Below are 72,089 nucleotides of genomic sequence, written 5' to 3'. Positions count from 1 at the left end.
TCATGTCTTCCATCGACAATGGGTGCATGATGGACGCTACCCGTACTCGGGGCTCGGCTCATATTATTGGGGGACCTGGGTGCCGGAAAGCTGTGACATCCATTGACATGGTGATGTGAACTACGTGGAACTCCCATGATTTCGGCTCATATTATTGAGGGAACTCATGGCGACCGTCCATTAAGGTTCAACATCGATGGGTAAGGCTTGACACGTAAAGATGAACAACGTCATATTATTGGGTCCTAATCAAATGTGAGACAAAAGTTTACGTAAGGGTTGCATTGTGATGCAATTAGAAACTACCTTTTAGGAATTGTGATTGGCTGATATTATTCGGGATCATAATTCGCTAATTGGACCTTACGTACCTACTGAGGAAAAGAGTTTCCCGTATTCACTAGAGGGTAGTGGAAATGTCAAAACAGTGGGAGCGAAAATTTATAAAGTTAAAGTCCAAATTTTATATCTTATTAAATATTTTAAAATAGTCATTAACATTTATCTGTTTTACTTTTCAGTACAAATTGACAATGTCTTCGATTCGCAATCCGATATATGCAATACTCGACAAACACATATTAACTGGACCTAATTACCTCACTTGGCTAAGAAACCTGAAAATCGTCTTGAATTCGGAAAGGGTAGCATATACACTGACTGAGTCGCCCCCTGTTGAGGCTCCGACTGACTGCACTCCTGAGGAATTGCAGGCTTACAAGGAATGGTGTGACCATGACTTGATAGCCAGGTGTTATATGCTGACTTCTATGAATGATGAGCTGCAGAGGCGGTTTGAGGATGCAAAGAGTGCTGCTGACATTCATTTGCATCTGAAGGAGCTCTTTGGTGAGCAAACACGGCCTCTTAGGCATGCTACCGTCAAGGAGCTGATCACTTTGCGCATGCGAGATGGGGCCTCGGTCCATGAGCATGGCCTTAAGTTGATTGGGCTCGTGGACAAGCTCGTTGGCATGGATCTGATCTTTCCTTCGGAGATGACCACCGACGTGTTGCTGTTATCATTGCCTAGCTCATTTGATCCTTTTGTGGTGAACTTCAACATGAACAAGATGGAGCCGACCCTTGAGGAGTTGGTGAATATGCTTGTTACGTTTGAATCAACCATCAAGAAAGAGAAGTTGGTTCTTTATGTGAGTTCTTCATCTGGTACGAATATTGATCCACATGGGAAGGGAAAGAAGCGTTCTTTCCAACGTCCCAAGAAGAACGTGCCCTTGTTGAGGCAATCTCCGAATCCCGTTGTGGCAGCCACACCAGTTAAGGCTGACAAGACTAGTGATGTTTGTCATCACTGCAAGAAGCCTGGACATTGGAGGCGAAATTGCAAGGAATATCTGGCCCAGAAGAGTTCTAGAAACGGTATGTTCTATATCGAAGTAAACATTTCAATTAACTCTACTTCTTGGGTATTGGATACCGGATGTGGCTCACATCTCTGTAATGATTTGCAGGCGATGGGAAGAAGTAGAAAGCTTAGGGAAGGTGTGACCTTCTTAAGGATGGACAATGGGGCAAGAGTTGCTGCCAAGGCTGTTGAAGATGTTTACTTATTGTTGAACAATAGTTTTAAGTTAATTTTATGAGATTTTTTTGTTTGTACCTAATTTTGTGAAAAACATTGTTTCATTTCTATGCTGATAAAAATGGATATTCTTGTTTATTTTGCAAAGGTGTTTGCAACATTTACATGAATGAATGTTTGATTGATACTGGTGAACTTGAAAACGATCTCTATAACTTAAAATTGAAAGATATTCCATTCAATGTCCATTCAAAGGCAGACACCATATGAGATATGGATGGGTAAGCCACCCAAATATTCTTGTCTTAGAATATGGGGGTGCCCTGCTTATGTGAAGCAGGTAGTGGGAGATAAATTGGATTGTCGATCCATTTTATGTTACTTTGTGGGATATCCAAGGAATTCAGTTGGATATCATTTCTATCATCCCCAAGAAACAAATGTGTTTGTTTCTAGGAATGCAACCTTTTTGGAAAAGGAATTTCTATTAGATAGAAAAGGCGAGATGATAGAACTCCAAGAGGTTCGAGAGACACCCACAGTTGTAGAACCCACGCCCGAGGAGCCAAGAGAGGAGATACAAGCTCCTAGAAGATCCGAGAGAGTCTCGAGACCACCTATGAGGTATGGTCTGCTTCTTGAAGAGGGCCATGATGAGCCTAACCTTGAATGTGATCCAAGGACCTTCAAGGAAGCGTTATCTGATGCCGATTCATCCAAATGGCTTGAAGCTATGGAATCTGAGATGAATTCCATGCATTCGAACCAAGTGTGGAATCTCGTGGATCCACCTGAGGGAATTGTTCCCATAGGGTGTAAATGGATTTACAAGAGGAAACTTGGGGCGGATGAGAAGGTATTGACCTTCAAGGCGCGATTGGTGGCAAAAAAATATACTCAAAGACAAGGAGTTGACTTTGAGGAAACCTTTTCTCCAGTTGCAATGTTCAAGTCCATAAGGATTTTGCTAGCCATAGCTGCATGGTATGACTATGAGATATGGCATATGGATGTCAAGACAACCTTTCTTAATGGGGTATTAAAGAAGAGATTTACATGTCTCAAACCTGGAGGGTTTACATCTATCGGAAGTGAGCATATGATATGCAAACTTCAAAGATCTATTTATGGTCTAAAGCAGGCATCTAGGAGTTGGAACCTCAGATTCGACAGTACAATCAAAGAGTTTGGTTTTGCTAAGAATCCTAAGGAACCCTGTGTGTATAAGAAGGTCAGTGGGAGTGTTGTGACATTCCTGGTGTTTTACATTGATGACATTCTAATCATTGAGAATGATGTAGGAATGTTGCAATCAACTAAGATATGGTTAGCGAGTAAGTTCTCGATGCATGACTTGGGTGAAGCATCTTTTGCATTGGGAATACAGATCTATAGAGATAGATCAAAAAGATTGCTTGGTCTCACCCAGTTCACATACATTGATACCATCGTGAAGCGGTTCTCGATGGATGAGTCCAATAGAGGACATCTACCAATGTGTCATGGCGTGTCCCTATCCAAGTCTGTCTCCCAAGACTGATGCAGAGATAGCGGCGATGACACGCATTCCTTATGCATCTGCTATTGGTAGCATCATGTATGGGATGATATCTACACGTCCTGACGTGGCTTTTGCACTAAGTGTAGTGAGTAGATATCAATCGAACCCTGGTCTTCCACACTGGAAAGCTGTGAAAGAAATCCTCAAGTAGTTGAGAAGGACCAATAAATTGTTCTTGGTCTATGGGGTGGAGAACTGAAATTGGAAGGCTATACCGACTCTAGCTTCCAAAGCAATATCGATGACTCGAAGTCAACCTCTGGGTTTGTATTCATGCTCAATGGTGCTGCTGTCTCTTGGAAGAGTTCCAAGCAAGACAATACTGCGGATTCCAGCACAGAGGCCGAATACATTGCTGCATCAGATGCAGCAAAGGAGGCTGTTTGGATGAGGAATTTCATCCAAGAGTTGGGCGTCATTTCTAATGGAGTTGCTCCTATCCCGGTGTTGTGTGACAACACGGGAGCTATAGCTCAAGCAAAGGAGCCAAGGTCTCATCAGAAGTTCAAACATGTATTAAGAAAGTACCACATCCTCGGAGAGATTGTGGAAAGAGGAGAAGTGTCTTTTGACATAGTCGGCTCCGCAGATAATGTTGCTGATCCACTAGCTAAGCCTTTACCTGGAGCATTATTCGAGATGCATCGCGAATCAATGGGTTTGAAGCATATGGGTAGTTGGCTCTAGTGCAAGTGAGAGATTGTTAGAGTAGGTGCCCGTCGAGCCAAGTGTTGGCCGAGTGTTCACAATGAAACTCTATGTATAAGCAATCTTTATTTTAATAATATTTGAAATTATTGTTTTGGCACTTCTTTATCTGTATACTCATGCTAGTTGCATAGATAAAGTCCTTGAATGTATAAATAGTAGAAAGAATATGAGATGCTCATATGATGAGTATCATGAAACTCATATTTGGAATACTGTATATTCTAAACAGTTCCTAGTCGATTCAGCCGCCGCTAAGAAGGATATAGGCCGCTCGAGTCCGAGACTAGTATCTGCGATGTGAGTACCATGTTTCATTGGTAGGGGACATTGTGATGTCCGAGCATGCAGATAGGTGCTCCTTGTAGAGTGCACTGAACAACCCTCCATAAAAAGACTTTCCAAGTGGTTCTCACTTATCGAGTGGAAAAGTCCTTGTTTATGGTTGTACACCATTAGTCCTTATGACCCGGGACAACATTGAGACTCTATGTGCTAGAATTACACTTTGACTTGTTTACCGACTCTCATGGGGTCATCAGGTGGCAAGGTTGGGTGTTCTGTCGAAACATATAGGAGTCGATGCATTGTAGTCGGGGATTCACCGCTTACCTTCGGTTATGGATATCCTATGTGTTATCATGTGTATGTAGGTTGAAATCTCTGATCAGAGTATGGTGGTAATTATGAAAGGAGTTTCATAGATTACACCATCGATGCAACTACGACATGACACATAGTATCGATTCATTGACAACTCTCGATAAACCAATGGTTGTCGAATTGGTCGGGATATATGAGTTGAAGGGACCGTACTGTACGCTAACCATAATTGAATGGTTCTTGCAGGCACTATCATTTGATACCTAGGGAATCATGTAAGCGATGCTGCTAGGCGTTTAACATGATCGGTTGGGTACTATCAGACTTGAGTTCTGACGTTCTTGTTATCAAGGAGTTGATAAGTAAGAATGGAGCAATTGGGTATGCTCATATAAGGACATGTTTAGTCCGAATCACATGGAGATGTGAACCCACGGCTAGTTGTATCAATGAACCATTGAGGACCACACAAGTGCTAGCTTTCTAGATCCCGTTGAGAAGTTATAATAGTTCAATGTGTTGAACGGCTTATAAATGAGTTTATAAGCGTAAGAAAAAATAGAAGTATGAATTCTATGAGAGAAATGTAACTTTTAATTTATGAATGTGTTCCTAAATTAAAATTAGGCCAAGTGAATAATGTATTGAAAATTGTGATTTTCATAAACATTATTATGGACTAAATTAAATTAATTCAAGTGTTGAATTAATTAAACACTAGTGGGCCTAGTAGAGTCCAAATAATTAAATTAATTCAAGTGTTGAATTAATTAAATAACATTGGGCCTTGTAGAGCCCAATTGGAAATAATTATTTAACTAGTGGGCTTGAGTAAAATCAAGTAAAGTTTAATTGGGCTCAAATATGTTTGAGACAATTAAAAAGTCCACGGGCCCTTTGTAAATGTTACAAGCCCACTAGGTTTTGCATGCTTGGGAGGTGAAGGGGTGTGGATACTTTTGATTAAAATATTGCATGGCATGCAACTTTTTTGGATCAACTTTTTCCACACCCAAGACAAGTCTTCCCCCTCTCATTTTTGATGTGTTGGCCGAAAATATTGAGGAGTTTTTCCTTAATTTTTCTCACCTCTTGTGTTCTTCAATAGTTGGAGAAACAAGTCACTTCTCTTTGAAAAAGCCTTACATTTTCTAGTGCAAGTGTGAGCTGGATCTACAAAGTTGGTGGTGGGCCTAATTCTTGAAGGAAAGGAGGAGAGCTTGTAGATTGACATCCCATTCAAGAGCTTTGTTGTTTGACAACAAAGTTGGAGCCATCATCAACCTCAAGAGGTTGATAGGTAACGATTTTCTCAAAACACCCTATGTATGATTTTTGGTATTTTATTGTATTTGCTACACAATATCATGAGGTGGCCGAAAATTTTCTTGAAAAATTCGTTTTTTAAACTTCCGTTTGGCTTTCGGTCACTGTAACCGATCCCCTTTCAGGTCCAGACCCTGACCAACCCCTTAGTGCACCCTACTAAACCCTTGGAACCCTTAGTAACCATCCCAAAGCAAGACTCGAAGCCCCCCAACCAACAAACAGCTTGGTCGAGAACTCCAAGTGGCCAAGGACTCTTGTTGGTGTGCTTAGGAACCTAGCCGACGCCCCAGCCCCTGAACCAACCTCTAGTGCCCTACCTAGGACCATAAGGACGCACCATAGCCCGGCCCTTGAACCAGAGAGCGAGCCCCCAAGCCCCTGGAAGCCTGCACCCCGCTGCGCATGTGATGTGTGATCCTCGGGTAGGAGTCCTCCCAGCCCTCTCGAATCGGACCCTAACGTGGCTAGGGCCCCTTTCCCAACTGAACCATCCCTTGACCGAGCCCTGTCCCCATGCCGTGACCCTCCAGCCCCCTCAACAAGGAACCCGATCACCCCAAACCCCATGACAGAAAAACGACTCCAGCTTGATTCGTTTGTGGTTTCCGTGAGTATGGTGTGTCTCTAGGACACTAAAACGTGCAAAAACTTTACTTGATCATAACTTAACATCATGGCAGCCTCCTTCACATGTAGAGCATGAGTTTGGATCAAAATTCATAAGTTTTAGACATGTATGTGCAATATTCCGAAAATAATAAAATAATTTCATGTTCCTCAAGCACACGATATTTAAAACGATAATACGACGTGATAGATGAGAAAAAGAGATACCCACAGTTGGTCCAGAAGATAATCCAGAGGCCAGCACCTCTAAGCGCTAATAAAAAATATGAAAGGAAATCTCGTTTTATTGTTCCTCCCAGAGCAATTCCCGATGGCATATGGAGGCGAGTAGAACATCCAAAGTTTCCAAAACCTCTTTCTCGGACCCAGAAACGACGTTTTCTAAGAGAAAAAGCTGTCGAGCGCCGATTGAAGATGGAGGAGTCATATAAAGATAAGAAGAAATTTGGGAGGAAGGCCACTGAAGATAATGAGGAAGAAAATGACGATTTGTTATCAGAAGAAGACAGTGAACAGGTCAAGAAGGCTACTTTCAAGGTGGGGCAGATCCTCGTTTCGTTTGAGTGTGCCACTGGCTCGTTAATGTTGCCAGAGGAGTTTAAACGCAAAAGGACGTTTGAGACCGATGTATTTACTGGAAATCAAAATGGTGCAGAATCCGTTCAATCTGATATTGTGAATGAAAGCGTCGGTGTTTTTGTCGATGGAGAGAAAAGAGTGTTGATGAAGCGACCCACCAACGAAATGACTAAGCATATCAAACCACTCTACATTGTAGCGCATGTGAATGAAAAGCCGTTGTCTAGAGTGCTGATAGATAATGGGTCTGCTGTGAATATGTTGCCATACAGAATCATTCAGAAATTGGGGAAGAATGTGGAGGACTTAATTCCTACCGAAGTCTCCGTGGCAGCCTTTACTGGGGAGTCTACAAAAACTTTAGGAGTGTTGCCAGCGAATGTTACTGTAGGGTCCCGATCTTCGTTGTCAGCCTTTTTCGTGGTAAATTCCAGTGCTAGTTTCCACACTTTGTTAGGAAGGGATTGGATTCACGCCAATCATTGTGTACCATCATCCATGCACCAGTTACTGTTGATGTGGAACGGGGATGAGGTGGAAGTGGTACAGGCTGATTCGCAGCCGTATCAATCTAATTCCAACGCAGTTGAGGCTAGATATTATGATGGAGCCTTCGGACCTATTAAAATTCGTGATTACAAGGTGAATGGACAGCAAGGAGCAGTCTACATGGACACCAAGAAAGTAAGGGAAGCAGTTGAAAAAATTCTCAAACCCACTGTCATGGTCTCTCCTAGACCCATGGTTCGGCCTATTATCGATGAGGTCGATGATTAAGTTCACTAAAGAAGAAATGGAAGTGGCTGCAACTTTCGAATGGAAAGCCACATTGCAGCATCTGGTGAATGAAGTACAATCTCAGGAATTGTGGGACATTGACGGAACTGAAATAATATTTGAAGATGAATGTGATAACAGTGAAGAAGAAGAGTTACAAATGGAGGATCGATATCTGAAGACTCAAGATACCTTGGAAGAAGCGAACTTGGGGACCATGGAATGCCCTAGAACCACTTATATCAGTATGTTGTTAGAGGAAGATGTGATGAAACAAAATGAGTTGGAGCCAGAGCTTTATACAGAGGCAATGATCATGGAACTTGAAAATTTGGATGAGTTGAGAATGCAAACGTATAATGCTTTGATGCTTCAGAAATCCAAGGTGGATAAAAGTTACAATAAACGCGTGAATAAGAAAATATTTGAGGATGGAGACGTGGTTTGGAAGGTGATTCTACCCCTCGGATCCAAAGACAGGGAATTCGGCAAATGATCGCCCAATTGGGAAGGGCCATCCAAAGTTCATCGAGTTTTAGATGGAAACGCATATTGGTTGGCAAGCCTGGATGGAGAGCCACATAGAAGGTGCATTAATGACAAGTATTTGAAGCATTATTATCCCAGTAGTTGGGTAGAGATGTCAGAGACAAAGTGTTCATGAAGCTGGATGCGAAGGAGATTGGTACAGAGTAGGCTAGATGGCCACTTTGTTTGAATTTGTCATATTGTCTTGTAAAGAGTTTCTATAAATATGTGAGGAATAGGCCAAAATGTGAAATGCCAAAATACAAATACATGAAAACAAATCTCAAGCAGCATGTATAAGATAAACAACATGTTTCCAACAACAAAGTTTGGCTTTCAAGCCACTTTCCCAACTCTATACATCATAAAAAACACTTGCCAAACAATGGCAAACAAGTGCAAAAATCAGTTGCAAAGATATTCATCCAAGCTTGGAAATTTATTTTGGATTGGCCGGCGACACTCCCAAGAGGCAAGATTTTCCTTCTCCATTGGTCTTTAAGGTATTTTCTTGTATTGGCCTTTGAGATAAATTCTCGATTTCTCCAACTAAGTTCCTGCGAAATAAATAGGACCAAGTGATGAATAACAGAGTGTTGATCAACAAACTATGAATGCTCAAATAATAGTACAACATAACAGCGAGGAAGAAGAGCATCTACTAAGCAGGATGGAAGATGGCCAAGTGAATGACAGTTGGGTGATTTACACTTACCTCATTTCCATCTTCTGAAATCCATCAGACTATGTCATCTCAATCAGAACTAATTTATACAGTCCTAGCTAATGATTTGGGCAAAAGAAAAGCAACTCGTGTGGTTGTGTTCTCAATATGAAGATTACAGAAGTTGCACAAGCCATAGGCCAAGCTCTGAATATGCACAGCAAGGTAGTCTGTAGAACCCGTAAATCAGTCTACGTATAAGCCATGCATAATTCTAGATTTTTAAATTTAATTGACTTCATTGCATGATTATTTTAAATGCATTTCTTTGAAGTTAATTATTTTATTATTTCAGTTCAGTAGTTTGATTTGTAGCATTTCAGTTATTTCAGTGAGGCCGGACTGGAGTTGGAGTTTTGAGATAGAATTTAAGATCCAGAAAATATTTCCAGAAGTTAATTTAGCTAGCAAGTAAGTTCATTTAAGTTAGAAAGAAATGTTTGAGGATTTAATTTAATTATTTGAGGTGATTAAGAAATGAGCTCATTTAAGTTACTTAATTAAGGGTTAGCTCACCAAATTAATTAAAGGATTAGTAAAGTTTTTAAGGGTTATTAATTCACTAGATAATTATTTTTCCCTTCCTTTTATTTAGTGAATTTCGGCCACCCCCTTAGACTATTAAACAATTCATTTGCCTTGCCACCTTTGACCCTTTCTTGTATTTAATTAGGAAGATAATTCTTTGATCTTTCTAGCACCATTTAATGATCTAATTAGCGTTATCATATCCTAGTCTAGCATGTAAAAATCGGCCATCACCATTCTAGAAACACCCAACATAGACTTGATATCAAACAACCATTCAAAATTCAAATTTAGGAGACTTAGTCTTGATATCTTTCCTTATATCTTGCACCTATCCCCCTCACTCCCATAACCACTTATCTCCCCTCCCTCACCACCGAAATACCTCATCATTCAGATCCATTTTCAGTGTAGAAAAGTCATGAGTTCATAGCCTAAGAGTAGAGAGAAAAATCGAGAGCAAGAATCAAGAGAAACGTTCCACTCCTCCGCGCCGTCTCGTCTTTTCTTTTCGTTTCTATTTCAAACGATAACAAGGCATGTCTAGATTCTTTCAAACCTCAATCAAGTCATATTATCAATTATTTTTCAGTACATGATCATGTTTATTCAAGCAAAAACCGAGATACATGTCAAAACATTTTGAAACAACACATGCAGAATTTTTGATATTCCTTGGCAAGCTTCACGTTTTTCTTGGTTTGTGAGTTTCAGGTGATTGGTTCGACTCCAGGCTCCCAAGGCGACTTATATACATGTAATAGGATGCATTAGGACCACATTTGTCCATCAGTTTCAGCCCATGCTCGCTGGAAAGCAAGAAATGACAGCAACACCATTTGTGTCCCTTTTTGAGTTCGAAAATTCAGTTTGGTTGTCAAGGAGGAAGGATCTGATCTTGGCAACCCCAAGGGCCTATAGCCATGGTTAGATCACTTTCCTAGCATTTATAAGACGTGACTAAGTTGCCCTTTTGGTGGCTTGGTCCATGGCTCCTCGGTTTTTAATCAAAACATCAAGAACAACCCCTATATCCCTTCGGCCCCTTCCATTTTTCAGCATATGGTTTCGTTTCTTTTGTTGCTTGGTATGGATCTTGGTTGGCCTATGGCCCTTAGCCATGGTTTATATCATGCTCCTAGATGTCTAGATCGGGCCATGGTCAATCAAATGGCCACTGGAACGACGCAAGACATCGATCTAGGCAAAACACTACACACGCATGCACGTTGGTTCTTGGTTGGAGTTTCGGTTGACTTTTGGTGTGACGCGGATTGTGGCTGGCCTAGGGCCCTTACCCATGGTTCAAATCATTCCTTAGGATGTTGGTAAGGGTCTCTGGTGGGTGGTTCACGCCCCATTGGCCGATAGACTCGAAACCAACACAAGACGCACGGGTGCGCAGCTGCTGGAAATTTACAGCAAGTTGCTGTGTCGTTTAGAAGGCTTGTTTGAGTTCTTGGTTGGCTTTTAGCCCATGGCCTTGGACTGGACAGTGCCTCATTGAGCTAGGAAGGTCATGTTTTTGACCATTCGTCATTCGGATCATTTTTGAGGTCGTACGAGAATTTACGGTGCGATGTGCCAAATTAACTCTCGAAAGAGCGTTTCGTGTTTTGGCCTCCATTCCACCTAGATTTCGACCCTATCATTTTAGGAGCATTATTTTATGATTTTTCAGCGTATTTTAATCATGACTATACGTCGGTTTGGTGTCGGTTTAGGTTGGCTCGGAGTCATGGTTAAATGCGAAGTCATTAGGCGTCATAGTCGCATCTTTTGAACTAAATTGCATAGTTGGTCAAGTTTGAGCTATTGCATATTTTTCATGGCACAGTTAGGTTGCAGCGAGCCTGGGGACGATCCAATCCAATCCAGTTGGTAAAATTTCGGGACATTTTCATTATGCCAGTTAATTATTTTACGTGCATTAAATAGAAAATGATTATTTTTTAGATTTATGCGATAAGGCTTGTGGTTCATTCACTATGTGGGAGTGTTATTTTATACGGTCGCCAGTGACTGATCAGTTCAGTATGGTACCACCCGATCGCCAGTGACCGGCCAGCTCAGTTCAGTTTCAGCCTCCCTGGTAGCCAGTTACCGATCAGTTCAGCTTAGTGCAGTGGCCACAGGCGTAAAACATAATCTCAACAGAAAATTTTATCAGTTATTTCAGTACAGGCTCCAAGGAGCAAACATTTTTACTGTGATTATCAGTTCAGTTATGCACGTATTATAATTGCTCAGTACAGATTATTTTCAGCATGCCTCAGGACAGGATATGTTAACTCATGCATATTTTAATTCAGATTTTTACTCGTTACCTGCGATATATGCATGCTGAGTCTTTAGGCTCACTAGACTTGATTGTTGTAGGTACTGATGAGGCCAGGGCCGAGGGCGGGGACCAGTGAGCCAGCTTGGGTCGGCAGTAGTGGCACCCGAAGACCTCAGTGCAGCAGTTGTTATTTTATTCCGCAAACATTTTATCAGTCGTTGGATATTTTTAAATTGTGATTTTTGGTAAACTTTATTTTCTTCCGCTGCTATTATTTTAAACATTGAACTTGATTCATCAGTCGATTTTATGAATGAGGCCATTTAAGTTCTTTTAAAAAGAAAATTTTTAATTTTTCGCAAATTTTCAAGCAAGAAGTTACAGGGCTTTTACAATTGGTATCAGAGCAGTGGTTCTGTATAGGGTTTCACTACTACTGACCGCGAGAAGGTCACGAATCCACGTCTTCGGTCTGTAAGTTTTTCAGTTCAGCATTTTGTTCAGCATTTCAGTTAAAGCATGAATTATTTTGTCAGCATGCTTCCAGATTTTCAGTACTTCAGTGTTCATTTAAAATAAATTATGGAATTATGCATGTTAGTTACGTATGGGATATGTTGGAACAGTATGCCCCTAGACGCATTTTAGAGCGCAACAGAGAGGAGGAGCCTCGCCGAGAGGACAGGGATATGACGGTTACGGAGTTTATCCGTAAGTTCGAGAGGGGCTGTCACTTTGTGCCCCTGATCGCGAATGATGCCAGAGCCAAGCTGATGCACTTCCTGGTGGGTTTACGGCCGATCTTGCGTCGGGATGTTAGGGTATGTGACCCTGCTACTTATGAGATTGCCGTCTCCAAGGCCTTAGCCGCAGAGCAGGATCTGCGGGATATCGAGAGGGATCGCCAGGGCAAGCGCCCAGTCCAGGCACCGCACCGCCCTCCTCCTCATCAGCATCAGCAGCAGAATAAGAGGCCTTTTCATGGACCGCCCAGGAACCGAGGCCAGCAGCAGCAGCGGGGACGCCCAGCCCCGAGGACTCAGGAGCACCCAGTCTGTCCCAGGTGCTCACGTCGCCATCCTGGAGCATGTATGGCTGGCTCAGGAAAGTGTTTTAAGTGTGGCAGTCCAGACCACATGTTGCTGCAGTGCCCTCAGAGGAATCTGCCTACCCAAGGCAGAGTTTTTGCTCTCCATGCCGCGGAAACCAACCCGGAGACTATGTTGTTGACAGGTACCTTTAAACTTTAAGTTATTATTTGAATTTTCGTGTTTTGGGAATCGGGATTTAGATTTGAACTTAGAACTGTTATAGGATTGCATGCTCTACTCAGATTTATTTTGGGGGAAATTAAGCTAGAAGAACCTTGACCTTTGCATGTCTATAAGTTTAGTTCTTGTAACTACTGGATTCAACTTAGAGCTCCGCTCTTTCAGGGAGAATTTTTATATCTGGTTCCGCTACCAAGGCCTTGATAGATTCAGGGGCCACTCACTCGTTTATTTCGGAGGTCTTTGCAAACTTTCTCAAGATCCAGACCATTGGGCTAGATACAGCCTTTTCAGTAGTGTTGCCGTCAGGCGAGGAGATGGCAGCCACCAATGTTATCCGAGATATAGACCTTGAGCTGCACGGTAATCTTGTTTATGCGGATCTGATTGTGCTACCGATGCCGGAATTTGACATCATCCTAGGGATGGACTGGCTATTGAGGAACAGAGTGTTGATAGACTTCCAGCGGAGATCCGTTCTTGTCCGACCGCCTGGAATGGAGCAGTTCTTATTTGAGCCGGACAGGTACTTTCCTTTACCGCGCATTATTCCGTATGTTCAGGCTAGGAAACTCATGCATAGAGGGTGTCGGGCATTTCTAGCGACCTTTTTATCTGTCCCCAAGGAACCCAGCCAGTCAGCCTCAGATGTTCCGATTGTCAGAGATTTCTTATACGTTTTTCCCGAAGACGTCTCTGGTATGCCACCCGAGAGAGAGGTGGAGTTTTCCATTGAGCTTATGCCAGGTACGGCTCCGATATCCAAAGCGCCGTACCGACTAGCACCGACAGAGATGGCAGAGCTTAAGAAGCAGATTCAGGAACTTCTCGACAATGAGTTCATTCGCCCGAGATTTTCTCCATGGGGCGCGCCGGTCTTATTTGTGAAGAAGAAGGATGGCACGATGAGGCTTTGCATTGACTATCGGGAGTTGAACAGGGTTACAGTGAAGAATAAATACCCACTTCCGAGGATTGAGCATTTGTTTGACCAGTTGCAGGGAGCTTCGATTTTCTCCAAGATAGATCTGCGTTCCGGTTATCACCAGTTGAGGGTGAGAGATGCTGATGTCTCGAAGACTGCTTTTAGGACTCGTTATGGTCACTACGAGTTCCTTGTGATCCCGTTCGGTCTGACGAATGCGCCAGCGATCTTCATGGATCTAATGAATCGCGTATTTCAGCCGTACCTCGACCAGTTTGTGATAGTGTTCATAGATGACATTCTCGTTTACTCCAAGAGTCAGGAGGAGCACAGCAGGCATCTGACCACAGTGTTGCAGATATTGCAGAAGCACAAACTATTCGCAAAGTTCAGTAAGTGCGAATTCTGGTTAGAGAAGGTGGCGTTCTTGGGCCACATTGTCTCCAGCAGTGGTATTGAGGTAGACCCCGCAAAAGTTGCAGCAGTCAGAGATTGGGTTGTGCCTCAGAATGCATCCGAGATCCGCAGTTTCCTTGGACTAGCAGGATATTACAGAAAATTCATCCAGGGATTCTCCTCTATCGCCGTTCCACTCACAGCACTGACCAAGAAAAATGTGAAGTTTGTGTGGAGCGAAGAGTGTCAGAAGAGCTTCGATACTTTGAAACAAGCTCTTATCTCAGCACCCGTTTTGGCTGTACCGTCAGGATCCGGCGAGTTTCTCCTGTATACCGATGCTTCGAAGCTTGGTTTAGGTGCAGTTCTGATGCAGCATGGGAGAGTGATAGCGTATGCTTCTCGACAGCTGAAAATCCATGAGAAGAACTACCCTACCCATGATCTAGAGTTAGCGGCCGTAGTTTTTGCTTTGAAGATTTGGAGGCACTATCTGTATGAAGAGAAGTGCCAGATCTTTACCGACCACAAGAGCCTCAAGTATTTCTTTACGCAGAAGGAGCTGAACATGCGTTAGAGGCGTTGGTTGGAGCTTGTGAAAGACTACGATTGTGACATTAGCTACCACCCGGGTAAAGCTAATGTAGTTGCGGATGCTTTGAGCAGGAAAGTCGCAGTGATGGCTCATTTGACGATGCAGAAACCTCTTCAGATAGAGATGCAGAGGTTTGATCTTGAGACTTACCCTCGAGGTAGAGTTCCTCGTCTATCTACCTTGACCATTCAGTCTTCCCTTTTGGACCGTATTCGCAGTGGTCAGGCCGCAGATGAGCAGTTGGCACAGTGGAAGAAGAGAGATGAAGCCAAGGGCAGTGTTTTGTATTCAGTCAGCGACGGTATTGTGAGATACCGAGATAGGATATGGGTTCCTAGCAGTGATTCTATCCGAGCAGACATCTTATCAGAGGCCCATACGTCCCTGTACTCCATTCACCCTGGGAGTACGAAGATGTACAAAGATCTGCAGCTATTGTATTGGTGGCCCGGTATGAAGAAGGACATCAGACGGTTTGTGTCCGAGTGTCTGACCTGTCAGTTAGTAAAGGCCGAGCATCAGAGACCAGCAGGTTTGCTCAAGCCTCTTCCTATTCCTGAGTGGAAGTGGGAGAACATTACCATGGATTTTGTGACCGGATTGCCGAAGTCAGCCAGGGGATCGAATGCTATTTGGGTGATTGTAGATCGTCTTACCAAATCAGCGCACTTCTTGCCTATTAAGACGACTTTCACCATGATTCAGTATGCAGAGCTGTATATCCGAGAGATAGTCCGACTCCATGGTATTCCAGTTTCTATCGTATCTGACAGAGATCCCAGATTTACTTCCTCGTTTTGGAAGAGTTTGCATTCGACTATGGGTACGAATTTGCTGTTTAGCACAGCTTTCCATCCGCAGACAGATGGACAGTCGGAGCGAGTTATTCAGATTTTGGAGGATCTTCTTCGCGCTTGCGTCATCGATTTCTCAGGGAGTTGGGAGTCGAACTTGCCACTGGTTGAGTTCACCTATAACAACAGTTTCCAGTCGTCTATAGGTATGGCTCCGTATGAAGCACTGTATGGCCGCAAGTGCAGATCTCCTGTTCATTGGGATGAGGTAGGAGAGAGAGCAGAGTTGGGTCCAGAGATTGTCCAGCAGGCAGCAGATGTAGTAGTCAAGATCCGTGATAGGATGAGGACTGCTCAGAGCCGACAGAAGAGTTATGCCGATCAGCGGAGGAGAGAGTTAGAGTTTGCAGTGGGCGATCATGTCTTTGTGAAAGTGGCACCTATGAAGGGTGTCATGAGGTTTGGCAAGAAAGGGAAGCTCAGTCCGAGATTCATTGGACCGTTTGAAACCCTTGACAGAGTTGGGACGCTAGCTTATCGTGTGGCTCTTCTGCCGAATCTGGCCGGAGTACACAATGTCTTTCACGTCTCCATGCTGAGAAAGTACATGGCAAATCCTTCGCATGTGCTGAATTTCGAGCCGTTGCAGCTTACTCCGAACCTGTCTTATGAGGAGAGACCAGTGCAGATCCTAGACAGACAGGAGAAGAAGCTTCGGAACAAGCTAGTTAAGCGAGTCAAAGTCAAATGGCTTAACCATTCTGAGGAGGAAGCTACTTGGGAGTCTGAGCCGGAGATGAGAGATCGATACCCCGAGTTATTCGGTGAGTTCTAGTTTCGAGGACGAAATTTATTTTAAGGGGGGAGGATTGTAGAACCCGTAAATCAGTCTACATATAAGCCATGCATAATTCTAGATTTTTAAATTTAATTGACTTCATTGCATGATTATTTTAAATGCATTTCTTTGAAGTTAATTATTTTATTATTTCAGTTCAGTAGTTTGATTTTTAGCATTTCAGTTATTTCAGTGAGGCCGGACTGGAGTTGGAGTTTTGAGATAGAATTTAAGATCCAGAAAATATTTCCAGAAGTTAATTTAGCTAGCAAGTAAGTTCATTTAAGTTAGAAAGGGAGGTTTGAGGATTTAATTTAATTATTTGAGGTGATTAAGAAATGAGCTCATTTAAGTTACTTAATTAAGGGTTAGCTCACCAAATTAATTAAAGGATTAGTAAAGTTTTTAAGGGTTATTAATTCACTAGATAATTATTTTTCCCTTCCTTTTATTTAGTGAATTTCGGCCACCCCCTTAGACTATTAAACAATTCATTTGCCTTGCCACCTTTGACCCTTTCTTGTATTTAATTAGGAAGATAATTCTTTGATCTTTCTAGCACCATTTAATGATCTAATTAGCGTTATCATATCCTAGTCTAGCATGTAAAAATCGGCCATCACCATTCTAGAAACACCCAACATAGACTTGATATCAAACAACCATTCAAAATTCAAATTTAGGAGACTTAGTCTTGATATCTTTCCTTATATCTTGCACCTATCCCCCTCACTCCCATAACCACTTATCTCCCCTCCCTCACCACCGAAATACCTCATCATTCAGATCCATTTTCAGTGTAGAAAAGTCGTGAGTTCATAGCCTAAGAGTAGAGAGAAAAATCGAGAGCAAGAATCAAGAGAAACGTTCCACTCCTCCGCGCCGTCACGTCTTTTCTTTTCGTTTCTATTTCAAACGATAACAAGGCATGTCTAGATTCTTTCAAACCTCAATCAAGTCATATTATCAATTATTTTTCAGTACATGATCATGTTTATTCAAGCAAAAACCGAGATACATGTCAAAACATTTTGAAACAACACATGCAGAATTTTTGATATTCCTTGGCAAGCTTCACGTTTTTCTTGGTTTGTGAGTTTCATGTGATTGGTTCGACTCCAGGCTCCCAAGGCGACTTATATACATGTAATAGGATGCATTAGGACCACATTTGTCCATCAGTTTCAGCCCATGCTCACTGGAAAGCAAGAAATGACAGCAACACCATTTGTGTCCCTTTTTGAGTTCGAAAATTCAGTTTGGTTGTCAAGGAGGAAGGATCTGATCTTGGCAACCCCAAAGGCCTATATCCATGGTTAGATCACTTCCCTAGTATGTCTAAGACGTGACTAAGTCGCCCTTTTGGTGGCTTGGTCCATGGCTCCTCGGTTTTTAATCAAAACATCAAGAACAACCCCTATATCCCTTCGGCCCCTTCCATTTTTCAGCATATGGTTTCGTTTCTTTTGTTGCTTGGTATGGATCTTGGTTGGCCTATGGCCCTTAGCCACGGTTCATATCATGCTCCTAGATGTCTAGATCGGCCCATGGTCAATCAAATGGCCAATGGAACGATGCAAGACATCGATCTAGGCAAAACACTACACACGCATGCACGTTGGTTCTTGGTTGGAGTTTCGGTTGCGTTTTGGTGTGACGCGGATTGTGGCTGGCCTAGGGCCCTTAGCCATGGTTCAAATCATTCCTTAGGATGTTGGTAAGGGTCTCTGGTGTGTGGTTCACGCCCCAATGGCCGATAGACTCGAAACCAACACAAGACACACGGGTGCGCAGCTGCTGGAAATTTACAGCAAGTTGCTGTGTCATTTAGAAGGCTCGTTTGAGTTCTTGGTTGGATTTTAGCCCATGGACTTGGACTGGACAGTGCCTCATTGAGCTAGGAAGGTCATGTTTTTGACCGTTCGTCATTCGGATCATTTTTGAGGTCGTACGAGAATTTACGGTGCGATGTGCCAAATTAACTCTCGAAAGAGCGTTTCGTGTTTTGGCCTCCATTCCACCTAGATTTCGACCCTATCATTTTAGGAGCATTATTTTATGATTTTTCAGCGTATTTTAATCATGACTATACGTCGGTTCGGTGTCGGTTCAGGTTGGCTCGGAGTCATGATTAAATGCGAAGTCATTAGGCGTCATAGTCGCATCTTTTGAACTAAATTGCATAGTTGGTCAAGTTTAAGCTATTGCATATTTTTCATGGCACAGTTAGGTTGCAGCGAGCCTGGGGACGATCCAATCCAATCCAGTTGGTAAAATTTCGGGACATTTTCATTATGCCAGTTAATTATTTTACGTGCATTAAATAGAAAATGATTATTTTTTAGATTTATGCGATATGGCTTGTGGTTCATTCACTATGTGGGAGTGTTATTTTATACGGTCGCCAGTGACCGATCAGCTCAGTATGGTACCACCTGGTCGCCAGTGACCGGCCATCTCAGTTCAGTTTCAGCCTCCCCGGTAGCCAGTTACCGATCAGTTCAGCTTAGTGCAGTGGCCACAGACGTAAAACATAATCTCAACAGAAAATTTTATCAGTTATTTCAGTACAGGCTCCAAGAAGCAAACATTTTTACTGTGATTATCAGTTCAGTTATGCACGTATTATAATTGCTCAGTACAGATTATTTTCAGCATGCATCAGGACAGGATATGTTAACTCATGCATATTTTAATTCAGATTTTTACTCGTTACCTGCGATATATGCATGCTGAGTCTTTAGGCTCACTAGACTTGATTGTTGTAGGTACTGATGAGGCCAGGGCCGAGGGCGGGGACCAGTGAGCCAGCTTGGGTCGGCAGTAGTGGCACCCGAGGACCTCAGTGCAGCAGTTGTTATTTTATTCCGCAAACATTTTATCAGTCGTTGGATATTTTTAAATTGTGATTTTTGGTAAACTTTATTTTCTTCCGCTGCGATATTTTAAACATTGAACTTGATTCATCAGTCGATTTTATGAATGAGGCCATTTAAGTTCTTTTAAAAAGAAAATTTTTAATTTTTCGCAAATTTTCAAGCAAGAAGTCACAGGGCTTTTACATAGTCGCTTTGTTGAAGTGTAACACCCATTGTTAATTATCAAAAACTCATTCAGACATATTCACAAACATCTTGAGTGCAGCATGAAATGTGTCAAATTCTACAATGTTTTGGTGATAGAGGATTGGGAAAAATGGTGCAATATACCTAACTTGAGAAGGTGTGGCTTGATGTAAAGGAGATTGATGATGACAATTTTCATAAACTTGAATGGCATTACAAAGGCGATGTTATCGATGGTTTTTTAGGGAATATCAGTGGGCGCCGCTAGAGATTTGGGGGAATGAAATGAGAAAGAAAGAGATAAGGAATGGGTTCAGGGAAAGCACACTCGGATCTAACCTGTTGGAGGAAGAACATGAGTTATAGCTGTCAATTTTCTTCAAATCTATAGAACCATTTCGTTCAACTATATGATTGTACGTTGAATAGCTAGAAGACTAAATAAAGTAGTCAAATGGCCCACTGGACCAAATTGGTCAACTTAACCAAATAGCCAAAATGGGCCAAATTGGACATTGGCCCAAATTGGCTAGGGGGCAATTGTTGTGCCTAAAATATAATCCAAGAATCCCACTTTGAATCCCATGAGCAGTAGCCCAACAGAGGAAGCCCAATGTAGTTGCAGCCAGCCCAGTGGAAGAAAGTTGCTGTTAGTTACGGCCATTGCCCAAAGTGGAAGATGGCGGAAGATCGTGGGATGATCGTGAAAAGGAGAAACTGATGTGCAGAATGTGACAAAAAAGAAGGAAGGGAATCAGAAAATGCCCCCGACAAAATCAACACAACAAATCTACAGCAAAGCTCTGCAGAATTCCTCTCAATAGTTCATCTTTTTCCAATTTCCAGTATTTTAGTTCCTTGAGATTTTTACATATTCCTTCAACTTTCTTGTGATAATGTCGTTCAAATTCATAACAGCGTAATTAAATTTGATGTTATTCATGGATTCCTCCTGTAATTTTGTCTTATTCCTCATTTTGTGTTTGCGTTTTTGAGCCATTTCGAAGGAGTTAGAACTTACGTTCGAATCGACACTCGCAACGCTTGGTAAACGGAGTCAGATCATTCACAACTTTGGCACGATCACGTGCCTGGCACGCCCGCAATTTTCGTGAGAAACAGTGTGTTTATTTAATTTCTCTTGGAACCATTATTTATGGTGGTTTCCTTTGTTTTACTTTTATTTAAACAATGTGACATAAACCAAGAATAAATCCTTGAGTCTTGACAAAATTTTATAATTTGTAAACTTCATTCTTGAATTTGGTAATTTATAAATTAATAAATTTAAACTAAAAATAACCTCTCTGTGGATCGATCTCGTACTCACAAAATATATTACTTGCAGACAACCTACAATTAGGTGAATTATAATTTAAATAGTAACATGCGTCACCCCTTCTTCCCCTTGGGAATGATTCACTATAAGACTTTGATTTATACAACACCTTGTACAAACCCATTCAGCTACGACTTACCCACTGCCTAAACTGAACTCCTAGCACTCAAGATTGTAGACAGCACCTCACAATCATCATATTGTTTAATGTCTCATATGTAAAGACTACAAACACATTGTTTTACGTCTTTGTGTGAAGACTCACATAACTAATATTTGAAGTTCAAATCTCTTGTATATGTATAGATGATTGTGTGTGAGGAAATTATCCTTTACAGTGTACATCTCAAATGTATCCTCACACGAGGGCTTGTGCTCTCAACTAGCTGATATTTTCATTCTAACTGTCCATGCTTTGAATCATCTTCAAAAGCTCTTGTTTGATTTTCAATATCTTGTATTTATAAGCCCCAACAATGAGATATACGTTAGACACAAGAATATGACCGTTTGAAAAGTTTCTGTATTGTTTCTGAAATTGCAATGGTCAAATTCGCCTTGCTTTCCCGACTGGTCAACTCTGTTCAATTCAACTGGTCATTCATTTCAACTAGTCAGCAGCTGGTTTAGTTTAGTTCAGTTCAGTTGGTCAGCTGCTGGTTCGGGTCAGTTCAATTGGTCAGCTGGTTCAGTTCAACTAGTCTGGTTCAGTTAAACTGGTTTGTTTCAGTTTCAGCTGGTCTGGTTCAGTTTCAGTTGGTCATCAGCAGTTGGTTCAGTTCAGTTCAGCTGGTCAGCAGCTGGTTCAGTTCAGTTCAGCTGGTGTGCTGAAAGCAGCCTAACTGATTTCAGTTTGTGCAGAATCAGTAGCTTCATCGTCATTTAGCAGCATCCTAAGCTTTGATTCAGACTTTGACTTGTGAAGATGATTTGTAGATCTTTGTCTTATCTTTCCAATGCATACTGAATCGCTTCATTTAGATAACCGAGCTGAGAGATATGACCAAAATTCCACAGCTGCTCAAACCCAACTGATTGTTATTTTCGTGCAAGAAGTTCCGAGATTCATCGATCAGTTAGACCTTGATAACTTCCGATTTTGCCCAACTGACGTGAAATACAACTTGTTCCAAATTGAGTTTTCTGATCAGTCAAGTTAGAAGATTATAATTTGGATCATTCAATTGAGAGATATCATCAAAATACCGAAGCTTGCCAGAAATTCAGTTTGTGCAGAATTCAGTTTCGGCTTGCTTCTTGTTTTAATAACTTCACACTTGAGTAAATATGTTAGAAACACAATAACAAGTTTTGTTAACATCAAAATCAAGATTGCGAACATGAAATGTTCCAACAAAATCAAAAGGTGATGTGAAATTTATTGAGAATGACTTGATTAGTGGGAGCGATAAACTTCATAATATTGATCATATTATTCATTTACACAAGTTTTATGTTGAATATTATTCACTCCATCCCTCAAGTTAAAGTGTGTTGTGGAATCAGTCACATAAATTTCAGAGATTGTTGATCATGATCATATAGATCTTAATCGCTTATCAAGATACTGAGCATTTGGTTGAACAATAGTATTTAGCTTCACTAGAATCTAGATCGTGTTGATGCAACATTTAGAAGATCTAGTACAATTAAGAGATCAACAATTCCAAATGATTATATTGTACATCTGAAATAATCTGACTACTTATTTTGGAGTTGAAAATGATCATAAGATATTTTTTGCAAACCACGAGCATAAGAAATCTAATATGTGGTATAATGCTATGAATAATGAGATGAATTCAATAACAAGTAAATAAGTCTAAATGTTGTTTCAATTTAAGACAATAAAGTTTCACTAGACAATATTTAACAACATAAAGATAGACTCGTTGCTAATAAATTCGCTCAAAGGAAGAGAATTAACTACATGGAAATATTTTCTCATATATTTAAGAAAATTATCTTCATGTGTTCATGACATTAGTAGCTCATTTTATTTAGATTTTATAATATATGGATATAAAAATAATAATCTTCAATGGTGTTCTAAAAGAAAACAATTATATGAAATAACCTTAAAGATTCTTCTCTAATAATGATAAGTATTTAATAAGCAAGGTTAAGATATCTATATAAATTAAAACAAGCCTCACATTAATGGTATTTAAAGTTTCAAATATTATATCTTCATTGAGTTTTGCGGAGAACACTATGAACCATCATGTATACTAAAAGGTTAGTATGAGAAAAATTTGTTAATTGTTGGGAAAATATTAGAGTAGTCAAGGTATTGATCACTAGAAATCTTAATAACGCAAAATATTATATGCTTATGAATAGAGGAATTAACAATTTTGAAGTAATTTGCTACTTCCACTATGGAGTTTAAGTTCGTTTCTTATTTTGAAGCATTTTTATGGGGTGTATATTGAGGAGTTTTCTTTTGAGCTTATAATTGTGAACTTTATATCTAAGTCTATATTGTGACAATTCAATTGTGTTCTTTAATTATTAAAGCGGCAATCGAATTAAGTATATCGACATAAAACACTATAGCCGTTAGAGAACTCATTAAGAAAAAATGAAGTGGTTATTGAACACGTTATGACTTAATTGAAGATCCATGGACCTAAAGACATGAAAATTCATATGTTAAGGATCATATGGTAATAATGGACCTAGTTCCTTGATGATTTTATGTATATACATTTGGTTATGATTTATGAAACTCATTCAGTTATGATATTTCTCATGTTCAGTTGTATACATATTCAATTATCTTGAGAAAATATCTATTAAGTTTGACCTAGAATAAAAAATTGGTTTTATTCATTAAGTTATATTAAGGAATTTGATACATGTCATGCATGGAAGATAATACTTAATATAAGAGAAAATATCACCACGATTCCTGTATTTGTTTCTTAATTTGGGATGATTATAGATTCCTTGATTCTTAAGTTCATTTGAAATATGTAGACCACGTGAGAGAATGTTAGATTATAAGTCTATAAAATAATTTATTATGGTAAACATATTTTATTAAAATAAATGTTGTGCCCAAAAACTAGTACACGTATATCGCATGCATAACTTAATGAGTTAATTAATTTAAACGATTTAAATGAATTGAATGATGCATTCAACATATTTAACTTAGTTTAAATATTTATATGTTTATTGGGATTTAAATGTATTTCTCGAGTTTAAGATTTTAAGTCAAATATTCGATGTTTGACCATGGATAAGAGATCGAAAACGATTAAAGTTCAAAAATTAAATGTAATATTTTTATTTTAAGCCAAGAATAATTTATTTTAAATGATTTACGAATTTTATCATTTTAAAGTCAAATTTAAATTATTAGATGAATTAAAATATTTTTAAGCATGATATTAGTAAATTTACATAAATAGGAGATTTTATTCTTGAGCATGATGTTTAATATTTTATTAAATTATTCTAAGACTTAATTAAATTTGTTTAGTTAATATTTAATTAATTTGCAAAAAAATTTAGAAAAAAAGAATAAAATCATACACAAACACACACACGCGCGCGAACACATACTAAAACACACACACACAAATGTGAAGAAAGCTAGGGTTTGGGTCCAAGTAGCCTCCTCCACTTTTCCACATCTACCTACAATATTTTGGTGAATTTTCACAAGTTTTTGGCAAAGAAAACATCTAGCAATCGTCCTCCGTTCATCCTCTACGTTCCCTCGCGACAGTATTCGTTTATTCAAATGTTTAAATGCAAAGACATGTTCTAAACCTTTCTTGAGGCATCAATCTTGTTATATACTATTGTTTGATGATATTTATGCATGAAATACGTTTTTATAAATGAAATATTTGAATCAAAACATGAATTTGTACGCTGAAATTTTTTTGCGCAAGATCCTTCAAGTTTTCATGAGTTTTTGATGCATAGGCTTCGTATGGATCGTTCGGGCTGTTTATACTATGTATGGGGATGTATTAGGATGTGTTTAGATGTTCATTATCAGTGCTTGAACGGTTGGAAGTGGTGTGGTCGTGCAAAAGAAAAGGCGGAGCGCAAGCTGCTGCCGTGTGCGTGCGGTGGCTGTTTTCGGTGTTTGACTGGTTGGTTAAGGGTTGTGTAGGGCTTAGTTAAGGGCTGGTTAGTGCCGTGGTAAGTTTGGAGTCATATAGAATCGGAACGTGTCAAAAAGGGGCCGAATAGAGCCTAGATTTGCTTGTCTTGTTTTGGGATGGTTTGGAGCTGTTCCAGATGTGATTCTAAGGCTATGGACAGTGTGTTAGGTTGCTAGTCAAGGTTGAGTCGACTCCCGAGTCGTGGGGGTAAGTCGCAAGTCGTTTTATTTTATTCGGGAGTCGTACGGGTAAGATGCAAGTTTATGAGCTGTTTTTAGTTGTAAGTTTTAAGTTGGAGCAGCATACATGGGGTCGATCCACCGAGGTCCACGACGTTAGTAAATAAATATAACGTACAAAATATTATTTTTGAGGTATGTAAGTTATCTTGTGGGTAAATTATGCATGTACGGGTCTCGAAGACAGAGAACGTGTCCAAGGACCTTTCCAACTTATCTTATGATTGATAGTGAATATCCCAGTCTAAGGGCTATTGTGATCCTTGTCGGTCAAACACAGTGGTGTTGGTTTGATCAAACGAATTATGTTATGGTGCTACATTTCAATGAGCAGAACTCTACAAAAAATATTTAAGTTTATGTTATGTCAAGTGAAGCATGTTTTATGAAAATATTTATGCAGGAAAGTCACTTCATATTTATTTGTGCTTATGTAATTTACGTATCAAGTATGTTTAAATTGCAAGAATTTTTATTATGTAGTTGTTTGGCCCAAATCAACTAAACAAGGACCCAACTTGGCTGGGAGCAATTTAATTAAGCAAAATCCATGAAGCCCAAACCACAGCCCAATATAAGAAGCCCATGTGAAATTGCAGTTGGCCCAATGAAGAAACGTAGTATCAGTTGCTGCCATTGCCCGATGTGGAAGAACATGGAGTGATGGGGGAAGGAAAAACTGCTTGTGCAGAATGTGACAAAAGTGAGGGAAGGAAATCAGAAAAGGGCTCCCGACAAAATCAACACAAAAATCTACAGCAAAAACTCTACAAAATTCCTTATCAATTTTATGCAAAATTTCTCTTATTTGCTCTGTTGTTTATTGTCATTTCCAGCAAGCATTCTATATATTTTAGCAATGTCCATCCAAGTCTCATGTGAAAGCTTTGTTCGAATTTATAACGGCATAATAAATATTGATGTTGCTTATGAATTCCTCCTTTAATTTCATTATATTTCTCATTTCACGTTCTTATTTTTGGAGCCATTTCGAGGGAATTAGAACAAACGGTCGAATCGAGATTCGCAACGCTTGGTAAACGAAGTCAGATTAATTCACATTCGGCACGAACACGTGCCTGGCACGCCCGCAAATTTTCGCGACAAACAAGTTGGCACGCCCGGTGGGACACAATGCCTCCAAAGCGTACTGAGAAGAGTGAAGGAATTCCTCCATCACTGGGGAAAGGTTATCGCTCACAAGAAGAGTTTCAGGAAACTGATGCAGAAGGAAGAACGGTTGAAAGGCTCGTACACCAGTTCGAGGAAGAGACTATGAAGGAAGGAATTGCTGTTTCTGGTGGTGATGGGTCTTCGCCGAACTTCATGTTGGCCATGGAGAAAAATATCCGCAGCGATTTCAAGGAAATGACTCAAACTTTCGCTACTGTCATGATGGAATTTGTGGCAGAAATGAAGGAATGGAGAAAGTCTGCAAAAGGCGAAGTGGTTATACCAGAGAGTGATAAACTTCAAGAGAATGACGTCAAGCTGCTGAAAGATCAAGGCCAAGGATCAGGAGTTTCTCAGGCAGGTGAAAGTCGCCGCTTGGGGGAAGCACAAATTCCTGAATCTTCCAGGGAAGGGAGATACACTCCTCCACACAAAAGGGATGAGGAGTTGGGGTTGAAATTCCAAAACTGCAGCAACAGTAAACAAATGGCTGGTAACGTGTTCTCTGTGACGTCTCCTAACTTACATCCAGGGATGTACGTTGATGGGGGAATGCGTGGATATTCAGCGCCAGGTTTGGGGAATAACACTCGGGGGGCAATCTATCCTCCTCACCAGTTAAGACAAACTCCAACGTTGGATTTTGAGATGGTACGTGATGTGATTCAAGAGTTGTATGGCCCAGGAGTGAGGCCAATCAACCGACCAGAATTCCATAAACCTTATCCTGATGTTGTGGATCGTGACAACCCTTATCCAAAAGGATACCGCATTCCAGACTTCACGTTATATTCCGGGGAAGACGGTCAATCCAGCGTGGAACATGTGGCCAGGTTTACAATTCAGTGTGGGGAATTGGCAAATTTGGAGAACTTTTCTAATTACAAGTTACGTTTGTTCCCCAATTCCCTGACCAGTACTGCTTTCACATGGTATGCAACACTATCTCAAAACTCTATTATGACTTGGCATGATATGGAACGTCAATTCCATACACAATTCTTCCAGACAGTACCTGAGATTAGTATAGAGGAATTGTCAAGGGTGGTCCAAAAACCGGGGGAATCTGCCAATGATTTCATTTGTAAGTTCAAGAAGGTGAGAAGCAGATGCCGAGTTTTCCTCCCTGAATCAGAATACGTGAAGATGGCACAGCGAGGACTCGATTTTGAACTTAGAAAGAAGTTCCAAGGGATGGAATTCCGTGATTTTTATGAACTTGCGGCCAAAGTGTCAGAGTATGAGGAATTGTTACGAGAAGAGAGTCATAAAAGAAAGTCTACAGTGGGCTCTTATTTCCAGGAAGTGGAGGAAGTTGCACTGGCAGAAGTAGCGAATTCCGGATCACGCACTGTCCTTTTATTGAAGCGCAATAGTGAAGAAATTTCCAAGAAAAATATTCCTCCAGTGCAAACTCCTTATACTTTCGATACATCTAAGACGGAGGAAATCTTCGATCACTTGGTGAAGGAGAAGTTCATAACATTCCCCCCAAATCACAAGCTACCCACGAAGGAGGAGTTGAAAGGAAGAGATTACTGTAAGTATCACAATTCCTTCAACCATAATACTAATGCTTGTTGGGCGTTCAAGAATGTATTGCAGGAAAGAATCAACAAGGGAGTCCTGAAATTTCCCGAGAAAAAGGAAGCGATGATAGTGGATGAAGATCCTTTTCCCCCGGTAGCCAATGTGAACATGGGCAGTACTGACTTGCGTTTCTTGATCAATGAGAGGAGAAGGAACGGGTACGGGGACAGGTCCATCAAACCAAGATTTACCATAAAGAAGTGTTGGGTGCCTCGAAAAATGATATTTGAGGTCAAGAAGAAGAAGACAGAAGCTGTTCATGAAAAGACCACTATTACAGTGGAGGCGGTCTGCATTATACTGGGAGGAATATGAGGTATGACAGGGAATCCATGGCCAAAAGGCCAGGGAACCAGTACCTCAGAAGGGGCCCACATCCTTGGTCGATGAATGGCAAGAGGAGAGCTGACCGGCAGTTATTTCAGAAGACAAGACAGAGGTCATCCTTTCTGGATACTGATAAAAAATATGAGAGGAAGTCCCGCTTTGTTGTTCCTCCTAGAGCAATCCCCGATGGCATATGAAAGCGGGTAGAACATCCAAAGTTCCCAAAACCTCTTTCTAGGACCCAAAAACGACGTTTGTTGAGAGAAAAAGCTGTTGAACGCAGGTCTGGGGTGGAGGAGTCATTTAAAGAGAAGAAAAAATTTGGGAGGAAGGCTACTGAAGATAATGAGGAAGAAGATGATGACTTGTTATCAGAGGAAGACAGTGAACCAGTCAAGAGGGCTACTTTCAAGGTGGGACAGATTCTCGTTTCATTTGAGTGTGCCACTGGCTCGTTAATGCTGCTAGAGGAATTTAAGCGCAAAAGGGTGTTTGAGTCTGATGTATCCACTGGAAACAAAAGTATTACGAAATCCATTCAGGCTGACATTTTGAATGATTGCGTTGGTGTTCTTGTGGATGAAGAGAAAAGAGTGTTGATGAAGCGACCTACCAGTGAGATGACTAAACATATCAAACCACTCCATATTATAGCACATGTTAACGGAAAGCCGTTGTCTAGGGTACTGATAGATAATGGGTCAGCTGTGAATATTCTACTCTACAGAATCCTTCAGAAGTTGGGGAAGAATGTGGAAGACTTGATTCCTACAGAAGTATTTGTGGCAGCTTGTACCGGAGAATCCACCAAAACCTTGAGAGTTTTACCAGCAAATGTCACTGTAGGGTCTCGATCCTCTCTGTCAACCTTCTTCGTTGTCAATTCCAGTGTTAGCTTCCATACTTTGTTAGGGAGGGATTGGATTCACACCAATCACTGTGTGTCATCCTCCATGCACCAGTTATTGTTAATGTATAAGGAAGTTGAGGTTGAAGTGGTACAGGCTGATTCACAGCCGTATCAATATAATTCCAATGTCGTGGAAGCTAGATATTATGATGGAGCTTTTGGTCTAATTATGTTTCGTAACTACAGGGTGTATGGGCAATCAGGAGCAATATACATGGACATTCAAAAAGTTAATGAAGCAGTTGAGAAGGTGCTCAAACCTACTGCCATGGTCTCTCCTAGACCCATGGTTCGACCTATTATCGAGGAGGTAGATGATTAAATTCACTAAGGAAGAGATGGAAGTGGCTGCAACTTCCGAGAGGAAAGCCACTTTGCAGCAGCTTGTGAACAAAGTGCAGCCTCAGGAGTTGTGGGATATCGATGGGGCTGGAGCTATATTTGAGGAGGAATATAGATGTAGCAAGGAAAAAGAGTTACAAATGGAGGATTTAATTTTAGCTCCGGCTCAGATGAAAGATCGACAGCCGGAGACAGAGGTTTTATAAAGATGGAATAGATGAGAAGTATTGTACAAAGTAGGCTGGATAGCCACTTTGGCTAATTTTGAGATATTGACTCGTAGAAAGTTTCTGTAAATATGCGAGGAATAGGCTTTTAAGCCATTGCTTGCTGAATTTGTTTGTAAATATGGATGGAGCATTGTGAATAAATAAAATCATTGCTCATGGAATCTTTTGCAGCTGATATGGTTTTTGAGAGGAATTATGTGTTGTCTTGATAGTCGAATTGATGACGTGTAGAGCATGTTTATTACGTATTCCGATACTTTGATGTTGTTTGGAAAGTATGGGTGATAGTGAGCAATGGTGATCGCATATTGTGATAATATTGAAGAAAACAGGCTATTTAGCCGTTGTTTTTAATTTATTTTACAGAAATTCGGGCAGAGTTTCCCTTGTAAACGTGACATCCCAGAAATACAAATATGTGCAAACACCTGTGGACAAACCCAAGCAACAGATATAACATAATTCCATCAACAAAGTTCGATTTCCAGGTATTATCCAACATCCAAAATCCAACATTACGCCAAATCATGGCAAAGAAATACAACCAATCAAAAGATCTACCACAGAGTGTTATGGTCAGAACATCAAACAAAATACTAAAATGAAATGTTAATGGTGGTGCGTGAGCATTCAAGAAAGGTCAAGATGGCGCAATTCCTCCCACTTGGACAGACACTCTGCACGAGTATGTTATGCTGCTTTCAAGGGGTCTTCCCACTGCTGGTAAGCATGCTTTGTTGCACCAGATCATCACCCAAGTGCTGGATATTGGCCTTGAGCTTATCGGAGAAAACTTTCAAGGCTTCATTGTCATGCAGAAGGGCCATCATGTTGGTTTTATGCTGAGCGAGTTCGGCCTCCAATTTCTTTACCAGCTCTTCCTTGGAGTCAAAGTTTGTATTCTTCTATTGGAGAGTTGTTAGGATAACCTTTTCTCTGCTTTGAAATCTCTCACTTGAATCAACGTCTCCGAACAAATGAGGCTTGAATCCTGAGAAGCTGAAAACATTGAAGGTAGATTATTTAAGATATCATGCAGTAAGTGTTGCTCATCAAAAACTCATTCAGACATATTCACAAACACCTCGAGTGCAGCATGAAAATGTGACATATTCTACAATGTTTTTATGATGGAGGATTGAGAAAAATGACAAAATATACCTACCTTGAGAAGGTGTGGCTTGATGCGAAGGAGGTTGACGATTGCAATTTTCAGAAACTTGGATGTCATCACAATAACGATATAATCGGCGGTGCTATGGGATATGTGATCTTCGTGAGCAGTTATTAGTTGTCTCAAGGCGAAGGAGGATATGTTCTGAAAAGCAGTGAAGAATTGGAGGATCTTGGGGGAGGAAGGCAAGGAAGAAGTTTAGAAGGAAAACCACACTGCTATCTTTTCTTTTTTCTCCTCCTCTGCCTCCTCATCATATATGTCGTGTTAGCATTTGGGCCCAACTTATAAATGGGCTAATACATTAGAATTATTACATATATAGCCAAATTGGCCCATGGGCCAAATTGGCTACGGGGGACAATTGTTTGGCCCCAATCAACTAAACAAGGACCCAACTTGGCTGGGAGCAATTTAATTAAGCAAAATCCATGAAGCCCAAACCACAGCCCAATATAAGAAGCCCAAGTGAAATTGCAGTTGGCCCAATGAAGAAACGTAGTATCAGTTGCTGCCATTGCCCGATGTGGAAGAACGTGGAGTGATGGGGGAAGGGAAAACTGCTGTGCAGAATGTGACAAAAGTGAGGGAAGGAAATCAGAAAAGGGCTCCCGACAAAATCAACACAAAAATCTACAGCAAAAACTCTGCAGAATTCCTTATCAATTTTATGCAAAATTTCTCTTATTTGCTCTGTTGTTTATTGTCATTTCCAGCAAGCATTCTATAGATTTTAGCAATGTCCATCCAAGTCTCATGTGAAAGCTTTGTTCGAATTTATAACGGCATAATAAATATTGATGTTGCTTATGAATTTCTCCTTTAATTTCATTATATTTCTCATTTCACGTTCTTATTTTTGGAGCCATTTCGAGGGAATTAGAACAAACGGTCGAATCGAGATTCGCAACGCTTGGTAAACGAAGTCAGATTAATTCACATTCGGCACGAACACGTGCCTGGCACGCCCGCAAATTTTCGCGACAAACAGTAGTATTCGTTATTCACTGTTTATGTATGCTGAGTTTTTAGACTCGCTATACTTGATTGATGCAGATGACATTGTCGAGGAGGCTGGAGGTCATGACCAGTGAGCAAGCTCGGACCGTAGGAAGTGCACGCCTGATGGCCTTGCAGTTATGAGCTTTATGGACGTTAAAACTGATTTAGTACTCACATTTATTTTATAGCATTTTTGATTGGGAAACAAATAACTTCTTTGGATGTTTTAAAATATTTTATGGATGTCAACGTAGATCATTTTTACGTATCAAAATAATCAGTATTTGAATTGTTTGTTTTGAATTTTTTAATTATTGGGAGTTTTCAAAAACAATGTGTATGTATTTATTGAGTTTAAAAATTAAGAATTATGAACTTAATTAGATAGAAAAAATTTATTTTTTGCATATTTTAAGTAGTAAGTGAGGGTTGTTACAATAAATATAGAAATATCTCATATTTATTATATACTGGATAGATATCATCAAAATTCGCCAAATATCGAGTCTCTTTATGATATTAGAGAACATCTATGAATGATGATATACAAAGTCCCTAAATCAATGCAATTAAATTTAGAAAATACATCATCTATATAACTGCATAAAGGTTTAGAAGAATCGCGTGTTTGTGGAATCTCAAATTCAATATTGTTAGAACTCATTCGTACAGCAATAGTGGGCCTCGTATTATTATTCATGGTTTTGCATTATTGCTTTATGTTTTGGATTATTTTATCGAGTTTGCTAATTGCTATATTCATGGTAAAAAAACTCCAACTCTCTCAGAACTTTTGCTTTCATTATATTAATTAAAATGTTTATCTGACTTCCAATATTTTTTTATTTTTATACATCAATTATTTTAAGCCTTGTACATTTTGAGGTCATGATGAAACTGGTAGTCAATACATTGGAAACTCGTTTTCTCTCAAAACTCATAATCAGTACAGTGCTGTTCCACTCGGACTCGTGCTCCCAAGTTGGAGACTTTTACACGTATTTCTAACACTTAATACACTTACTCTGCTCATGAAAATCATGCGTTTAACATGTGCAACCATATCAAGCTTCTCGATGAGAAATATATCCACTTACAAATATGTTAATAGAATTAAAGAGAAATAAAAAGTTGGAAAAAAAGGAGAAGAAATCATATGTTATTTTGTGTTTGGGAAATTTGTAAAAATCTTCTTTGTATGGGTTTTAATTTTTATGTGTAACGTCTTTGTCGAATTCATTTCATGTTATGTTAAATTTCTAACAGACAGAAATAAATTGAAAGCACATGTATAATTCAATACTTTGGCCCCATTGACTTATGGATAAAAGACAACACTTGCAATCACGGATAGAAACTCAAGGTACTTGAGAGCAGTGCCACCTCTTAGGCCCCCTACTACAAAATTGAATTAATTCAAGGATCAAGATTTTTGGTTTCAGATATAATTGAACCCACTAGTAGGAGGATAGAAATTCAAAATTAAAGATTTCCCCTAGTGACGTCGTTTGGCTTGTACATGAGATCATGTATGACGAATAATATAATGAATATAAAGATGATAAATAAATATATTATCAGATAAAATAATGTTGCATGATACTAATCTTTTATATAACTTGAGTCGTGCATTGTATAAAACAAGGATACCCAATTTTAACAAAATATTTCCCCCAACTCAAAAAAAAATGGATCTTTCGATGTTTAATGAAAACTGTCGTGGTTAGTGGTTTCCGCGGGGTTCTAGCTTCTTGAGTCAACGGATGCTGCAAAATTACCCCTTTTGAGTTCGTAAAGTCTTTTATCTCTGCAGATTTGTTGAGATAAATTGGTACCAACAGTTGCAATTGATTTTATGCTCTACAACAGTAGCTCGAGACATTTATGAAAATATATAAAGAAGACAAGGCCAGCCAACAAGTTACACCAGCTTGAATTTAACTCCAATTAAAAGAATTGCCCATCTACATGTCCATAGCAATACAATCATTCAGATATTGTCATGGACATACTCATCCAGATATTGCATTTATCGTCGATATAACGAATCAAATTACGCGATATCGCAAGGGAGTTCACTTGCAATCAGTTAGCAAGATTGCGTTTGGAATGATAAATTTGATTTGGAGGAAATAATTTCAATTTGGGAAAGAATTTAAAATGACACACAGCTTGAACGTATTTCAAGTTTTCAAATTCATCACAACTAACATTACATCTACAAATATGAGGAAGTTGTGAATTTCAATACAACCAATACCAAATGTCTATAAACCACCAAATGGATTTGAAATTCATGGCTTCCTTCCACCCAAGCACAACCTAAAAGAAAATCATAGTAAAGGCAGATTCGCTCTTGATATTTATATTGATGCAGATTATGATGCAAGCTCCCCTGTTGACAGAAGATCTATCTCTGGCTACTGTATTTTCCTTTATGGAATCTCATAACATGGAGAAATAAGCACCACATCATTGTAGCAAGGTCAACTCGAAATATTTGAATTTCTTAAAATTAAGATGTAATTATTTCTCATTTTTGGAGATAAGACCCAATGTGGGAGCAACAGAAGAGGATGTCTGGGAAGATGGCAACATGTCCATTGATAGAAGAACCATACACCAAATTTGCATCAACTGAGCCTCTAAATCAACTCCATTTGAATTTCCATGCTGTACACAGTAAATCGATAAATGTTATCAAAGTTTATAGCGCAACAATAGATGGAAGCTCCTGCTCGATCTCAGGTTCTCCTTCGGAACCTTCGGCAAGCGTCTGTAATGTAGTAGAAACAATTGTCAGCTCATGTCAACATAGATCGAAATATGAAGGCATAAAAATGAGACCCTTTTACTCGTACGAACCTGTGAAACCTTAATCTTGTGTTGTGAAAGAAAGCGGTTGAGCGCCCCTTTGCCATAAAGGATCTTGGCACCCTTTACACGACCATCGTATCCAACCGACTCCTCATCCACTACAACAGACTCTATTATATCATCGCCTGTTCTAATATCAGGAATCTGAAAGATAAATCTTTCTTATTTCATTATTTCATGTAAACAGATCAGAAGAGAAAAAAACATGTAAAGGGCAAGAGATATATTCTATACAGTGAGATATGCACAGCGCTGGATCTACATATTTCCCGGATGAGATAACGAGGGAAGGGCAGTTCGGGGGATGAATCTTTAGAAAAATTACAAATAAAATTTTAATTTTTTTTCCTTTGAAGGGGAGAATTGTCCCCTCAGACCCTCACCCCCAGTAAATCTGTCCTAGGTATTGACATTGGGAGTCAAATATTGCAGAACTTGACTAACAAACCTCGTACATAGCATCCATCAATATGTTTTCTAGCATAGAACGCAAACCCCGAGCTCCAGTGTTCTTTGTTATTGCTTTCCTAGCGATTAATCTCAACGCATCTTCTGTGAAATGTAACTTCACCTAATAAACAAGAGCACAGTTTACAACTTCAAATTTTTGATCTAACGTTAAAAGATACTACTACTCTTCTGAGAAAAACAAGGAGAATTTTTATTACAATGAATCTGTTTTCACAGAAAATGGTCAATTAATGGAAGGGTAACCAAAACTTACTTCATTCATTTGGAACATCTTTTTGTACTGCTTTCCTAGCGCGTTTTTAGGCTCAGTTAAAACCTTAAAAACAAATTTAAACATCGTGTAGCAGTGTCACTAAAAGTAGATAAGTAAACACGAGCACGATTCATAATTCGTGTTTTACCTGAACTAGCTGATCCTCAGTAAGTGCAGCCAAGTTAACAAGGATAGGAAATCGTCCAACAAACTCGGGTATTAGCCCGTATGCTATTAGATCACTACTTTCAGCCTGAGAAAAAAACTTGTGCATCATTGAAATGTCTTCTAGCCTACAGTTGGAATCTATGCTCAAGAGAAAGATGCTATCCAGCTTACAGTTTCGAGCAATGATGATGTCACAGCAGCACTTGTTACAGTGCCAGTTCTCATGTTTGCACGTACGGGGGCACCAAAGCCGATGGAAGAATCATGACGTCTGCAAATACGTGAAAAATTGTAGGTTCCAATCCAAAACAAGAGGTAACAACATAGTTGTCAAAAGCGCAGTGAAGTGCACAGCTTGAGCAGCGCTTCAGTGCACTCCAAAAGCACACGGCTTCCATGAAGCGTGCGCTTGTTTGTGCTTCATAGAAAAAAACAGCTTTTTAGTTTTAAAAAATATGACAGATAATTCTCCTCTATTTATCACATTGCCTTTGCCTTTTGCCCTCACATTTTAATATTTGATACTTGGAAGATGAAAATGATAGATGACATAATATTTGATATCTCATGTTTAACTGATTTTATTTTTATTTTTTAAAAATATTTTATTTATTACATTTTACTTCCGTAAAGCGTGCGCTTCGCTTTGTATTTTAAGCCTCTCGACACCTGAGCGCTTTAATGCACCTTGCGCTTTTGACAACTACGGGTAACAACATTCATGGTATTTGGATTGATATAATAATATGACCTCTCTGAGATTGTTTTTTCCAAGTCAATAAAAGCACCTCCGCATATAAAGAGGATGTCTTTCGTGTCAATCTGCAAATAAAAAATTTATTGCTGTCACTAAGCTTCCAATTCACAAATCTCAAAGCAATTATTTTATTCAAATCATTCTTCCAAATGGTATGCTGTTCTGGTAGAAGGCATAAGACTGCAAGAAAGGTCGTTTTACTGTCAAAACATACCTGAATATTTTCACCTCTTGGATGCTTTCGAGCGCCTTTCTCTGGAACATTGACCACCTGATATGAAAAAAATTCATTAATCAGAATCAGGATTGAAAATAAATCAGGTTAAGATTATAAAACACTCTGGACTTGTTTGGTATTGTTTTGGGAGTTCAGACTGAAAAACTTCGGATAAATGTTTAGGAAAGTATTTTGGGGAAAGAAATTGCTGTTTTTTGTCTTGGAAAATAGATTTATCACATAGATGAAAAATCACCAATAGACTACTTCAGGTTCATCAAAGGGGGAAGTAAGTCAAAGCACTTACAGTCCCCTCCAGCATTTTCAATAGTGCTTGTTGGACACCTTCCCCAGACACGTCTCGACTAATGTTGATGCTCTCAGCCTATAGAGTCGAGAAAGAACAAGACACACAATACATCGAATTCAATATCAGCAGGCTTAGCATATGTAGATTGATGCATGATTTGGCAGCAATAATCTAGAACCTTTTTGGTGATCTTGTCAACTTCATCAATATAAACTATGCCTTGCTGTGCGGCTGCTACATTATAGTCTGCAACCTGAAACAGAGAACCAAGGCTAACATCACTTTCCATGATAAACTTATAGAATTGTAAATGATGTAGTTTACCATCTAATTAGGTACTAGAGTTTCACAAACACAAGTTGTAGCTAATGTGAACCAATGGCTCTAATGATAATCAGAATCAATAAAGAAAGTCTTCGTAAATAGAATAATAGTTCATGCAAATTCATTCTTCATCAGTGTTCTTAAAAATTATGCATGAACTTCGTAATTTGAATACCAACAAGTCTGATGTCACTGTGAGGAAACATGCAACATTAAATCATCAAACCATGTCAGAAAATCCATAATTTTCGACAACCCATTGAGCGAAAGTATAAAAGCGTAAAAATTGAACCAAATGATATCGTTTTCTGATTTCTGATCAATAAATGCAGGGAAAAAAATTATATAAAGTTGTTAAAGCTGACAAAAAATAAGGAAAATCAGATGCTTGTCACCAACTGTAGGGCATTGCAGACACACCAATACATATAAGAATCTACCCATACCCAAAAAACACATACAGATACAAAACAGCAATGCTTTTAGCTAGAAATTCATCACATTTAAATTATATCATGCAGAAAAGGAGTCAGAATAAGATTCCACTCCAACTAATAAAGAAAATAATATGCAACTCACCGTCAGAAGCTTGTATAGAATGGACTCCACATCTTCCCCAACATATCCTGCCTGCAAAATGAGATTTATCAGATTAAAGCCACAGAACAAGGATGTCATAAAATTCTGTAACACCATTGTAGCATTTGGTGAAATTGGTTTACATATACTGAGAAACCTCATTGATAAAAGGGGAAAAAAAGATTTCCAACTGCACTGCTCCCACAGACAATATGACAGACTATGTCCTGGGTGGTAACGACCCGATAAGCAAGGGCAACACATAGGTTCGATAAACAGGTGACTGTCAAAAGAACATTGCCATATAAAAATAAAAGATTAAACATCTTACCTGAGTAAGTGTAGTGGCATCAGCAATTACAAAGGGAACATTCACCAACCGCGCCAAAGTTTTGGCAAGTAGCGTCTTCCCTGTCCTTAAAATGATTTTAAAAGCACACAGTGAACTGATATTACTGGAAGAGAAAGACAGTGTTCAATATGAATAATCCGTCTATTGTCAAGCATAAAAACTGGGGATACCATAAAGAAACTGAACCATAAATTGAAATGATCCCAGATGATACACAAATCTAAGATCAACTATATTAAACAAAAACAATGTTTCAAAGTCCTATAATCCCTCATAAAAGCTAAATGCTTCGTATAAATTTTTGCTCACTGTCCATACACTGATTGTGAGTATTATAGGCCTGAATACAGATATATATGCACACATATATAAAACTTCGTAAACAATTCAAACACTGAATAAATTACCTGAACCTGTTGGCCCCATCAGAAGAATGTTGCTTTTCTCAAGCTCCACAATTTCATTATCTGTGACATCGGATTTATCACCGACCGTACTCCCTGCAGACCTAACTTTCAAGGTATAACACCAATATTAGATATATTCACTTTTAAGTAAAATTTTAAAGCAAAAACATACAGAATAAGTACACAGGTAAGAACTATGAAAACAACAAACAGCAACCGTTTACATAACTTTATAACCCCATAACATCAAAATCAGCTAATATCCACAGACAGGAGATAAACCAAGTTTTTTGATTAAGCTAATTTAATTTTAAAACCTATTAGAATTAGACTATAAACTGCACAACTGCACAAGAGTAGATCAGATGAAGCTGGATATCAAGAACAATCACCTTTGCAAAGAATCACTATATATTCTCTTGTAATGATTATAAACTGCTACAGAAAGAACCTGCATCCACAAAAGAATATTTAAAACAGAGTTGAAGTATCTAATCAAATATTTATTGCGAGTCACAAGTTGTAACATTTAAAAGTAAATATTTTTACCACCTCCAATTCGCCCCCTCCATTTTATACACAATACATATTTCAAGATATCAATCAGGAACGTAATCCTCAAATTCGAAAAATGAACAAGTTTGAAATATAACAGAGCTTATAACTACTTTTAAAAAAACAAATAAACCTTTTTAGCTCTTTCTTGTCCAATTACAAATTTGTCAAGTCCTCTGCATATCTCCTTCGGAGTGGGGAAATTTGGCCCCAAGTTGGACCCTCCCCAGCACTCATCTTTACTTTCTGACCCGAACCCTCCACCGGAGCCGGAATTCGGTCCATCTCTATCAGTCACCTGGATAAATTTTACCCCCGGCCTCACCACAATCCCATCCCTTCCCGCCCCAGGTGGCTGCCAGACCTCAGGTGGATCACCCTGAGAGCTAATATTCCGGATTTTCCTCCTATTCCTATGAAATTTCGTGAAATTCTTGCCACTGTCCACATATTCACCACGTAACGAAATGGGTTTGAATGAGGAGAAATTAAAGAGTGAGCTTGAGAGAAAATTATGATTATTGTGATAATTGCAATCATATCTGGAGCTCCTCTGGAAATGGTTGACCCGACCCGCGTGCATATGGTTTTGAATGAAGTGTCTGAACTGCGAGGCAGCAACAGAAGCTGTCTCTCTCGATGATTTCGACCTCAAAGCAGCGGCTGCCATGGCAGAATCTTCAAGTATAACAAAGAGGGGGAAACTAAAACTTCGTAAATAAATTATTTTTCAAGTCCAGATGAGAAATCCACACATATAAAAAGGCTGAAATTTGAAGTGGGTTCCAATTAGATTTATAAAATTAGGGATTAGTCCGGATAAATTAGAACCGAAACTGAAGATGATAAAAAGACTCGGAATGAAAAATTCGAGCACAAGTTTAGACAAAATAAAGGGGGGGATAATTGGATTGGTATCCAATCAAATTACCGTGATTTGGGAAATTCGATGGGTGAATTTTGGAGGAACCATGGCAAAGATTGGATTTTTAGGGTTCAAGATACGAACTTGGGGAAGAAAAGGGCAGTGGATGGATCGAGGGAAATCGTTGATTAATATCAGTGGAAAACTTTTGCCGGAAAATTACAAATCAAGGAAGATGACACATCGTTCAAGAATGTTTAACGCTGCCTGAAACGGTGTCGTTTTATGAAGGTTAAAGTGAGCATATTTAATTCAACCACTAATAAAGGAAGCACTAGCAAATGTGTAAATCCTGACTGTTACAAATTGTTTCTGGTATTTTCTATGTTATTATTTTATGTAAATTTAAATATATTTTATTTTAATTTAATAATTATCTTTAAAAACTTAAAGTGAATCATTTTTTTCTATGGTGGTTTCCGAGTTATAGATTTCTCAGATATCATTTCTATTAAAAATTAATATAATTATAGATTTTTCAGATATTATTTCTATTAAAAATTAATAAATTTTGAATTTAAAACAATTAGAAATTACATTTGGAAAAGAATCTGGTTTATTTTTATGATATTGTATTTTTTGTGGTTGCTTGTAATTATTATATTGTAAAATAAAAACAACATGATAATTGTAGAGTATGGAAAACGTAATATATAGAGGTTTTAACATCCTATCAATTTGATGTGGTGTAAATTAAATAAGGCGTTTCTATTAATTGATTAAAAATATAAATAAAATAAAATTAACAACACAAGGTTCCATGGTCTAGTGGTGAGAACATTGGACTCTGAATCCAGTAATAACCCGAGTTCAAATCTCGGTGGAAACCTCTGTGTTATTCTCCCTTTTTCTTCTATAATTTTTTTTTTTCGATTACTGATTTAAAGAGATTTTGTCGCATATTAATTAATCATTATAGGAAATAAGAATTGAGAATTCCACCAAATATAGAGAACAAAATTTCAAGACTTTTTTCAACCAAAATTTAACCTACTCTATGATAACCTTATCACGATAAAATTATTAATATTATATCAAGATATAATTTTGCACATATAAATATTTACATTCAAAATATTTCACCATGCTAAGCTGCGTACAATTTAAATTTAAACTTACTCAATGATGGTATGAGTTCTCTATAAATAGTAGTATTTGGGGTCCATAAGCATACACACCTAAAGTTACACAATATCATCAATTGTGAGTTTTGGAGTGCTTAGAAGACTCTCAAACAATCAGAACCCAAGAAATTTTCAAGGTATTCTTCATATGCAGTGACTGGAGGTAATATTTGATTCATTTTTCCCCATTCAGTATCATGTTACTAAGTTTAAACACATTAAGTTTAAACATTAATAAATTCTTAAATCTAGTATCAGAGCAAGGAAATTGGAAAAGAATCACCGGTCATTGTACAAAATTCCAACAAAATTTGATTTATAAAATAAATTCATAGAATTATTCAGCAATTGAAATAAACTCTCACTCTTCTCCATACACAACATTATTTCCTCATGAACACACATAGATGTTCGTCTCTCATCTTCACGATGTGTTCTCGCACATCTTTCATACTTGTAAGCATTAATGAAGGGAACTCCATTATTATGATGGTGGCAAAGGCCTTGTCTCAAGTTGCAAGTTTTTCATCAATTGCTTTAAGTAGGTCCTTGACGTTTTCATGGCCCTCAATCAAACCACGTATACCAATAGAGATCTTGGTCTTTATGAACATATCGTAAAGGCGATTAGATTGCTCTCACTTTATAAAGATCGACCTCATCAGGTTCCCTGAATTCATCTATGGCGGGTGGTTCGCTTTCCCTTATGGCATAGTCAATATCCATCTGTCCTATTTGAAAGAGAACTTTTTCCTTTCAGACTTTGTAATTATCCTCTTTGAGTTCGGGGATATCACAATTTATACCACGTAAATTAATAGGTTGCACTATAAGAAATTTAATAAACATGCTTATTACAAAAATATTTTGAGGAAATTTCATATTTTACCAATTTAAATCTTGTACAAAAGATATAGTGACATAAAACTTACATGTTGGATAAATTTTAAATTCAATTAGATTTTATGCAGTTTTATAATAAAACTTATCAAACTAATTTTTTTTAACTCACATGGACAAATTAAAAAAATATATTTTTAAATTTTATCCTAATTTATCACATAAATATAATAAAAGTCCGTGTAGGATAAAATTTTATTCTAATCCCATAATTAATTACAATTTTGTCCATAATGATTCAAATTCACTTAATGTATAATTTTTCATAATTAAATGTTATGTGGCAAAATCTTAATTATTTAAAATAATAGGGTTCACTGAACAAATTTTGGTTTCGCTTAATTTTTTATATAATAATTATTAATAACACAATAAATATTTTCCAAGAGTGCTCACAAGAAAGATTGGTAAGGTTAAAGCCTCTTTAAAAATCAAACTCCTTAGACAAAACAACGTTCTCATGAAGACTAGTGGCTTCTAATGCCTAGAATCAGCATATAATCAGTGAAGAACTCTCTCAGATCATGTTTTCATATGTATTTCATAATTATTATTACTTAATTATTCATATTATGGATCTTTATAAGCCAAAATTTTAAATTAATTTGTTAATAAAAATTTTGGATTTATAACTTAATATGAACAAGTTTTTCATTTGCATAATAAAATTTTAACATGATTTTTAATTGCATATAAGATAAGGAAATAAATCACAATATTTGACATATTTTATTCAAATAATGTAAACATGCAAAATATCAATGATTTTAAATATGTAAAATATCCATAATTTTGGAGAGACAATATTTCAAAAGTTCAAAATTTTAAAAATTTTGAAATTTAAAATATTGTAGCAGCCAAACAGTCCCTAAAATTTGAAATTCTTCAACTTACAAAAAACCTCGTTTTTCGAAAATCAGAACCCTAACCATACCCACCAAATCCGATCTTCAACGTCGCCACTTTCTCCGACCAAATGACCGACCACCGACCAACACCCATGGACGGTCGACCACTTCCATTCATCCTCTGCTCCCTTTTCGTCGTGATGTCGTCCGAAATTTGAAGAAACATCCTTAAATCGTGCAGAAGTATCGATCGTTTTCTTGCAGATTCTTGCCAATCCACAGCGATATACGGTCGGGTTTTAGTTCCATAAGAATTGGGACTTCTTGGTCTACCTTTTCCCTCCATAGTCATTCCTTGAATGGTTGAAGATCAATCAGAAATCGGCCAAAAACATACCTTAAAACACATAGATTGGAGGCACGATTTTTCGATCATAACGCTGACTTAGATCTCCGGCCAGTGGCTTAAGTTGGTCGCCCTGATGCGGGCTCTCGGTCGGTGAGGTTGATTTTAACGTTAGGATTTTTTTGTCCAGTTTGGGTTAAATTTAGAAAATTTAAAAATGTATTTTTTTTTCAAAAATTTTGCTCAATCATATCAGGAGCCTTGTTAATTCATAAAAACCAATATGCTTGTTCAAGCAGATATTAAAATATGTGTTATAAAAAAAAAGATTCATCTAATTGTGACACCAGATATTGAGACACATCTCCATAGAGGGGATTAAGATATTAGTAAATGAAAGAGTACCCAGTGCTTTGGATTTTATTAATTTTGAGACTTGTGTAGACTGCATTAAGGGTAAACAGCCCAACAAATCCAAAAAAATGTCAAAAGAATATCAAATTGTTAAAGATTGTTAATACATCTAATATATGTTGTCCACACATGGACATGCAAAGTTCGAAATATTTCATCACTTTCATTGATGATTAATCATGATACATGTATATCTACTTGATTTATAATAAGCACGAAGCGCTAGATGCCTTTAAAGTTTTTAAGACTGGAATAGAAAAAAATCTGATAAACAAATTAAGATCGATATGCCTGATAGATGTGGTTAATATTATGGTAGATACATTGAAAAATGACAAGCTTTTGGGTCATTTATGAAGTTTATTCAAGAAAATGGAATTGTTGCCCAATATACCATATCTGGTTCCTCGGACCAAAATGGTGTGGCTAAAAGAAGAAACCGAATTATAATAGACATGGTTAAGAGTATGATTAGTAACTCCAAACTTCTCAAGGCCTTGTGGATTGAAGCTCTTAAAACTACAATATAAATATTAAATCGAGTTCCAACTAAGATTGTCCCAAAGACGTCATTTGAATTATGGAAAGGTTGAAAACCGAGTTTTCAACATATACGCATAAGAGGATGATCGTCTGAAGTAAGAGTTTATAACCCACGAGAAGAAACTGAACCCAAGAACCATAAGTGAATATTTCATTGTGTATGCCGAAAAACCCAAGGGTTACAGATTATATTGTCCATCTCATAGAATTATAATTGTGGAATCAAGAAATGTGAAATTTCTTCAGGATGACTTGATTAGTGGAAATGATAATCTGCAAGATGTAATTCTTGAAGAAGGTCACATTAATAATCTACCCTCTTATTCAAGTGATCCATTGACTATTTTTCACATTCTTCAAGCCCCAACTAGTGATGGACAACCAATTGATCAAGATCTAGAAAATGCTAATGAAAATCTAGTCAATCAAAATGTTAATGTGGAAGAAGAAACAATTGTTGATGAAATAATTGTTCAAGAAGCTTCCCAAGATAACAACTTAAGAAGATATACTAGAATAAGAAAATCAGCAATACCTCGTAAATATATTGTATATATATGCAAGAATCGGACTTTAAATTAGGAGTAGAAAATTACCTTGATACGTTTCACAAACCATAAGTTGTTGTGAATCAAAATTATGGTATGATGACATGAAGGAAACAATGAATTTGATAGCATCAAATCGAGTCTGGGATTTTGTTCAGTTGTCTAATAGTGTGAGGACCATTAGATATAAGTGGGTCTTCAAAACAAAGAAAGATTGAATGGGCAAAGCATGACTCGTTGCTAAGAGATTCACCCAAAAGGAAGAAATCGATCATAATGAGACTTTTTCTTTTGTTTCTAAGAAATTTTCTCTTCGAATAATTATGACATTAGTTACACATTTTGACCTCGAGTTGCAACAAACGGAAGTAAAAACAACGTTTTTCGATTATGACATAGAGGAAGAGATTTATATGAAACAATCAGAAAGGTCTTCTTCTAATGATAGTGATCAATTGGTGTGCAAGCTTAAAAAATCTATATATGGATTGAAACAAGCATCTCGTTAGTTGTATCTAAAATCATGATGTTATCTCTTCATTTGGTTTCATAGAGAACATCATGGATCAATGTATATACCAGAAGGTCAGTGAGAGTAAGATTTGTTTCCTTATCCTTATATGTGGATGATATATTATTTGCAATCAATGATAAAAGATTGTTATATGAGGTAAAACAATTCCTATGTAAAAACTTTAATATAAAGGATAAATGTGACACATCTTATGTCATTGGCATCAAGGTGCATAGAGTAGATCTCAGGTTCGCACTAGACCTGACATAAAATATATAGTTGAAATGTTGGGATGTATCATAGTAATCTGAGTATGAACCACTGGAAAGCTGTAAACAAAGTGATGATGCACCTTCAATGGACCAAAGACTATATGCTTATATTCAGACGAACTGAGAATTTGGAAGTGGTTGATTACTTTGATTTAGAGTATGCCGGTTGAATTGATTCAAGAAAATCCACTTCAAGATATATTTTCTTGGTAGCTGGTGTAGTTGTATCTTGGAGAAACACAAAGCAGAGTTTGACCGCTACTTCTGCTATGGAGGTTGAGTTCGTATCTCGTTTTGAGGACAACTCACATGGTGTTTGGATGAAGAGTTTCATTTCAGGGCTTAGAATCATGGATTCAATTTCTAATTCATTGATATTATTTTGTGACAATTCAACTACTGTTTTTATGCCTAAGAATAACGAAAGTAGAAGTCGAAGCAAGCAGATTGATATTAAATATCTAGCTATAAGAGAACATGTTAAAGATAATACAATAGTTATCGTACACATTATCACTAATTTAATGATTGCTGATCCTTTGACCAAACACATGCCACCACATAAATTTAAGAATATGTAGAAAGTATGGGAATTGGTTCTTCTATATAATTTTGTTATAAGTACAAATTCAATTACTAATAAACATTGTTATGATATTTTTCTCATATTTGTTATTCGAGTACACATTCATTTATTTGAGAAATATCAGTAAAGTTGAATCTTGAATAAACATATGATTTATTCATTAAGTTATTTCTGAAACGTTCATTACTATTTTTTCTTAAAAATTACTAGAAATTTTTTTTTGTAAAAGTTTCGGCCGATCTACAATATACATACATATATATTTTAAAAATATTTTTGCACCATTTAAAATAACTCAATCAACTATTATTTGAAAATTCCAAAAAAAAAACTCAATTCAAAATGTAAAATCGTAAATCGTGAACCAAACCTAACTTTAACATTTTCAAAAATAATTTAACTCTAACATCATCTCAAAAACCCTCTCAAAAGCATCATAAATCATAAAATCTTAAAATATGTAAATCATTAGCATAAGTCATAAACGTAAGTGCGGAAAACTAGCGCTGGTCATCGGGTTGTGTGCATCTTCAGTCCAGCAAGATCAACCATCAAGTCCCTCAATAACATCAACATCATGCTCACCTGCATCGATCACACCTAATGAGTCTATTGACTCAGCAAACATTAACTATGATAACAATTAATACATATACAATCACATGCAACAGTGAAAATGCTTTTACTTAAAATAAATTTTCATGAACATGCATAAACTTAAACATTTTTTCTTTCATCATATACATTTCCCTTTTCATCATATACGTATACGTTTTCCTTTTATTGAATTTGGATCGTTAATTGTGACTTTCATATCAGCTGAAAGTCGATGGATCCATCTACGTGTAACCACAGTACTGGACGGCGGGGACATCAGCGACACTCTAACCCGTCAACTGAGCCTTGGCCTTACATATCATCATAATCATCGTATCATCGTATTAGTCACAATCACTTCACCTCATTCAACTTTTCATATTTTCATCACTTATAAAAATTCATGCACATATAAATCATTTTTCTTTTAAACCAAGTATGCATCATGTCTTTTAGCATTAACGTTTCGTCATATAATTTCATAAACATTTAAAATAAACATATTAAAATTATTTAGAACATTCAGGGCACTGCCAGGACGTATATCATTTTTCATGAGTAAAATGACTGGTCAAGCCTTGGTCGAGCCACGCGATCGCTTCCTCCTAGCCGAACCCTAGCGCATAAAGCATGGAATTTTCGTTCAAGCCTTGGCTCACTTACGGTCCAGCCCTTGTGCAGCCTTGCCTAGGCTCCTAAAACCCTCTTAAATTCATCTCTTTTTATTTACTTAGGATGGCAGCCCCTTTATGCATCATATACATGAGTTTTATATCATCAAAACATGAGTTATATGCATGTATGCCCATAAAAACGAAAACTAAACTTGTGCCACATATTTTTCATGCAAGGTTAATCAAATACACATAATATGGTGTGAAAGATGTTTTAAACAAAGTTAAGGCGTATCTTTACATTTATTACACACGAAAACATATGCGAAGAACGACGACGTAGAAACCCTAAGCTGCAATCCCCTCAAAACCGTGGCTTTTTCTTCAAAGTTCTCGGGTGATGTGTGCGGTGTGCTGATGAGAGTGTCCTAGTGTTTAGAGAGGGTTGGGGCGTGAGTTATGAGATGTGGAGAGGTAGGGTTTAGGCTTTTATTTTAATTAAAACTCCTAGTATAAGTTTAGGCTCATTGACATGGTATACTAGACTCATTAAGCACATTAGTTAATATTTAAAATATATTTTTTAGAAAAAGTTGTGAAAATGTTAGCCGAGTTCTCAAAAAGATCATATTTTCGTCGAAAATCGAATACCATTAAAAAATACGTCTCGGCATATAAAATCGCCTCAAAACACTCCATTTTCAAAAATACCATATATCATATTTTAAATAAATAAAAATATTTTTCCTTTTTCAGCTCTCGGTCTCCGCTCCTCGATCGCGTCTCGAATAAGCTTTAAAACATAGTTTTATGCATTCGTGTCGAAATGTGTATTTTAAATGTGTAAGCATGCACCCATATTTCATTAATGTCATTAAAATTATTTAATTAGTCATTTTCCATTTTTCCTAAATTTGCATGTAGTTAGATTACTTCATCGTATTTTGGACCTTATAATTTCAGTTCGAGAAACATAATACATCGTGATGTATGGAAAATAATATTCGTCTTTAGGAGACTTATCATCATGATTCGTGTATTTTGTTTATTCATTTGGTAATGATGAGATGTGTACGAGCCAAGTGAGAGAACGTTAGAAAGATGTGTTAATAATATCTAATCTTAGGTTAAGCTGCCCATATGATGATAATTTAAAGATTTAATTGATCCCTACACATATACAACTAAAATCACACAACGCCATCAATTGTAAATTTTGACTCGTTTGAAAGACTCAACAACCAGAAAAAAACCGAAAAATGTTCAAGGTGTTGCTTATATTCGACGACGAGGAGTCAATTTTTTCGTCTTCAGTATCATGTTATTAAGTTTAAAAATGAATAAATTATTACCACAATATTTTCTTTTGGAAAAACTTAAGAAAGTAAGTTTGGATAAATTAAAAATCAAATATCAATTTCCGAATCCATTGTTGGGCCGTTATTTTTGAGATACAAATTAAAATACAGAACATTGGATTTTAATTTTGGATATAATCCCCGACTTTATAAAACAAAACAATGATCAGATATTTAATTAATTACGTTGTAAATACAGAACACTGGAGCACAAGACAACCACAAGACAACTGTTTTCTTCACCAAAGCTACTACCAACAACAAGCTAAGGATCCCAGGCATCCTTCAGAGAATCCATTCCTAGGTAATTTTCTTTCCTTCCAAAATATGCATACAACTGTTTTGAGGAGCCGATTACATTTGAGATAAGTAAAGGTTATACCTGTTGCGTGAACGTTGGAAAATTTCCATATCTATTTTATACAATGTGTTCTTCTCATCTATCTCACGGGTTACCTCTGCTAGCTCCGACTCCCTCTCTACCATGCATTTCGAAGCTTTTAACCTCGTAAGCGAAACGGGCATCTTGTTCACAACTGGAAATATGACATCAGGTGTAACTTGCTCCCTGATTTTAAAAGTAGAAAATTAAGACAATGTTTGAGAATTTCTGTGGTTTGACATACAAAAAGAAAACAGGTTGTTGTGTATATATTTACCAGTTGCCAAAGGATATTAGTCCGTTTCGTTTCATGATGCCACCGTCTAAAGAGATGGCTCCATCCCTAATGCAGGCACGTGCCATTTTCATACACTGCTTGTTCTCATATACTTGAAGCTCCCCAAAGAGGCAGCACAATAACGTTTGTCGGGTACTAATATCATTTTTCCTTGTCCCGTGTGAATGGACTGCTTCCATGTTTACCAAGCGAACGGCATATCCAAGAAATCCGTGGGGGGTACTACAGCCATTTGGCAAGGTAGGCTCCTGCAAGGAGTCCAGATTTTGGGAATCACTTTCCAACTCGTTTCCATTTGTCCTGAAATCGTCATCATTGAATTTTGAAAGCAGAGATATTAACCAAGTTAGTATTAATTAGAAGTAGATATATTAACCAAGTGTAAGGACAATCTTTGTTATCCAGGACACCTACCATTGTGCCTTTATTTAGATCAAGTCTTGGAGAATGTGATGACAAATTTTAAAATTGTTACTATGATGCATTAATCAATTGTGCTGATTCTGATACCTTTGTATCCTCTAGGCACAGAGTAAGATATCTTCCACTTGAAGATTGTCCAAACTTGCTAGAGAAACGAGTATCAAAGGATTCAGCAGCAGCATAGTTTTCACACACAATTGCGAGCATTTGATCCTCACCGAGATATTGTGCCAACATCCTACACCGACCAAAAAATACAGCTCAACTTTACCATGAATTCACCAACTCTAAGTTCAGAGAAACAAGAATTAACCCAACCTGCTAAGCTCAATGGTCTGTACTGATCCAAGAAGAGCTACGACACCAAGTACGCCCTTTGGCCTATCTTCCAATGCTAGTTTTCTTAATTTGCAAAGAAAAGCCGATGCAGAATCACCTCTGCTTTCAATTTTCTGCTCAATGCACTCTTTTCCAAATGTGCTCAGCGCATCAAGTTCTATTACAAGAGCTGAAAAGGAGTCTGAGTCCATGATTATCAAGAATGTAATGAAACTAGAAGACTTCAAGCAGAACAAGCTGCTATTTCCATAACCTTTATTAAGTATGACTGATAGGTGTCACAAATAACTGAGCCGGTGATGCCGATTTATTAACCGTGCTATGGAGATAATTGCTCCAAATGAAGAAATTTTTTGTGGACAAAAGAAAAAGCTGGAATCAAATCATCATCATAGCATATTCTCACTAATTACGAGGTTAACTACATGGATGTTAGTTCTCTAAACTAAGCGATTTTCTATCTCTTATTAGACCATAATCTAAGATGATAATCACCTTTATCCAAGTTTACAGAAGTCAATCCCCCTCCTACTCCTTCCATTAACCTGTCAATTTAAGAAATGTCGGATTGGGATCGTGTTTAATCTCCTATTCACATCACCAAACCATGTTACGCGTCTCTCCTTAATCTTATCCTCATAGCTCATAATCCTTTCATTTCTAATTCTACATTCATCTTAACATATACATCTTTGTTACCCCCATCTTATGCATATGTAGTCCTGTAGTGGCCCAACAAAAAAAGCTTGTATCAAATAAACAAAAAAAAAGTGAGCACCTTGGAGATCTGATATATGTTTCTGAAGTGTTGACTGCTTCTGTTTTAGCATCTTTAAATCACTTTCATGATTTCCAATTGTCAACCCACAGTTAGTAAGATCATCCTCAAGCTCCTAGAGCATAAAACTCTTCTAAGATGTAGAAAATGCAGGATATAGGCACAATATTATCCTGAAAAATCAACTTATGCTGGCAACTTCAGACAGAAAACCAAATATCTGCAAATACAAATTTACCTTTAAGCAAATCAATGAATTCCCAGCAAAATTGCTTCTATCCCCAGAATTTTCGTTCTGGGCATTCTGATGCTCCGGTTTTGGATTCTTTAAACAACTTGAATAATCCGAATGTAATATATTTTCCTTCAAACCTTGTGGAGAAACATTAACAGGCTCGATATCTGGAACATCGAGGACGGGTGTCCGAGGGAGTGGCAGTGCATTTCTGAAAGAAGCTTTGGGAAAAATTTCAGGATCCATGTAATCTTCATGATCCGCTAATTCCAGATTCTCTCCCCGATCATTTTGAACATGAACCTACATACAAGAATTAACTTTTGTAAGTGTGCCATAACAACTGAACTAGAAGTATTGATGGAACTGTCAAAACCTCTATATCCACTTTCAGATCTGGATAATGTGAGTGAAAAGCTGTAAGTGTGAAAATCCCTTCTCTCTGAGGAAGATGAATAGAGCGAACAGTACTGCGTCCACGGGAGAAGCTATATCGCACAAAATTATCCATATCCATTGAATCCGACTTTAAAATAAGAGTATGAATTTGCCCATGTTTCTCATTATCATTTATATTTTCATCCACAACACCATCAGCATCAACAATTTCAAACAAAATATTCTCCAATTCAGAACCTGCTTCACAGTACTTGAAAATCTGTTTCCAAAATAAATAACATTGTAGAAAGGTTAAAAAAATAGTAGAATGAAGCAAACCTACAGGAAACTCAAATAAAACATCGGGAGTTTTTATCATTAAAAAGTTTCTCATCTCTCCGTCATTGGTGTCGGGAGGGTGCAATGGAAATGGTTTCAAACCTTTGAATCTGTCCGAAGTTCTCTTCTTTCAGTTTGAAACTCCATTTTGAATATGACTTTGTCTTTGGATATCACAGAGAGAGATACTGTAATAAGAACATATAACCTTAAATTCTAGTTCTAGAATAACTTAAATTCTAGTTCTAGAATAAGAGTGCTCGCATGAAGAATTATAAGCAAGTAGAAAAATTCATTCAAATAATTTTCCAGAACTGATATAACATGATAAAACTTCCTGTCAAAAGAGCTTTATGGTTGGTGAATCGGAAAATGGAAGCTCGCTTCAGAATCCTAGCTCGTGAGTTTTATGCACAGCAGCATCCACTTTCCTTAATTCTAACACCTTTGCTAGCATTCATTCAATCACGCTTAGTTTTATTCGGAGTAATTTATGTAAAAAAGTAAATTTCGAATGAGTCGTATAGCTGCCACATTAAAGTCAAATGTCAGGATATCTCAGGAGATTTATCATAGGTAGGAAATGGAAAAAATCAAGTTCAGGCTGAGAGATTTTGAACACTATCAAGTTAAAACTAGCAGATGTAGAACACAAATGCGAAAGAACAGAAGAGGATAAAGCTGATTACCATCTTTGCCATATCCCTTGGAAACTTTAAGAACATCGCTCAGGTCCACGTATCCCCTGGCATCTACCTGTCAGCATAAAGAATTCAGGTTAAGAACACAAATGTCTTGATATATTAGAAAACCAAAAAGGCAGGCTTAATGATGCAACAAGAGAAAAACAAATAAATATATGCAAATAATAATCCATGCTTCTGTTTCAGGACTATATAAAAAAAACCAAACAACTTATTCAATCTTGTTTTTTTACTAAGTCTTTTGGTTGATTCAATGAAATAAAACTTAAGATAAGTCGGTCAAAGTAAAGCATAAAGTGAACCTTGTAGCCAGATATGTTGTTACTACTCTATATGAATCTCATAAAGCATTAGGTTTTCCATCGAGTTCACATATACCTTTTTTAACTGCCAGTTGCTGCCAAAAGTTTTATTTTGACTATGCACTCGAAAAGAGTACCAAAGTTCATATTGTACTTCAAAAAATATACTCGTATGCTTGTCCAGACAAGTGAACAGACCATTTTGTTACAATCAGTAACCACATTGCGGACAGCACTGCTGCCATCCAGAAAAGAGAATCCATCAACTCGCAACAAAATATTCTCATCTTTTCCTACGTGGTTGCCATATTCATCAAATACCTGCATAAAGAGTGAAGTTCTCATTATGAATGCAATAATAGCAATTCAGGTTCGACTCCAAATTTCCATGATTTCTGGTGAAAATAAATCTTTGTTTTTGTATACAAATAGGAGGATACTCATCAACTACTCAATAATCATTCACCTAAGCCAGACATTATGAAAAAATCTACCCTTGACTGACATAAATTTTACTGATAGAAATAAAAAAGGCATACAAAAGAGGAATGAGGATCAACATACTTCGAGTACCAGCTTCTCAATTATCTGTCCCGGAAGCAATTGTTTTCTTAATTTTGGTGGAAGAGTGGTTATTATTTTTGGTGATCCTGGAAGGACTGTCAATAAAAAAACGTTCGAGTGAGAAATCAATAGGAAATATATACATATATATATATACATAAAGATCACTTATGTGATGCAGAAACCATGAGGAAGTCAGAAAACCTTGACAAGGACAATTGACAGATAGTGCTTTGTCTACAGAACTTATTTTTAAGTAAGCCTCATATTTTGGACGAATCTTGTCCAAATCATGGCATTCAACAACAATGTTCTACAACAATTTAAGCAAAAGTAAAGCACTGCACAGTGGTTAATGAACTTAAATTTTAGTGGAGAACTATAGTTTTACCTTAATTGTCATGACTGACTTATCAGCTGTTACTTTCATGTGACGTACTTGAGCAAGAACATGGCTGCCTTTAATGAGTTTGATAGTTGGTCGTGGAGTGCTAGTGAAAGGGAGCCTGTTATTGTATCGATCGTAGCATGCTATGGAAATAGATGGGGTGCGACAACCAACCCTGTCCAACAAAATTCAAAATTCACCTCAGAAAAATTTGACTGAAAAAAAGATGAGCAATTTTTAGTTTCAGACAAATTACAGGATTTTTCTCCAGAAATTACTACAAAAAGATTTATACAGAAGATTGATGAGAAATGATTATTGGAAGGACCATATTTTAAAATTAAGATTTACTTATATGCATCAAGAGCATCCTTGAGCATCAAACCAATTATCATTGACGAAATGTTATTAAAAAATTTTGTCGAAAACATCCACAAGTACACTCAAATTACCAAAATTCTTGAACAAAAGGAGAAGACAATTGAAAATTTTCATATATAAATAATATTCTAAATTCTACTAAACAAGGCTGATCGTATGATGATCAAGGAAAAGAATGATTGAATCACCACAAACAGAAAATTTGAAGGGCCCCACCTAATTGTGCATTGGGAATTCTGATTATGATTCACAAGTCTCCAACTGCCAATTTCAGCCAATGCCTGAACTTGCACTGCTTTTTGAAAATGTACATCCTTCACATCAGCCTAATAATTGAAGTCGCAAAAGTAGAAGTGCATCACAAATGGTTCCACGTCATTTTATTATTCAATGAAAAACATAATCTTTCTTGTAGCAATTACCAGTGAGAATAAGAATGTATAGTAGCCAGCTTTCTGAAACTTTTCAATTTTTGAACTCAAAAGAAATATGTACAAGCCTTGTAACCCCTTGTGAGATGAGGGTTTAATCCTCACAGAATAAATATGACCACTTCTGGCACTCTCTTCGACTCTGAAGTTGACTTCTAGAATCATCTCAAAATTTTCTCTGACAATGAACTTTTGATCCAATCTTTTAGTACTGGAGGCAGAATCAAAAGCCTTTGGTCGCACTACAGCAACAATTTTCTGAGGGAATGCATTTCCAGCTTTTATAATATTGGTAGGGAATCCCTGTAAAGAAGTACATAGTTAACCAAACAGAAGCCGTACAAAGATGGTTGAGTTTGGTACCGTGGCATAGGTACTATCTAAAAAAATTGAAGTAGAGAAGAAAATGGTTACAACTAACCCCTCCAATTTCCAATTCTTGGCATTCTTCAAGACTTAATAGATCAATGCCAGAAGGCAATTTCTGTCTATGTTTCTCAAGTTGGCTATTCCACTCAATATCACTGACAGCTATGCACTGTTTCAATGGGTACAAGGGTCAATAACTTGACACACAAATAAAGAGTAAAACCTTAATATGACCAATATTAAGATACATGTGGCTAACCTTTTCTGAGTCAATCACACTAATTGATAACGATAGAGACTCGCCAATGTCTAGGACATTGTTTCCATTGTCTGATAGACGGCAACCTTTTGCTTCAGGTAGACCAAGTGGCCTATCAGAGGAAAATTTTTACAGGGAGAACTGTCACTAGTTCATAACTATTAACCAAGTCTCATAAGATTCAACAAACTACCAACCTGCAAATCAGTCGAGCCTCGCCTAATTTGACATATGAAGAAAACAATCAGATGATAAAAAAAAAGTGAAACCAAAACCAAAAATCTCAGAGATAGAAGGTTTGAAACATATTAATATATCGCACATCGGCAAGTAGATCACCTTGAAGATCACCATTATCAAGTAGAAAAACTAGTCACAGTCTCTCCTGATTAACACTGAACTTACCACAAGCATCCCCTGGAAGCCCTTCAAGGATTATGTACTCTAGTGTAGCAAATACATTGTTTTTATGAAATCCAGCACATGCTCCCTTCAATATTTTCATCCTCTGTCCTGCCTTCCAGCATGTCCTTTTTCTCTGAATCTCTTTATGAACCCTAATAACTAAAGTGTACACTCTCATCATGTATATTATACACATTCAAGATAAAATAAGTCGTAATCTTCAATTTTATTATTCTGAACATTTTTTATAGTAACCAAAAATGAAGAAGAAATCATTTGCTAGCAATGTAAGTGTGTTAAAGCAACATAAGTGACATTAGATTTACTCTTGCTAAACTTACCATCCGAAGATATGCCAAGCTTTTTATTCTCTGGAGAAATAAGAATAGTGGGTTGATCCAGACCACTTTCAATTTCATCATCATAGAGATCATGCATTTCCGAAATCCAATCACTGTACTGTTTTTCCAGTGTTGTGAGAGTCAACTTCTTTCCATCTCTCAAGATTTCAATTTGCAACTCTACATGACATGACAAATTATGTTTATTTCAGAAAATTTATTTGTTTTAGAAAAAAATTAAAAGAGCAATAATACGACTCAATTCAACAATTAGTTTGTAGCAAGTTCAAATTTCATTTTCGAATATGAAGAACCAACAACTTTACCTTTTCCATTTACAGGGGTCCCACTGCCAAAATTCTTCAAGGCATTGGTGTATGGGTGATGGTGGGCTAAATCTGTCTGAAAAACTTACGAAAACCAGTCAGGTGCAAATTTTCATAATTCTTTTTTTTTAGGAGGAGCCGTATTTTTTATATATAAAATATTTAACTTAAACAGAACACACAGTTTAACAGAAACAAAACACCGAAGCAAACTTAGTTAAACAACAGTACCAATCAAAATAAGACTCGGTTAAAGAGCAACAACTATCAAAAGGAACTCCAAATGCATGGCCGATATACATAACACAAATTGTATGATCTAAACAAGGAATTGAAACATCAACTAAAAGTGGATTTGAGATTTTAGACCTTTTTCATTTGATAGACCATTCAAAAACTGGTCATGAATGGACATATATAATTCATAACATCGTACATATATGAGTAAATATTTTCCCTTTTAACAGTTTCTTGCTCGTGCTACTTGGACAAAGACTCCCTTTTCAAGCCTACAAACTTGGATGATCAGGTGAAGGGGATACCACATATTTTCTCGTTTTCATTAACTTTCAAATTTTCCATTTCTTTTAATGGACATATGAGAACCCCTTCACTCAAGAGGAGAATAAATTCCTTTTGTTTACATAGTTCACACTTTTGCATTAAAACATTATTGGTTATGCAAAACATCTATTAACATATGAAAAGTAATGGAGATTATATCTTCAGAAACATCACAGCCATATCATCGACCAAAAATTCCACTTTGAAACTGAAAATTTGGTTTTGGAGCTGCCTTAATAAAATTCAATGAGCATATAGATATATGTTAATAATCAAATGTTCATAAATTTGTCAGAATATTACGATAAAAATTGATGTATTCCATTGTTCTAAACAATCTAAAATGCAACAGATGATACTTGAGTCCGTACCTTGGTTGGTGTTGGATTAAAACCAGAATCTGTCTCTGCAGCCATAAAATACTTTCCTAAGATAAATACATATACATGCCGAAAACCCAAAAAAAAAATCAAATATCCTGTTTCCAAGACCGGGTGGTTTCTTACAATATTTATACCTATAAAACATTTGACACGGTAGCGGCATCGTTTCAGATTTTGGGCCTTCTCACCTTTTTTTGCCTTTGGTTCCATAAATGGAAGCCAAGTCTGTGGAAAAGTAATATAATCTCAGGGTTCATACAAAGAAGCGTTTCAAATCAAGTAAGAATACGTGGATTACATTACATTTATTTATATGTTTTTAATTATATATTTCTCTCGATAGAGATCCAGTCATATTATTTTGCCAAGTATATTATGACACTCCAGAAAATACACTAAAATTTGCAAGGTGTTATAATAGCGTAAACATAAGCCATGCCTATGATTCTAGATTTTCAAATATGTGTTGTTGCTATAACAATTGAAATGAATAAAATAAAAAACCGTAAGAGAAAGTTGAATTGACTCACCCAGCGAGTATCTGGCAAGAGACGACCCAAGCGCCTGACAGAAACCCTGCTATAATTCTCAAAGCTCTCTCTTATTTCAAATCCATCAGCCTCTAACTTTGTAATTATTCTTGTAATACTCTCTTCACCCTGAAATCAACCAAAAGTGGATTAGTTTAGGAAAGAGCATGCATTCATAATTCCACCAACATTGGCACATGCATGCAAATAGTCAAATGAGCAACAATATCTAGGAACATTTGGATAGGAGTGCTGGTCATACCTTAATTATTGGAAAGTAAACACACCTCAACCAGGCATTTGCATCAAGAAATCCATTTTTTCCTGGAAATTAATAATATTTTTTAAGAGCCAGTCATAGAAAATGAGATGTGCTGTTCAGAGCACTCACACCATCGCATGAACAGTATCACACTTGTAATGTATAACTGAAGGCACAAAAACATGTGCTTACTTTGACAACTTGGTGAAGAAGCATCATCACTGTAGCTGAAGTGAAGTTGCAGAGTGAACTCCGGACCGTTGCAAGAATGCATGTTCGTTATGGCCACTTCCCCTCCCTCTATTATTTCAGTTAAATCAATTCCATTGACCTGCTCATTATGAAATTTTTTACCAAAGACCATGAGGAAACAGAGTTAGAGCAAAATTGTGAATTGTAATTCCAGGAATACAAAGAAAACTTGAGAACATCTTCTGGACATTTAAGCTGTATCACGATGTTATTTCCGGACTCCCTTTGCAGAATTTGTTATGACAATAGAAGATTTTCTGAATCCATCTTGACATTTGAACCACACAGCCAGGACACTGACTGATTAAGGTGTTTATATTCAGAAAATTTAATTTCCACTTAATCTTGCTACATGGAAAATCAGAGTTAACCAGTAGGGTGCAATCAATAAAGATACAGGAAACATCACGATAGGGAATTGCCAAAGGAAAACACCAAAAATTTGATAAAAGTCTCAAACTCACCCGAAATTCAATAGGTCTACTTGTCTTGCCTGACATTTCGTCACACTGCCCAACAGAATGACAAGGAAATGATAAAACATTGAAGGCAGAAATAGAAAGAAGAGCATAACAATGCGCAGAAAAACCTGAATATAGGGGAAGTAAATGTCTTTCAATTTGCACTGGAGTTTCTTTACATCCAGGGTACTTCTTTTAGGCCCCAGTATTTCAACCTGTTAACAAAGTAGACATTGATAACGATAATTCCAAGTAGCCAACCAGATATCAATATTCCCACAAAAAAAAGGAAAAAACAAAGAAATATGCATGTGATTTGCCACTTGACATGTAGAACATGTTTGTGATCTATAAAGCCCATAAAAATTTATATTCTATTCCTTTAGCTTTGATTAATAAGGCGCTCAAATTTATGCTATAACAGCAAAATTATCACAAATTACAAAACCTTTTAAGTGTGTGAACATGATTAAGATTTAGTTAGCAATCCAATTATTTTCTTTCTAACATGAACAAACTACAGCAATAACAATAATGAAATGTTAATCAAAATTAGAAATACAACATTATGTAACTAAGCTCGCGCAAGAATCTATGTACCTTCTGAAATTGGAAGAGAATAATGAAAATAAACACTGAAATTTAATTGGTAATAATTAATTAACACTTCAAACTGCTATTCATTGCCAGCAAGAGGTTTCAAAAGACAGAAAAGGGACAGCACTAGCAGCAACAATATTATTATCGAACGAAAAACAAAGTAAACTTTCACTAATAAAATTCCACTCAATCAATCAGCATTTAGCCAGAAACCAGTTGAGTATAGTCTTCATAAGCAACTCTCATATTGTACTATTCAAATATCATGTTTTTTAACAAAATCTGCATTGTGGAAAACCTGGAAGCAATGTTAGATAAAAAAGTACTGTATCGTAAAAATGCAATAGTGAACTCTCTAGTATAAAATGACAATCCTGACAATGGAAATGAGCAAAAACTTCAGAACTTCAATTTTAACTTTGCCACAGAAACCCAAGAAGGTAAAAGGTAAATAAACCTAGGATATAGCCCTATAATCATTCTTTCTACATGTTCCCAGATAGATAAAACAAGCCAGACAGTCGATGTCCCATACTGCATGCATGGACTTCACCTGAGTTCTAGAATGGATGTACATGCCTGTCATGTGCTTGAGAGATCATAACAGTTCATGTAATGCATTTCATTTTAATGCAACTCTCACCATCAAAACTTTATTAACAATGAATGTCTTTCAAGCATTGCTCAAAAACAACTATATTGACATACTCTCTTTCAGTGAAGCCACGAAATCAAGAGTCACGACGCAAAAAAAATTATAAAGAAAGGTGCTTGAATTATTGACAAATGAATCAGTACAGAGAACTGAATAGGAAAAAATTATTTGAAGCTTAAACATGATAACATGGTTGAATTGAAGATATGCAAACAATGAAGGAAAAACCGTGAAGCAAAAGACCTTTGTGAAGCTTCCATGACGGGATTTACTCATTTCATCATCAAGAGGATCTCTCATCCCTCCTTTTGTCTTCAGAGAATGACAGAAAAAGGTTCTGACTTAGCAGCTATAAGGGGAGGAAGAGCCATCAATGAAATCAAAATCAAAGAAATATGTCAGTTACCTTCCACCGGTTTTCTGTACGTGAAGGGCTTATTAATGCATCTCTTTCCAAGTGCAACGTAAAAACTTTATTACAGGTCTTGGTCTTGGATGAGACTACCGCATGCCTACACTTTATCACATTTCTCCCATGTAGTGCCTTTTATCATTTAACATATATTATAAAGTACATATACTACATGTATGTTCCTTCCATTTCATACCTTCCTAAAAACATTGTGGCAACAGGACCTCCATAGCCAAACATTCCAAAAAAAGGCTGGAATTCACCATGATAAAAAGATTAACAAGGGACTATAAAAAAGAAGAGCAAATCTACCAGTTGAAAATATAACATATTACAGCACAATTATTCAATAATTCTCCAGATTATACCAAAATCTGAGCCTCTCGCGTACTTCCCATTTCGGATCAGCCCGCAAGATACTTTTTTGATTCAAAGCAACTTCACTGAAATTTCTTATTCTTTCTTTTTGGTGGATAATCCATTAAAGTCGGATCAAGAGAGTAAAAGGTCTTCATCATGGGAACTTCAAAGAATTAAGTTTGAGCTGTTCACACAGAAAGGAGGATATAAAGCTGAAAGGGTTAAAGGCATTTAAAAGACTTTCTCAATGGTGTACCAATGATCATCCAAAGGGGTACTCATATGTGGTGAACTTCTACGAGGTTTACGAAATGCTTAAATAGAAACCTAGAGAATAATTCTAAAAATATCTCCTAAAAGAAAAAATCAAGTCGTGCTTGTCAATATTCATACATATTAACCTCTGTAGCAACTGAAAAATTAAATCATCTACTTTAGGACCATCAATTTCATATGAATGAAGTTAACAAATGACCACAAGGTAATTAATATCTTTCACAAGCACCAATAAGATAGTGCACACGTTACTATCACCATTAAATATGGAGGTTCTCCCCCAATGGCTTGTTCCCTTTCTTCTCTGTGCATGGACGATCCCATTTTTCCCCTAGAAGATGATGTAAAAAACATGAGATAATGGTGATGGAAAGAAACCTATCAAAATTTAATTGATAAGCTTAAGATGATAGCTTGAAAGAAAATACATAACATATTTAACATGCAAAATCAAACAAGCATAGAGCAAAACTAGTGAACCTCATGTGTAACTTCATACAGAAGAGGAATAAAATGATCTCTCTAACATATTATCACACTTATCAAGCTATCCATATCGACAAATCTGACCCAAAAAATACTTCCAAAAACAAGCGGTAAAGGTCTAAACTAAAATATTGAATTGTTGATGAGGTAGCTGTCGTCTCTCAACAGATAAGCATACCTAACTTTACAAGCATCAAGGCAAGGAATGGACTCGCACATGTGGAACCCAAAATTTTTTCAACATCAAAGGACTTGAGAAAAGGAACCGATTTAGGTTAGATAATCTTACAAGAAAAGTTACGAATCAAATATTTTAACAGATACGTTAAGAATGTAAAAAATTGTACCACTTTACAATTTTCTCATTCACTCCATCCATTCCTGGTCCTGTGTCGAAAATTGAAATTCTGTTTTTACATAAGTCCACACTGCAAACAATAGAAAAACATATGTGAGAATCGAGTTATGTGAGAAGATGAAGAATTTAAACTAAAATAGGCCACCTAAATATAAAAGAGATGCACAACAAAGAAAATAGACAAGAAAGCAGTTCTTTAGTTTTATTTAAGCATTCAATTGTTATGCTCGGGAATGGAGGTTTTTCCTGATGAAAATTTGTTTGTTAGCATCCTTTGAGAAAGATTATCTCCAACTTCGAGTTTGAAATCCTGATGTTTCCTATGCTTGGTTTCCCAAAGATGACAAACCAACAATTATCTAGATTCAAGCATAAGAACTGAAAATCGAATGGCATACCTTATTAATCTTTTCTCGCCTTTGTGATTTGAGTCATTTGACCACACAGCTTGCAAAGAATTATCCTAGTCAACAAATTAATACCATTGGTAACCAACTATTGATATCAAACAGAGAAGCCAACCACATCAAATTCTTACTATCAAGTCAGCAAGGGCAGTCTCAAATGTATATTCATCAGGCAGCTCCTTTAATAAATCCGTATCAGGGGTGAGATCCCACATATCCTACAAAGCCAAAAGGAGACAATCCAATAAGAAAACTACCAAGAACATATCAAGAAATATGACAGCCAAATACCCGTAGCACTGGGTTAGGAAACTCAGCAATCCTTATATCATAAAATACCAAAACTTCAAAATGAAATCCGAGTAACACACCTCATATGCTTCAGGCTCAGCCGAACCATCCTATATCAAGGTGAACACACAAATTATAAATTTGTTCAATGATAACATATATATATACTTATGATCGATTGTCTAGACATTATCTCACATTAAGCGCGAGGATATGCCGCTTATTAGGTAGCAAATCACGAAACTTCACTTCGGTTCTCATCTTATTCCCATCTGCATCCGTAAAATGCAAATCTGCATACGTCCAATTAATTCTTGTCTCGGGTTGTCCAGACCCTGTTCGTGGGACTGTATTAAAGTACTCTCTTTTGACAGCAGCGATAAACTCCTCAATGGGCATGTGACTACGAAGCTCGGTCATTTTGAGCTCAAGGGTCGTGCCATTCGGTAAAAGGATGCGGAACCAGAAAATTTTGTTAGCAAGAAGCGCATCACTTTCGACCTTCACACCTCCAAATAGATTCTTTCTAGGCCTTTCTTTACTAGGCTCTTCGTTAGGCCTCTTGCCCAAAATGCTCGGAGGTGTTTTTGAGAACATCTGCATCAAGCAAAAATCACGTAAAATACTTAATTAACCAAACTTAATAACTTCTTGCCGCTTAGTATCCTTGTAAACTACTTTCATAGAAGCGCATAACTACACAGCATCATCGTGATCATAAAGCACATAACAACACAGCATCGACGTGATCATGCACGAAATCAAGAAAACACTGGAGACAGTTAAAAACACCAACAAAACTCCGATCTTTACACAAACAAAGAAACACAAAAGGACACATGAAGTTAAACCTAACGAAAAAAATAAACTCCCACAAATACGCATTCCCTGAAAAATGGTTTCCTCCAAAAAATTTGAGACCCCGGGCACCAAGCCGCAGTCAGGAAACAACACAACGGCAAAACGACCCCACAAAAGCGAGTCTTGTTAGCAGGTAGAAGCAAGCATCTCGAGTCGACAGCCCTGAGGAAAAAATACCTTAAGTATCGCCTTTCAAGGCTCCTTACCTTACCTGGCTGATGTCTGGTTGTTGCTCCAGGAATGAGATTAGCTGCCTACAACTTCGTTGATCGACTATTATTCCTCTGAACAGAAGCAAAAGGGTTTAAAAGATTGGGAACCGTGTGTTTCACACGGCAGAAGCGCAAAAGACAGCCAGTAGAAATTCAAAGTTCGTGAACTAAAAAGAACAGAAAGGACAAGGCATGAACAGAGGCGGCGCTGCAGTGCTAACTTGCGCTTGCATGGAGATGCGCCCCTTTTCTGTTGCAAGATTGTAATCATTAATGTTTGCTTGCTTATTTCACTCACCGTTGATCTTTTTCATTTTTTATAGATTGATTTATTTAATAAATCAATTATATTTTTTTTCAGAAAATATTTATTTTTTGGTTTTATTTTGATCAATATTTTTCAAACGGACCTATAATTTTAAATTAAAATATCCGAAAATTTAATTAATAGAATAAAAATTTAAATTTTAAATAGCAAGAAATCATGAATTTGAAATGATACACGAGAGGTGATCATTTGAAATTGCTTCAAAATGTATACAAAATTGTACGGAAGGAGACAGTGAATTTAAAACATATAACTAAAATATGACTTATTTTACGTTAAATCGAGTGTGTTTTTCCTCCTATTTCAATATAATTAAATCATGTTAGTCTTTTACATTTTTATGAAAGTTACATGTATGTTAATGATCTAAGAACTAATATTTGACTATCTCATAGAGAAATAAATACTTCAAAATAAAATAATTCTTAAAATACTTCACAAACATATATATAGTAAATTTAAAGTAAGAAATTAAAATAAAATTTATTTAAAACAATACGCAATCTATATCAATTACTTGCCCATTAAGAATAAGCAGTACATTTCAGTACAGTGCTTAGTTTTTAGCTTTTTTACAGCTTTAAAAAAAGTTGTTCTTTTATCAAAATAAATATATAAAGGTGCTTTTGGATTTATTTTAAAAAAAATTATTATTGTTATTGTTATTAATTAATTTGAATCCTTAATTGGTATGAAGGTGAAATATTTTTTAAAATTAAAAAAAAAAATTATCATAACATATCCTTTACACAATAATTATTCATTAGACAAAAACTTGTGTGAGCCGGTCTCACGGGTCGTATTTTGTGAGATGACTCTCTATTTGGGTCATGCATGAAAAAATGTAGCTTTTTATGCTAAGAGTATTACTTTTTATTGTGAATATCGATAGGGTTGATCCGTCTTACAGATAAAGATTCGTGAGACCATCTCATAAGAGACCTACTGTGGGGACCCGGATGCTAATTAAAGTTTTTAATCGTTCTTAGAATTAATCAATCAATTATAATAAACATGGTCTAAATTTTTTTTTTTAAAATACAAAGCGGAAACGTAATGTAATTCAATTCAAATTACATATTAAACATAAACATACAAATCTTGTATTATCTACAAGAATTCAACTAGGTTCAACTATATATCAGTGCTGAATCCTAAATTGCTTCGAAGCTCGGATCTCCACGCTATCTAGTCCAGACTCTTTCTCTTCTTGACCCTGATCCTATCCCACCTGTTGCCATGCACACATACAAACCAGACAACAGCCGGATAACACCGGTGAGAATTACATTCCCAGTATAAACCATGTATACATGCAATCATATGAACAATATAAAAGTATATAACAGGCATTCATAACATGTATCAAAATCAGAAACATAAATCAAATATTAAGAGCATGCATCATAATTCAAAACATGTCTCCATATTAATAACCAATCATATTCTAAACATGTACCATAATCAGGAACATAAATCCATATCAATCTATGAATATAAAGCAACATCAATCAATAAATCACAATCGGTGACTTTCAGACTTAGACTAGACTCGATCCTAGTCTAGGGATCCCGGTTTCCAGATGTGGTGTTCCTATATCGAATTCCGTAATAGAAAAAATTCTGATTCTATTTACTCGATATAACCAAATGTGGTGTTCCTATATCGAATTCCGTAATAGAAGAAATTCCGATTCTATTTACTCGATATAACCAAACATCCAGGGTCTTGACCTAACCGTCACAGACTTTGACATTTTCACCAATATCCTATCTTGTGACATCGTGCAATGTGCCCGTGACGATCCCGCCACTATCAGGTACTTCTGTCACAAGATCACTCGTCCAATACCTGCTGTCTATAATCAATAGCACAAGCATATCAAGTCAAATCATTGCAAATATCAATGCAATAAAGTATGTGATTTAGGGAAACTCGAGTCAAACCTCACTCGAGTTGTGCAATCCCAACTCAACATTAATTTATACCTTTATCTTCTCGCTCTGACGAAGACGAAGTCCTGAATTCAACTCTGTCAATTCTCAATCTGGTAATAACAATACCGAACAGACACAATATCAATATGTAACTCAATTCAGAACTTGTTCTGATCAATACTCAAATCAACATACTATCTGATCAATGTCAATCGACATACAGTACAACAATACAATCTCAGTCAATCGTAAATCTGATCAATATCAATCTACTGAGGTTTCGACGACATAACAATACAGTCTCGATAACCCCGTAAATCCCAACATCTCAGAAATAATACCAGAACTCATAATCAATACCGGTATAACTCATAATTTCAATGATAATACAAATCTGATATCGAATCTCAGTCAAATCGATTCCGAAAATCATAACAATTACAGAAATAGTCTGTTCTTTAATCTGACTTCAATTATACGATGTCTACTGTATCAGAAACACCATATATGATTCCTATTCAATTCTGACAATATTATAATTTCAAATCATATCTAAACGTAACAAAACTTACGTCCTGTAGAAGCCTGCGTCGATAGGAACACAGTACTGAAGTCGGATTCAAAATCAGACGGGCGGATCTCGTAAAAATCGAAATTCTACGATTTGGAACCCTTTTCTCTTTCCTCGAGCTTCTCCCTCGATTTCTTCTGAGAATTACGGGACTATATGTATATGTATATATATATATATATATCCAAGTGCATGCCAAGATACGTGGCACACTTTTCATTTTGCACGTCTCGCGCTCGGGAGGACATAAAGTTCCGCCCGGGCGCGGAACTCTCGGCCCTCACAAAATAAACAATCGCGCTCGGACGGACATAAAGTTTTGCCCGGGCGCGATATGTTCGGCTTTCTTCCCGGGAACATGGGCGCTCGGGCGGACAAACACTTCCGCCCGGGCGCTACACCTTCGACCCAACTCTTATGCTTTCATATACTTAGTCCAAATCTTATCTCGGAATGGCCCGGCTATAATCACATCAATTCATAATCAATAAATCATCTCAGATTACAATAATCAAATTCTCGGGCATTACATTTCTCCCCCCTAAGATACGATTTCGTCCTCGAAATCTTAGATACAGAAACCAACAGAAAGCTCACCTCAATGAAACAATTCTGAAATCCCTGTCTCATCTCGGATTCTGTCTTCCCAATAGTTTCTTCGATATTCTAACTACTCTATTACAATTTCAACAACAGAATAGTCTTCATTCTGAATTATCTTTCTTTTACTGATTCTGATCCCCGACTAGAGGAGTCATTTAAGAAGTATAATATCAAAATTCTATTCAAAATAACTTGTGATATAATCAATCACAACTATTGGCTATACAACATCCGTATATACCAATCAACAACTCGATAGCAAATCAATATCATTATCTGTTAATCCTATTCAAGGATATATTCAATCTTCGGCCTTCCATACCAACAGTCATCATCCGACGTTGGCTTATTTCATATCAATTTCCGAGCTATCTTCATTTACTTCTGAATCAGTTTCATTTTCTTTATCAGATCTCTGATCCTATCAAATCCAATCTCAGGCACCACCGCAGTATCATCCACATACGAAGAAAATTCGCAGTTCTCACTGTACAATACCTCAACTAAAGCTGTTTCGATATTCATCTGATAGCTATTATGGTACCATTATTCATAAGTGATAAAAAATCGTGTCAACTAGTGCTAAAATCCAGCACTCCAGTTCCTAGATATCTTCTAGTATCAGGATAGTTCGCTCCGACTATCCATTTATCTATAGACGATAGATGAAAGATCATGTTATATATTCTGTCAAAAGTACAAGATCAAACGAAAATCATAGCCTGATATGAGTAACTCGGGCATTCAATACAGTTGACCCCTTCTCTTGATATACATCTAAGTCGTCTGATCATATCTATACGTCATCCTGTACAATATAACATATGCAGATTTGAACAATCGTTCAATAATAATCACATCATATCACCTTCATAGAAAGATTTTGATAGTTTCGTCACGAAATTCATAGAAATGTACCCCCATTTCTATTCAAGAATCGATAATCTGTATAACCAATCTCCTGGTTTCTATCTTTCTGTCTTCATCTGTCAGCGATTTAGACATTTCAATACAAATTCTGACATAACTGATTTCATTTGTTTACATCAAAACTGTTCGTTCGAATTATCACACATTTCCTGTTACCAGAATAATACTGAATCTATTACTGTGTGCATCTGACAATACCTGTCATTTCAAATTCGAAATATCTGGGATAAACAAATCAGCTAATTATATAAACTAAAATATTACCTACCCGGTATTCTAATCGACGCACTGTTCTGACTATCGAAATCAAGTTCTGAACAGTCTGATCAAACTTTTGAACTGCTGTAATTCTCAAAATCAACTCTGAGTCGGCTTGAACTGTATATAATCTCAACGGTTCGTAACAATCGGCATCAAATACGGATTCAGAATAATAGCAATATCGGATCGGATTCAAAATACCAATCATTTATACTAATCTAGTAAACACATAAAACGCAATTTCTGACATTTCTGAAGTTCTGTCATTTTCAATGTCATTCTCATCCACAGATCACTGTCTCAACTGTGCTATAATTAATCAGTATACTATCTTTAGATATCACAGACTCTGAATGCAATCTGTTGCAATCTGAATTCATAGCCGAACAATTCTGTATACAACAATCTCGGTTCCCAGAATATTCAATACAGATTTCAACTGTTCGATTCAATCAATCATACGCTGCGAATATATCAAAATATCATAGATAAAACGAGCATAAAGTCATCCGAACACTTTTGAATATATGATTTATCAACTCATACACAGGACTGAAGTATTTTACAGAGAAACACATAATCAGATGTAACTCTAATTCTCGAGCAGTAAACCTTCTAACTGACATTTCAATTCTTTCAATTCAATCAATATCATTCTGTACAGAATTCTAAAATGAAATCCATACCTGCTATCAAATCAAGGCTGAAGTCGCTCTCCCTGATATAAGACAAACCCGGAATTTCATCTGGAACGACTATAGCAACTCTTCTGCTACTGGCAAATCATTCCCTGACAGGTTCAACTCCAGTAATCAACTGAATACATAAGGAATTACTCCATTCTTTTCGATAATCATCGAATCATACATAATACGGATATCAAGGAATTCAAAATCGAGAATCCTTACCGTATATCATTCATTCTTTGGTCATTTCAGGTCCGAATCTTACCATCTCCTGGCAAGAATCTATAATAGCTCTGTACTTGTTAGCATATTAATATCAATAATGCATTCATAATCAGATACACACCAGTACAATACAAGTTGACTCAGTCTCATTCCCTTTTTACTGCAGTATACGATATTTACAAAATTTACTGATATCAATCGTTCCCCCAAAAATAAAACAAATCAACAATACAGTACATGAAGACCCAACAGAATAAAGCATGTGTCAATGCAATTCATACAGACTCATGTATAAGATGTACGAGAATTTCCCAATACATATGGAATAAAATCATAGAAGAACAGATACCTGTCACTACATCATCAAGTGCATCCTGGATCAGTTCCTCGGTCACTACCACCAGATGCCTCTGCTCCCGGGAATCTTCGGGAACCTCGCTGTGGACATACTCTAGCAAAGTGTCCGGATCGTTTGCAAATACGGCAACTACCAAATACTCCTTGGCACTGCTCGGTGAGATGTCTCCCTCCGCAGGTGCTGCAATACACTCCGGTATAACTCGGGCTAGAACCACTGGAGCTAGATGAACCAATCGGTCCACTTCCTAACTTCTTAAACTGTTTCTTTCGAGCTTTCATCCAATCTTGCTTCCCACTCATACTGCCACTATCAAATCTGAGAGGGGATTGCTGTGTCTGGGGTCGGATCACATCCCACTTTTCTCGTTGTCGAATCAGACTCACCTCAGCTCTCTTTGCCCTACTCAAAGCATCAGCAAAATGGTAGGGTTGCTGCATATTTATCAATGCAATTATCTCTGAATTCAATCCTTTGATGAACTAATCAGCTACAGATTCATCGTTCCCAGCTAAATGAGGAGCAAAACGCAGTAGAGTAGAGAATTTAGCAACATATTCTTCAATATTCAGTTGGCTCAAATTCTCAAACTCTGCTTTTTTGTCCTCCCGGTACGAAACTGAGAAAAATCTTCGATAGAATTCAGCTTTAAAGACTTCCCATGTGATCACAGTACCACGCCGTTCTAATACTCCTTTGATTGTAATCCACCAACTCCTGGCGGCCTCTCGTAACTGGTTGGGCACCAGTTTGATTCTCTGTTCATCTGGATAATCCAATAAATCAAACAGTATTTCTATGTCATCTAACCAATTCTCACAATCTTCAGACGTCTCAACACCCCTCAGAATCGGCAGCTGAAATGATTGAAACTATTTCAACTGTGTTTTCATCGGAGTTTCTGATACATCTATCTGATCAGTCGAAGTACTACCCCTTTCCGAAATTCTTCGAGGAGGTATATCTGATCACCACAAGGGTTAGCAATCACAGGAGATAAATCCATCTCAGTCCCTTCCTGATCAGCTTACCTCTGATCAAGAACTGGTTCTGATTCATTTTCAAATCAGACATATTACCAAATCAATTCAGATATTCAGGTAATCATGTAATTAAAAGCAGTAAATCATACTTAGCATGCTAGCATACACAGTGTAATTCAACATTATAATAAATCACATACTAGCAATCAAAAGCAGGAAAGAAAACTCAATCTACCCCGCTCAATAGCTTCTATCTCAGTCTCAAGAACCTACTGTTCTGGAAGCTAATGCTCTGATACCACCTGTTGTGGGGACCCGGACGCTAATTAAAGTTTTTAATCGTTCTTAGAATTAATCAATCAATTATAATAAACAGGGTCTAAATTTTTTTTAAAAATACAAAGCGGAAACGTAATGTAATTCAATTCAAATTACATATTAAACATAAACATACAAATCTTGTATTATCTACAAGAATTCAACTAGGTTCAACTATATATCAGTGCTGAATCCTAAGTTGCTTCGAAGCCCGGATCTCCACGCTATCTAGTCCAGGCTCTTTCTCTTCTTGACCCTGATTCTATCCCACCTGTTGCCATGCACACATACAAACAAGACAACAGCCGGATAACTCCGGTGAGAATTACATTCCCAATATAAACCATGTATACATGCAATCATATGAACAATATAAAAGTATATAACAGGCATTCATAACATGTATCAAAATCAGAAACATAAATCAAATATTAAGAGCATGCATCATAATTCAAAACATGTCTCCATATTAATGACCAATCATATTCTAAACATGTACCATAATCAGGAACATAAATTCATATCAATCTATGAATATAAAGCAACATCAATCAATAAATCACAATCGGTGACTTTCAGACTTAGACTAGACTCGATCCTAGTCTAGGGATCCCGGTTTCCAGATGTGGTGTTCCTATATCGAATTCCGTAATAGAAAAAATTCTGATTCTATTTACTCGATATAACCAAATGTGGTGTTCCTATATCGAATTCCGTAATAGAAGAAATTCCGATTCTATTTACTCGATATAACCAAACATCCGGGGTCTTGACCTAACCGTCACAGACTTTGACATTTTCACCAATATCCTATCTTGTGACATCGTGCAATGTGCCCGTGGCGATCCCGCCACTATCAGGTACTTCTGTCACAAGATCACTCGTCCAA

At 37.2% G+C, this 72,089-nt stretch overlaps 2 protein-coding genes and 1 non-coding gene across 3 annotated transcripts; 1 reads left to right on the top strand and 2 right to left on the bottom strand.

The window, feature by feature from the left end:
* Nucleotides 1-34,619: 34,619 nt before the first annotated feature.
* Nucleotides 34,620-40,526, bottom strand: LOC142532587 (CLP protease regulatory subunit CLPX1, mitochondrial). The gene is made up of 15 exons (XM_075638891.1): nucleotides 39,532-40,526; nucleotides 39,236-39,294; nucleotides 38,844-38,944; nucleotides 38,416-38,495; nucleotides 38,085-38,135; nucleotides 37,360-37,434; nucleotides 37,179-37,256; nucleotides 36,869-36,925; nucleotides 36,649-36,719; nucleotides 36,069-36,168; nucleotides 35,878-35,982; nucleotides 35,730-35,792; nucleotides 35,454-35,576; nucleotides 34,994-35,149; nucleotides 34,620-34,904 (listed from the first exon to the last, which is right to left on the bottom strand). The coding sequence occupies exons 1-15, from the start codon at nucleotides 40,066-40,068 to the stop codon at nucleotides 34,836-34,838; spliced, it is 1,725 nt and encodes a 574-aa protein (XP_075495006.1). The 5' UTR covers nucleotides 40,069-40,526; the 3' UTR covers nucleotides 34,620-34,835.
* Nucleotides 40,527-41,077: 551 nt separating this feature from the next.
* Nucleotides 41,078-41,153, top strand: TRNAQ-CUG (transfer RNA glutamine (anticodon CUG)). Its single transcript has one exon. It is a non-coding gene; the product is annotated as a tRNA-Gln (tRNA).
* Nucleotides 41,154-49,284: 8,131 nt separating this feature from the next.
* Nucleotides 49,285-64,246, bottom strand: LOC142532712 (structural maintenance of chromosomes flexible hinge domain-containing protein GMI1). Its single transcript, XM_075639095.1, has 38 exons — nucleotides 63,994-64,246; nucleotides 63,125-63,523; nucleotides 63,007-63,036; nucleotides 62,767-62,853; nucleotides 62,627-62,691; nucleotides 62,218-62,298; nucleotides 61,643-61,715; nucleotides 60,945-61,000; nucleotides 60,743-60,848; nucleotides 60,580-60,648; nucleotides 59,210-59,296; nucleotides 59,085-59,129; nucleotides 58,561-58,699; nucleotides 58,369-58,430; nucleotides 58,107-58,235; nucleotides 57,711-57,801; nucleotides 57,565-57,599; nucleotides 56,630-56,705; nucleotides 56,304-56,483; nucleotides 55,963-56,121; nucleotides 55,755-55,776; nucleotides 55,558-55,669; nucleotides 55,351-55,467; nucleotides 54,921-55,232; nucleotides 54,715-54,824; nucleotides 54,121-54,292; nucleotides 53,934-54,042; nucleotides 53,730-53,824; nucleotides 53,364-53,486; nucleotides 52,849-52,915; nucleotides 52,262-52,347; nucleotides 51,819-52,100; nucleotides 51,446-51,745; nucleotides 51,208-51,322; nucleotides 50,409-50,598; nucleotides 50,181-50,328; nucleotides 49,647-49,969; nucleotides 49,285-49,555 (listed from the first exon to the last, which is right to left on the bottom strand). Exons 2-38 carry the CDS (start codon nucleotides 63,521-63,523, stop codon nucleotides 49,342-49,344), a joined length of 4,866 nt encoding a protein of 1,621 aa, XP_075495210.1. The 5' UTR covers nucleotides 63,994-64,246; the 3' UTR covers nucleotides 49,285-49,341.
* Between the last annotated feature and the right edge of the window lie 7,843 nt (nucleotides 64,247-72,089).

Source organism: Primulina tabacum, chromosome 18 (genome assembly GCF_025594145.1).
Source record: "Primulina tabacum isolate GXHZ01 chromosome 18, ASM2559414v2, whole genome shotgun sequence".
Taxonomy (NCBI): Eukaryota; Viridiplantae; Streptophyta; class Magnoliopsida; order Lamiales; family Gesneriaceae; genus Primulina; species Primulina tabacum.
The sequence above is the reverse complement of the archived record's forward strand: the minus strand, read 5'-3'. Positions and strand labels throughout refer to the sequence as shown.

Bases quoted from the DNA above. Each gene is read 5' to 3' on its own strand.
- LOC142532587 (XM_075638891.1), bottom strand. From the start codon at position 40,068: ATGGCAGCCGCTGCTTTGAGGTCGAAATCATCGAGAGAGACAGCTTCT. The intron at 37,435-38,084 runs GTGAGTTGCATA...TCTCTGTTTCAG, and splicing joins TTCTATACAAGCTTCTGACG to GTTGCAGACTATAATGTAGC. The intron at 35,793-35,877 runs GTAAAACACGAA...TTTGTTTTTAAG, and splicing joins CTGAGGATCAGCTAGTTCAG to GTTTTAACTGAGCCTAAAAA.
- LOC142532712 (XM_075639095.1), bottom strand. From the start codon at position 63,523: ATGTTCTCAAAAACACCTCCGAGCATTTTGGGCAAGAGGCCTAACGAA. The intron at 58,700-59,084 runs GTGAGTTTGAGA...CATAATGAGCAG, and splicing joins GTAGACCTATTGAATTTCGG to GTCAATGGAATTGATTTAAC. The intron at 52,916-53,363 runs GTCTGTTCACTT...TTATGCTGACAG, and splicing joins TTACTGATTGTAACAAAATG to GTAGATGCCAGGGGATACGT.